Below are 68,764 nucleotides of genomic sequence, written 5' to 3' on the forward strand. Positions count from 1 at the left end.
TCTCCCCTCCCTCCCGCCGGCTGCCTTGGCCTTGCCCTCGGCCCTCTCTCCCTCCAGGTGAGAAACTCCTCGTGGGGCGGCCCTGGCGCTGTTGGTGGGGTCCCCGCAGGGACGCGGGAGGCGGGAGCTGCGCGCGCCCCCGCTGGGCCGCTGCGCGGGGGCGGGGCCTGGGCGCGCGCATGGGCGCGCGCACGCTGCCCGGCTGACGGGCGCGCGCGGCTCCCGGAAGTGCCTTCCCGGAAGGCTCGGCGGCGGCGATGGCGGCCGGGCATTGGGCGCGCTCTCCGTAGCCCGAGCAGCCGCGCCGCGGGAGGATGGCCTCGCTCGGGCCGGCCGATCCGGGCGAGCAGAGCCCGGGATCCGAGGGGGAGGTGGGCGCCGCGGGGCCGCCCCCGCCCCCGCCCCCGCCCCCTCTGGGGCCCCTGCTCCCCCTGCAGCGGGAGCCGCTGTACAACTGGCAGGCGACCAAGGCGTCACTGAAGGAGCGCTTCGCCTTCCTCTTCAACTCGGAGCTGCTGAGCGATGTGCGCTTCGTGTTGGGCAAGGGCCGCGGTGCGGCCGCCGCCGCCGCCGCCGGGGGCCCGCAGCGCATCCCCGCGCACCGCTTCGTGCTGGCGGCCGGCAGCGCCGTCTTCGACGCCATGTTCAACGGCGGCATGGCCACCACGTCCGCCGAGATCGAGCTGCCCGATGTGGAGCCCGCCGCCTTCCTGGCGCTGCTGAGGTGAGCGGCCCGCGGCCTTGGGCTGACCTTGGCCGGGACTCAGGGAGCACGACGTCCGGCCGATCGGCGGCCTCAGGGGCGCCGGGGTGCCCACGTCGCGTCCGTGCCGTTCCCACAGCGCGCGCTGCCCCGACGGCGCGTTCGCCAAGCTCTGTGTTTTGGGTGAGGGGAGGGGACTAGCTGGCAGCCCTGTCGGGTCACCTTTTCCCGTTCCTGACGCCGCGACCCCGTTTTCACTGGCGCGGAGGGTCGTCGTTACTCGCCCGGAGAGCGGGTGCCCACGTAGCGGGTGCGGACGCCGTCGCTGCGGCTGGGAGGCGAGCCCTGCCCTCCGAGTGGGTTTGGGTTCTTGGTTTGGATTAGATTGACTTTTGAATAATTTTCCTTTATGGAAGGGAGCTACTAGTAGGACGTTATTACTTTTTATTGACAACAGTCCACTCGGAGTGGGGAGAGAATAGGGGTTGTTTTCCACAATTTTACAGAGGGGACCGAGGCCCAGAAAAGGCAGGTGCCTGGCGGGAGGGAGCGGAGCCAGTTCACGTCCAAGACCAGCTGGCGGGAGCCTCCGGCGGCCCCGTGTTGTTGGGAAAACAGCAGCCGCGGGGGGTGCCCAGGTCACTGGAGCAGAGCCCGCAGCTCAGTCAGGAAGGTCAGTCGGAGATGGAATTCAGCCTTCACACCAGTCGGAACGACAAGTCAGGGAAAGAAAACATTTACAGCGCATTCCCAGAGAACGTTGAACCTCATTAGCATGAAAAGTGCCACTTAGGAGGGAAGGACTTTTCCTCTTCACTTCCGGTTCCTCTGTAAAATAGGGAGATGACCCCCCTCTGGGGGTCGGGTGAGAATAAAGGGAGACGCGGGTGTGTGACCATGTCTGCGATGTCCCATTGCTTTCCAGATTTCTGTATTCAGACGAAGTTCAGATTGGCCCGGAAACAGTTATGACCACTTTCTATACCGCGAAGAAGTACGCAGTCCCAGCCTTGGAAGCACACTGCGTGGAATTTCTCACCAAACATCTTAGGGCGGATAACGCCTTTATGTTGCTCACGCAGGTACGGCAGTGCGCCTAAGGAGTGGACCCTTGTAGCTTGAACAGTTAACTGTAACTATATGTCAATATTTACTATTTCCTGGTGAATTAGTTCCAGGTCATTATTTTAAGGTAAATGGAATTATTCTTACAGTCCCATTCAGGGAACTGTATCAGATTTAAGTGATTTTAGAATAGAAGAGGTATCAGAGCTAATACATTGTCATATAGGTAAAGGGATGAAATGAGTAGGACGCTCTGACTCAAAGTTACGTAGCTATTTAGGACTGGAGTTGGGGTTCAGGTCTCACGTGGTTCCAGCTATGATTGAGAGAACGGTAGCATGAAGTTTTCTGATCGTTTCTGTTCACAATTTTTGTTGGATCTGAAATAAGCAAAAGTTCCAGAATTGCCTCTTTGAGCAGCAAGGGTTAACAAAGATCCCTGTGGGACAGAAAGAAACTTCTCAGTGCCTTGCTGATCTGAGAGCCCAATATTACACCAAATTTTTCATTGGTGGGGTCATGTGAGTTAGTTAACAAACTGTTTTGTGAACTTCTTGTTCCTGCCAAGTGAGTCACTTTGAAATGAGCCTGTTCATTTTCACTGGAGAAGAACCAGCTCCACTCTTAACACAAAGGGCCAGGAGACGGTGCCAGCATGATTGACACAGGGAAAGACAGTATGAAGTGATACAGTCACGGTGATATTTTATCAGCGGTCATGCCAGGCTCGAAGTCAGAAACTTGATATTGCCTGTATAACCTGAGTGCCTGAAGCGTGACTACTCTGAATAAAGTAATTCTTACAAAAAATTGTTTTTCCTACAGGGAAAGATGAATTTTTCCACAAACACTAAAAATATAGTTGAGTTGGCCATTTAAAATATTTGCTCATATTAGAATTTTACTTGTTAAAAATGTACTGGTTTTTACATTTTAAAAATATAGGAACTATGATCCCAGACAGGATCCTATGCTGGAAGGATCAGTGAGATAAAAACATTTTGGGGTCAGTTGACAAAACTGCAGACAGACAGTAGATAAAAATACTGTGTTCTCATTTACCCAGCTTAGCACTGATAATAGAGTATCTTTACTCTTAGGAAATACATATTGAAATATTTAAGGGTGAGGTTTATAATGTATGTAATTTATTCTCAAATGGTTCAGGCCTCCCCATAGACACACACACCCATATATAATATAAAATATACATTGCCTGTTTTGTAGTGCACTACATATTTTAATCTTTAATGAACCCTCTAGGTTATATAAGGCAGACATTATTATCCCACATATATATCTACATATATCATTTCTTATACAGATTTTATATTTCTGTTTAGGGCCAAAGTTTATTAAAAATTTGACTAAGCAAATGAATACAAATAGGCTTGGTATATAATCTAACAAGAGCATTTGAAAACATATTTGAGTATTCTGTAATTTTAAGAGATGTTCTGATTCAACTATATATGTGTGTTTCTATGTATAAATATAATTATGAGTCATATATTAGATCTATATATTTGAAATATAAGCCAGTGTGTTTAATGCATTCGTCTCCCCTATAAAACACAGATAACTTCTTAGTATAGGTGTGTTTATCTTTTGTTCAGTAGCCTCTGAGTTCGTGAATCCTTTGAAAATGAGTTTTACTTTAAAACTAAATGAAGACTCATCAGCCACACTATAAATTATGGTGTCACTGGCGGTGTGGTTAGCTGGTTGGCAGTATTCTCAGCAGGATTTTGCACCACCTGGCACGACCACCTCTGAGCATTTGGTGTTTGTCCGTACTGTTCAGTTACACTGCTCCCCCGAGGCCAGCGTGAAAGAATCACCTACCTGTCGGCACATCTCCTTTCTCAGTGCTGTGGTTTTTAAAATCTCTTTTCAGTTTAGATTCCACTCCCCGTCTCTTCTGCTTCTTAACTTTTTTAAAAAAATTAAAATATGCATTCTGATAAAGCACCTCTAACCTTGACTTCTGACTTCTTCAAGCCTAGATTAGATTTGCTGGAATCATACAGCCTGTTCTGTTTTGCTCAATATATACTGGGGCTTCTTTGGCTTTTTGTTAAGTCTGTGGGGGTCGTTCATATGATCGTGAACAGTTGTAGATTTTCATTTTCATTGTAGATTTTCATTCCTATTGTTGTATAATATTCCATCATGGAATCCCATGAATTTATTTATTTGTTCTTCTGTCATTTGGCCTAGTTTTTGGTTCGTTCCCAGAGCCTTCATACTCTAAAAGTCATGTACTTTATTTTCTCCCAGCAATCAAGACAGGAAATGTGGGAGAAATCTGATCTGTTTGTACCAGTACACTGACAATTGATAGTGTTTAGTGAAAAGATCCTAAGACTTGGCTTTGCACCCCGGCTTTGCAACATAACTAGCTTGATGTTAGGCAAGTCAGAACACCTCTCTGAGCTTCTGTCTCCATCTGGAAATTGGGCAATAATGTCTTCCTTGCCTAACGCAAGGTGTTCGTCAATGATTAAAATAAGTAATGCGTGAGAAAGCAGGCGGTGTGTGTTACATACAAGCATGTGAAAATACAGGTGATGGGGCCGGTAGTGCTGATGTGAATTTGGTGTCTCAGCAGGACAGGTGTACTTCCAGCTTTTTATTTGTGATTGCGGAATGAAAAGTTGTATTAAGAATATCTAGATGTTAAAACTACATTTAAAGTAGGTGTTTTTACGTAGTTGGTAATTATACCGTTTACAGTATTAACTTTGCCAATGGCTGCTCAAAGATAACTGGAAACAAAATAGGTGTCCTTTCCTGTGTTCAGGCGCGACTGTTTGACGAACCTCAGCTCGCCACCCTTTGTCTGGACACCATAGACAGAAGCACAATGGACGCCATCAGCGCGGAAGGGTTCACTGACATTGACATAGGTGAGCTCGCTGTGAGTTCCGGTTCACCTGCAAGTACAGCAGCGCCCTGTCCCTCGGCCTTGGCGGGCCAGCTGTTTTTAAAATAGGGTGTTTGGGCTTTTTTTCCCAAGTGCTCTAAGCCTACCCCTTTAAGATTTTTGCTTTCTTTATTTTAGTGAGATGTTCCTTAAAGTCTTAACTACCCATACCTTTTAAAAGATGTCAAATCTTATAAATATTCATTGACTGCTCACATATGCACGACATTGTGTATTCGAGGGTTCTGTAAAAAAAAGAAATACAAAGAAAGGTAAGATATAATTTTTCTTAGGCAAACTCATCTGTTTGGAGAATCAGGGAACAAACACGTTAAAGTAAGACTTAAGACATCAATAGAAGAGATATATAGAAAATAATTACTATGTAAATTAAAATATGAAGAGGTCACCTCAAGTTGGAGCAGTGTTAGGAAAATCTTGGCAGAGGAGGTTCTGATGATGACTCTAGATAAGGAAGAGGGGAGGGCGTTAGCGATAAGGGAACCACGTGAACATGCGTGTGTGGAGGAAGGGAAGGGAAAGGCAAGTTAAAGCCATGCATGGTTTTACTCTGTGTAGACCATTGCAGAATAATAATTGAAAATAAGTAAACTGTAGCGTCTGTAGTTTTAAGTAACCTGTTTTGAGATATGAAAACGTAATATAAGCAAGTTTGTCAGTATTGTTCCGTGAAAGATCGAGCTATTCCTAATTCACTTTTGTTTTTTACCTGTAGACACACTCTGCGCAGTTCTAGAAAGGGACACACTTAGCATTAGAGAAAGTCGACTGTTTGGAGCTATCGTGCGATGGGCGGAAGCCGAGTGTCAAAGACAACAACTGCCTGTGACTTTTGGAAACAAACAGAAAGTTCTAGGAAAAGCTCTGTCCTTGATCCGGTTCCCCCTGATGACCATTGAGGAGTTTGCAGCAGGTAAGGCGCTCACTGGGCCAGAATCTATTTGAAACTTTGAATAGCTAGCCAGCCAGTCTGTGCAAGAGAGGAGAAGAAACTCTTATTGAGGACTAGTCACTCTTGTAGTTACATGATGTGTATATGTGCATTTGTGTGTATAATTTTATTTAATTCTAACAGTCCTTCAGGATAATATTATCAGTTATATATGTTACATTTTATATGTATTTACAAATATATAAAAGGATATCTTACGGGTCAGAGAGCCAAACCTGAGAGGGGTGAAGTGCCTCCCCGAGGTAATAGTGCTTATAAAACGCCTGCAGTTTCCGTTTGACTCTTGAGTCTCTTAGCAGCCCCCTCTGCTTGATTCCCTGGCCTCAGTTTCCGCTGGCTTGTGCGTAACTTCGGCGCCAGCAGTGCAGAAGCCACGCGCAAAGCGTCGGTCTTCTTTCTCTGTCCCACCCCTTTTGCGGGACCGCCGTGTGGTCGCCTTGGGAGCTGTGGATTCCAGTTCCTGTCCCTTCGGTCAAATGGGGACAACTGTCATTTCTGGGCTGCCCATTTCTGTTGGGCAGTTGTGCCCTGTGAGGCAAATCAGCATGTGTCCCCGGGGGGGCAGGTGCTGACTGGTCCCGGGCTTCACCCCCACACGCTCCCCTTCCCGGGCGCTGCCTGCCTCCCGCTCTGTGTGCTTGAAGTGGCCACGTGTGCACAGCGTCCACAGTCACGTCAGCCTACCCCCTCCTCCTGTGACGTGTTTGCGGTCAGATAACCCTTTTCCCCAAGTTAGCGCCGTGTTTTAATGGGGAGTCCCCTTTCTTTTCTCGGTTTTGCTATTGTGTGTGTCGGCTTTACTCTATTTTCTCTCCAGAGACTTGGAAATTACAAACTTCGCATTTACCTTTTCCCCCTTCATTTTCTCAATTCTGCATTTCATAATAAGGTAATATTTGTCGACCTTCCCCATTTAGGACAGGAATGTTAGGATGGTGAGTTCTTGCCCTCAGCCCTTCCAGGCCGCCTCACAGGCCTGAACACACATGCACTCCACATGCAGCGACAGCCCCTGCGTGGGACACGCCTCTGGGCCGGGTGGCTTTCGGTGCTTGTCACCTGCTCTGGTGTCGCAGGCCTTCCCGACTCCTTTATTTTGGTTCGCCCGTCTGTTACCTGGAATGTGTCTCTGATTGCTTTCTTCAGGTAGGCATTTGGTCCTTATCTGAGAATGCTTTTCACGATCTGAAGACTTATTTTTTAACAAAGGAAATTTTATTATAGTCTTGAATTATGGCATTATCTTATTTCTTATTGTTGGTTCTTCAGGAACACAATGTCTAAAAATCGGGGTTTTCATTAAAATTTGATTTTATGGCTTCCTAAACCAAGTTTCTCCTTTATCAGCCATTTATTTTTGCAGCTTTTTAATTTTAAATTTAGTTTTGCAGTCTCTTATTTAGATTGTTTTTAACCAGCTTGGGAGGGTTCTCTTGGCCTCTTCTGTGAGGATCAGTCTTTATTTCTGGTTGGAATTTTCCTGTTCTCAGAAACAGCGAATGGGGGACTAGAAGGTATATGTGCAGCTTTCATGGCTCTTCCGGCGTTAACTTCTGCCCTCTGCTGAGTGAAAGCCTGTTCTATCTGCTTCCCCCTCTGAATAAATTCCATTGTTCAGATGATGACCTCAGGCAGGTATTAGTTGGGGAAAGGAGGGAGCCAGCGCCCCGGCCGCGTGGAAGGGCTCGTTCCCTTCTGTGGTACTCAGAGTCAGTGAGTGTGGAGAAAGAGCCAGACTTTCATCTAAGCTTGGATTTATTAATGATTTCACTTATTTCATTTTTTAATTAATGGTTTTAACACATACATTTTATTAGATTACCCTTGCGTGGATTTAGGACAACTTTAGACATGTGCTAAAATTACGCGTGCTGAGATTTGTCTCGCTCATTGTTGCTGTACATCTTCCGGACTTGAGTTCACAATCTTAGTGGAGTATTAGAGCGAGGACCTGAAATCAGGGCGCTTTCATTGGGGTTTCTGGTTTTACCCCCCTCAGGCCCTGCTCAGTCTGGAATTCTGTCAGATCGTGAAGTGGTGAATCTCTTCCTCCATTTCACTGTCAACCCTAAACCCCGAGTGGACTATGTGGACCGACCAAGGTGCTGCCTGCGGGGCAAGGAGTACAGCATCAACCGGTTCCAGCAGGTAGAGAGCCGCTGGGGCTACAGCGGGACGAGCGACCGGATCAGGTACCTGTCCCGGGGCGGCTGGGGGCTGGGCGGCTGCTAGCCTCCCGCAGCGGGACATGTGAACCCACGTTATATTTTATACTTTGTTTGACACACTGACCGCTTAGTACAAGAATCAGGAAGTCCGTGAGGTGTACTGGCCTCCTCGCTGAGTTGTGAGGAAGCCAGTGAAGTAAGAAAGGACTGGACTGGGCCTCTGGGACGTGAATTCCATTTGGATTGCCGCTGCGGGGATCTGAGGTCGAGACCTTGACCGATCGAACACTTTTTACAGTCTTAAGGCTACAATTTATTTAATGCATTTAATAATCTTACTCTGTTCAGTGTGAGCTGTTTCTTTACGCAGCTATTGCGTGGAAAATATCTCAGTATATACATTTATAAAAGCTTTGAAAGGGGAAAGAACATCTCAAAAGATGAATGTGTATAATCTTGTTAGGAATTTATCTTTGTTCTATTGTGTTTCTTTAGGTTAAATGTCAAAACAGAACAAGTACCAGTTTTCATAAAACCAGTATTCACTTATTTAAAAGTACTTTTGTATGAAACTAGAAACTAATAATAAGTTTGTCAAAAATGGGACTCCGAGGGGATAAGGAGCCTTATAAATATTGGAATAAAATGGAAATTAAAAATGCGTTTGTGGATTATTTAGTAGTCATTCACAGTGAGAGTCCTATATCTGAAAACTCATGCAGGACAAAGTGTCACAGAAGAAAAGTCCTAATAGACTACTTTTACTAAATAAGAGTAGAAATAATTTAAGCATTCAAAAAAAGAGAGAAAGGAAACAGGTAAATGTAGAAATTAATGAATTAAAAATACTAGAATTGATAAATCCATAAGCTGATTCCTTAAACAGATCAATAAAATAAGTAGACCTCTGGCAAAGATAATAAAGAAAACAAACTGAATGCACATTTCATTGACCTGCTTTCTCGTATGTGTGAGCAGTGTTATTTCTTATGTGCTATACAAATAGTTGAAGGTTAATTAGCAGTATAACTAGATAGTAATGCTGCCAGTCTCCTTCCGACAAATTAAAAAAAAAAAAAAAGAAAACAAACTCATATTTAGAAATAATGGGAGTAGAACCGTGTACTGAGGAGATTTTTATTTTAATTTTGGGTTTACTCTATGTTAATAAATTGAACGTCTTGATGGAATGGATCATTTTATAGGCAAATATAAATTATCAAAATTGACTGAAGAAGAAAGCCTGACTAGACCCATTACCATGGAAGAAATTAAAAGTTATCAAAGAACTGTCCCTTCACAAGGTGGTTTTTACAGGTGAGTTTTATCAAAACTTCAAGGAATAGATCATTTCCTTGAGCATTAAAAAAAGAAAATGCTTATTGGTTAATTATTGAAAGAACTATAACCCTTACACAGGAATCTGACAAGTCAAAAAATTTGTAGCTCAGATTCACTTACACAGAGGAAGAAAGTCAATGTAAAATATTAGCATATTGATGGTTGGCAGTATCTTGGAAAAATAATACTGTATGCGTAGATAGAGTTTATCTGTAGATTGAAAGAATGGTTCAGTATTAGGAAATACATTAATATAATTCACCACAGTAGCAGATCAAAGAAGAAAAACAATTTGATTATTTTAATACCTGTCAAAAAGACTTGATAAAATTGCACCTTCATTCCACAAATCATTGGCAGACCAGGTCTCAGAATACAGCTTTAAGATGATGGCCTATTGAAACCTTGAGAAAGGGAAACCTTGCTGTGGCAGCGGTGGTCCAGTCTCATAGTTACAGCAGGTGTGTCCCCACTTGGATTCCGATGGGACACCCGAGAGCTGGGGCTCTGTTCTGGGAGGCTGTCCTAAGCCCTGCAGTGAATCGTGTGCCCCTGAACCTCTGTGAGAGCCAAAGCCGCCCTGGGGCTTTTGGGAAGAGCTGGCCTCCCCAAGCAACCTCCGCGTCAGTAAAAGCATATTCGAACCAATAAGAGAACAGTGACCACATATAAAATATATATGCAGAACCAGCGATGTTCCTCTGTGTCACCAAAATTCATTACAGAGGTGGATGGTCGTGATAGTTCACAACAGGGTGAATGTACTTAGTGCTTAAAATGGTTAAGGCGGTACATTTTCTTATGTTTTGCCACAGTACAGAAATGAAAACGTTTATGTTTTCTGTTAGAATATTGAGTAAAACAGATTCCACTTAGAATAGTAACAAGTAACAAAGTAGTGGGATTAAACTCTGTAAGAAATGTACAGTGTAGTGAGTGAGCACTTTGACTGGAACCAGACAGTGTCTTTCCAAACCAACCATATACGTTAGCAGTACCTCTCGAAAGTCATGAGTTTTTGTTGGGGCGGAGTGGCTTGGAAAAATTATTCTAAATTTGTCTGAAAGAATAAATGTTTCTTTTTTAAAAAGAGTGGTGTGGATCAAACATAAGCATTGTAAAGCTCTAATATATTAGTATCACATGGAAGATACTACAGAGTTCAGAAACTGACCTAAGAGAGCTTTTAGATTGTGAGGGAAAGATTAACCACTGGGATCAGAAAAAGATCCTTACCGATGCCAGCTACCAATAATTATATAAATTAAAATTTTAACATTAAAAAAAAAGCCATGAACAGGAGACTGTTTATTGTGAGTATGAGATAGACCTCTTTTAAACTTGGCATAGATCATAATTTGACTCCAGAGAACTCAAAACTTTTACGTCCAAAACCACCATGAAGTTAAAAGATAAATGGCAAACAGGAAGCTCTGTGTAATGGGTGTTACCGACAGAACACAAATAACTATATAACATCTTTCAGAGGGAAATGGGAAAACAACGTGAGTGGGTATTTCATTAAAGAGAAATTCCAGGAGCCAGGGAACATGAGGGAATGCATCAACTCAGTAATAATCAAAGGCGCATAAACAAAACTTGTTAAATCATCTGTTTCTCACCGGCAGAAAGAAATGAAAATACTCGTGGTTGCTGAGGGCGAGACAGAAATGATTTTCATTTCTTGTGTACGTAGAGGGTTTGATGTTGAGTCAAAGCCTTAAGAATATGCCTTCCATTTTCCCCGGCAATTCTGCTTCCGGGAACTTATCCTCAGGAAATGACGAAGGCTCTGCAGGACGATTTAGTTGTCAGATTGTTCATCATGACGTTGTTATATATTGACAAAAACGGCAGATAACCTAGACTGTCTAACAGGCAGGGGTTATTTAAATATAATGCGTTGGCACTAGTCTTTTACCTTTTTTACATGAAAAAGAAGATGTAAAAATATATTCTACCATAATTTTAAAAAGCATACATACATGTTCATAGAAAAAAAGTCTGTTTTCTGTTGTTAAAAACTAGAATGAAAAGCCTGAAAAGGAAAATGTACCAAAGGATCAAGGGAGGTTATCTCTGGATGGTGGACTCAGAGAGCCTTAAAAATTGTCCCTGTTTAGTTGCATTTCCTACTTTTTAACAGACTATTCTGTTGGTTTTTTTATAGTAAGAAAAATATATAAATTCCCCATTAAAATTTGTTTCAGGTAGTTAGTCCTCATGCTGTCCTGGGAGTTTTACATAGTGGTAAGGTCACGGGCTTCTGACCCAGGGTGACCTGGAATTGTGTCCCAGCTCTGCCACAGCTTTTGACAGGACAGGTTGGTTTCTCTAAACCTCAGTTTCTTCAACCATGAAAACCGGATAATGAAAATAGTGCTGTGTTAGTTAATTCATAGCGCTGTTACGATGCTTCGTGGGAGTAAACCTGTAAACAACTGAAGCTCGGGGCCGGCCCAGGACACACTCTAAGGCGGTGGTTTTAGCTCTCACGGCCACACTGGACCTGCGTGTCGCTCTAATGTGAAATCTCATGCTCGTTCACCTCTGCGAGTTAGGTCCTGTCCCCCATCGCCCACCGCGAGCATTGCGTCACCGCAGCCTGCGTCCGTCACAGCTCTCCCCACAGTTGCAGTGATTTATTCCTTTCTGTGTTTGTCACCAGTGCCCTCCGTTAGGCTGTAAGTGCAGGAGGGGCCAAGACTGCCTTGCTGGCTATCATTTCCCCAGGGGCAGGCACCAGCCCTGAGCCTGCTGGGCCCTCAGTGAGTGCCGTCGAGTGGATGGATTGTCCCTGTTGGGGACGCTGCGCTTCAGGCCGGTGGCTGGCACGTCCTTGCTCATGGAGGAGATGTGCAAACAAACGGGACAGAGTCACCTTTACAAGAAGAGTGGGTATTTAGCTTAAATAAATCCCTTTGTCTCAAAAATGTACAGAAAACAGGTTCTACTTTAGTTCCCATTAAGTTAATATTTATTTTAGAAAGAGTGGTGTGTTTTTTTTTGTTTGTTTTTTTGTAAACAGATGGCATTTTTAAGGATGTATGATTTGTGATAGTTTTCCTTTTTATGAGCAAAATTAGACATTCTGGGTAACACTTTAAAAAGTTGATAAGCCTTTAGAATCCGAATGCTTACTGAGTGATGTACGTTATTTTATATTTGATTCCTTCTCTCAGGTTCACAGTTAATAGAAGAATCTCTATAGTCGGATTTGGCTTATATGGATCTATTCACGGTCCCATGGATTATCAAGTGAATATACAGGTACGCTTTTTCTCCCCACCCTGCCTCTTCTTGAAATATAACAGACCTGTAATTTTACCATAAGATACTATTTTGACAAAATCCAACTTTTCAAAGTAGTTATAAAAGGAATCTGAAAGCCTCTTAGTAGCATTTTAAGCCTAGAGTGTTCTGTCTTACAGTTGAGCTAAAACATCAGGTTTCAGGTGGCACGCCAGGCTCACTTTTATAAACTGAACACACATGTGTGACCAGCAGCCAGCTCAAGGAACAGGCACGCTGCACCCCAGGACCCCCCCCCGCGGTCCCCCCAGTCGCCGTCTCGGCAGAGTTGACCGTTGTCCCGATCTTACAGCATACATGGCTTCGGGCTGCCTTACTTTTACTGGTTTTATGTGCCATTTGCAGAAAGGCAGGGTTGTGACCCTTGGCCTCAGCACATGCTATTTCCTTGGACAGGACACCTTTCTCTTGTGACCCAGTCAGCTCTGACTTGAGTTGTTAAAACTGTCAACTCGGGGGCCTCATCCCTTCCTCACAAAATCAGTGCTTTCTCTGTTCAGCCACTTGGCCTCATGCGCGGCCCTCTGCCGCAGGGACCAGGCTGCAGCGTCACCGCGCGGCTTCTCTAGTGACCAGAAGCTCCTCAAGGGTGTCCCTCAGGGCCTGGCACTGATGTGGGACTAAAGGGGAAACACAGAGTTTTTACATGTCTGAATACTGCATCTCAGATCATTTTAATTTCAGAAAGATAACATTTAGAATTTCCTAGTGATAAGACATACACTAGCAAGGAGTAAAGGCTCAGTTCCCCCAGGTATCTAAAATCCATGCCTTCTAAAAATCCCTTTCCTAGGCCATCTATCTGTAATGGAAGCCTCTTTCCCCTGCAGCCCAGACCGTTCCTGACGTCCCCCATCCTTACTGCGACTAGGGATAGCCGTCTTCTGCCTGCACAGTTAAAGCTATCGTTAATCGTGGTGGTTAGAGACAAGTAGAGAAAAACTTTAACACGGAGATGTAGTCTATTCTGCTGTCCCTAAAGGCTCTATATTTTCCATGAAACTTGGTTTCAGCAGTCTTAACTTAACATTCTCTTTTAAAAATGACAGATCATTGAATATGAGAAAAAACAAACCCTGGGACAGAACGATACTGGATTTAGTTGTGATGGGAGCGCCAGCACGTTCAGGGTCATGTTCAAGGAGCCCATAGAGATCCTGCCCAACGTGTGCTACACAGCGTGTGCGACCCTCAAAGTAAGTCGTCCCGAGGCTGCGGATGTCGGGCCGTGGGGCCCACGGTTTCCTCCGGCATGTCACGGAGAGTATGTTTCAGGGAAGCGGAGAGTCGTGACAGGAAAGTCTTTTAGGAGGAGGGGCAGGCGGTCTGGGGAAAGATGTGCCTCTCAGCACAGCTCTGCTCTGAAGAAAATGGTTCTTTATTAAGAAGTGGCTCTTTGTTTGAGCAGGAGGTTGAGTGTTTGACAGAGATAAAGTAACTATTTAAAATGTTTTTTATTTAATTGATTTTTGAGAGAGAGAGAGAGAGAGAGAGAGAGAGAGAGAGACCAAGAGACATCAACTTGTTTATATTCATTCATTGGTTGATTCTTGCATCTGCCCACACCAGAGAATGCACCGCAGCCCTGGGGTATTGGGATGATGCTCCAGCCAGCTAAGCTACCCAGCCAGGGCATAGCTATTTCCTTAAAACCATCACTGTTCTCTAATAGTTGAGCTCTCTAGTCCATCTATTCAATCACTAATTAGCTTTGTAGCAATAACGTCATTTTTTATTAAATGACTTGGCATGAAGTTTTATACAGAAGCCATAAGGCAACCTACTAGATCATTAATCAGATTAAAACACCACCTTAAATTGAGCATTTATTAAAGGGAAATGACTAATGAAACTTTCGTTCTCATTTAGGGTCCCGATTCCCACTACGGCACAAAGGGACTGAAGAAGATAGTGCATGAAACACCTGTTAGCAAGACTGTTTTCTTCTTTTTTATTTCCCCTGGCAATAATAATGGCACTTCCATAGAAGATGGACAAATACCAGAAATAATATTTTATACATAATTTAGCATTATAATACATTCTGGCTAAGTCTCAAAGGCATAAAAAAACTGGCCACAAAAAGTTTGAGTCTTATGAATATTTATAATTCTAAGATAAACATTTTAGTTTCTCAGAGGAGATAGATACATGTTTAGTTAAATCTGCATAATTTAAAGGCAGATTTTCCATTTTCTTATAACCTTAGGGCAAAAGAAAACTGGGTTTAATTGTTTAAAAAAGACAACTATTTCAGCTTTATCTTGTGTCATTTTGTAGATGAGCTGAATTGCGATCTTTCAGCAGTTTTATAACGGAAAGATTTTTGTTTTGTATAGCTGGTTTGTTTTGTTTGAACTGTTTTGCAGTTAGATGAAATGACAGAGGTCAGGATTCCTATAGAATTCCTATTCACTCAAATAGCTGATTTCAGACAGTTAAGAAAACTGACCTTCTATTTGGAGTTTTGAAATATCTGGTTGTTAGCATTTGGAGTATTGCTAGAAATAGGCCTAGTATATGCCCAAGAAAATTTTCAATGCATTTACAGGAGAGGGTATTTTGTAATAGTATAGTAATGTGTTACATAATACAGCTTTAAACTACAAATGGAGTTTGTACAAATTTGCAATAATTGATATAAACAAAGGATCTAAAGGTATAGTCTAAGACTAGATTACCTGTCACCGAATCGCACTGCTAGACCCTTCTGCCCGGGTGGGGGATCCTGCGGAGTGTCCCAGGGTAGAGATGGGGTGCGGGTGATGGCGGTGACGGGTGAACACACACACTAGAAACAGAGCAAAATACTGACATTTCCAACAGAATCACTCCTGCTGAAGTGACACCAGACTTTGTCACCTGCACAGTTCTGTCCAGAAGTAAAATATGTTTAATATTTATGACCTCAAATGTTAGAGGTGCAGTTGTGTGAGGAAAGGATAGGAAGTATAGGTGGCAGAATGACATTTATACACTTTTTATAAAGCAAAATTTTTATATAAATAACATTCTTTTTTCTTATGATAGCAATTACCTTATAAAAACATATGTACATTGATGGTATATCAACTAGTTGTGGAAGATGATTAAAAATCACAATTCTTTTAAGTATCCAATAGAATTAATTGTTTCTAAATAATGGCAATTAGGATATCAAAGTCTTTCATTTAAAGTAGTATTTCACTTTCTGTTTTAAAGAAGGTAGTGTGATATGCTTGTGGCAGAGGTGTCTTAACTGAAGAAAAGGGAATTTTTTCTCTCCCGGGTACCATGACCTCAAGAACCTGCAGCTCAGTGAACTGGAGTATCTGGCCTGTGTGGTTGTGGTTAAGCAGCGGACACGGCACTGCGCGTTCTGGGGACACTGCCTTAGGGAGGGTGGTGTGCTGGAGAGCAGCTCGCCTCTCCCACGGCCGCGGCGTTGCAAACGCTCCGCCGCGCCGCCCCGGGCGGTGACAGACGGAGTGGCTGTGGGAGGTACAGGCGCCGGGACTCTACTGACATGGGACAGCCCTGGAATTGTTAAACAATAAATACTATCTACTTATTTAGTTTTTGGTCCTTTGTCTTTTTCTTGTAAAAGCGGAGTGCAAGATGCCATTTTGGAACCTTTCCCCCCAAGTCTTCATGTCACGTGCCCCTCCAGGTACCAGCCAGCGCCTTCCAGTGAGCCCCGATGGTTCCCCGCACCAGTCAGCCTCCTGCCCCACGCCGTGGGGTCCGAGCGCCTGGCCCGCGGTGGGCGCCCGCCGCCCTGGTCTCCGGGGCCACTTGCTAGGAAGAAGGGGCCCACGTGGCCCCGGAGCCGCGAGGAGGATTGCCCCGCCGGCCGGCAGGTGTCGCCCTCGCGCCGGAGCCGGGAGAGCGTCCGGGCCGCTCGTGCCGCGGGGCGCGCAGGCGCAGAGGGCGTTTCCGGCGCCGGCCGTCGCGCCGCCGCCTCCCTGGGGTGGATGCTCCGGCTGGGCTGTGCGGCGCGGCCCGTCGGAGCGGGACCTGGCTCTCGGGCCTGCGCCCGGCTCCCTGCGGGTGCCGAGATGCCGAAGAAGGCTGGCGCGACGAACAAGGTCAGTAGGAAGTCCCGTGGCCGCGGAGGGGGGGCGGGGCGGGCCGCGGGAGAGAAGCGCCGGCGGGGGTGGGAGCCCCGGCCGCCGTCCCCTGGGGACGCTCGCTGGGCCACGTCCGCCGCCCTCCGCCCTCCGCCCTCCGCTCCGTGGGGTTGGTGGGGCTGGAGCCACGAAAGGTGCCGGAAAACCATCCCACGGACGGTCAGCCCGGCTGGTCCCGGCTCGGGGCGGAAGGGGCGGAAGGGTCAACTGTGTGGGGAAACAGCTTGTGACCCGGGAAGTCGTAGAGCGCGGTCGTCGTCGTTGTCGTTTTAGGGTAAAACCCAGAGCAAGGAGCCAGAGAAGCCACGTCCGCCCCCAGGTCCGGTGGCAGTTGACCCTAAAGGCTGTGTCACCATAGCCGTCCACGCCAAACCCGGCTCTAAGCAGAACGCCGTGACAGGTACACCTGGCCCCGGGGGCGGGGGCCTGTGTGAGGCCGGGGCGCTCCCCCTGATCCTGCACAGTCGGGTGCGTTGTTCGCACCTGCGGTTAGAGGCGTTTTCACTCTTGAATTCTAGGTACTAACAAAGTTGTAAAACCAAGGGCTAAGAGTGTACGAAGTCCAAAGCATACCAGATTGGGTGAAAAACCATGCTATGTTTTTTTCTTTTTTATTAAAAAAATATTATTCTTTCTTTAGATTTTACTTGTTTTTAGAGATCTGAGAGGCTTGATCATCAACTCCCGTGTGAACTTGTTTTGAACCAATACGATACAGAACATTTCTGGGCCCAGTTCTTTGATTTGTCAGACGGGAAAATTGGACTAAGTTGAAAGCTTTCAAGCTATTGCCTTCGGAATCCGGGGGTGGACAAGGAGGCGGCCAGCAGACAGGGTTCCTGAGCAGCTTAGTTTACATCTGTTTTAAATGTTGGGATTTCAGGGGAAATTGTGTGTGTGTGGCAGGGAATTCTGAGTGGGAAATAAGTTTAAAATCCATTGATCTGAATTATCTTGAAGGTCTTTTTCATCTCTAAAAGTATGTCAGCTTTTAAACCTAAGACCTCAGAATGGGGGTGCTAGGCCTGGTTGTATGAATGGCCACGTCACTTTGGATGTTTGTTGGCAAAACCCTCCTCAGGCAGCATTTTCTGAGTAGTTGCTCTGGACCCCGTCTGCTGTTCATGTACCGTGTTTCCTCAGCTCTAAGATGCGATCAGCTCTAAGGGACACAAATATTTCGTGTACCAGTGAGAAAGACAAAATCTGTATCAGTTAAACACTTTATTTCCATCTGTTATAACAGGGCGGTTGTTTTACCTCCGTCTTGTGGCATCTGTGGCCAGGTTGCTCACACAGGGAGCGTGACCGTGTGACATGCCTGAGTGACCCCAGATGGAGGACCAGCTCACGCTCACTTGCTCTGAGCAAACACTTCTCTCTCCGAAGTAATAGTGGAGGCCTGCCGGCAGGCTGCTCTTTATAAAGACTGTACTGACACGCGAGCCGGGACCACGCTTCAGGAGCAGTGTTCTTTGTCCCTAATGTCAAAGCCTGAGTTTAACTTTATTTTTGACTCACAACATTGCTTTCTAGCTGTGTGACCTTGGGCCCATCTTGATGCCTATTTCTTCCTTTGTAAAACGGAAATTATATTGGTATGAACGTCTTCATAAAGTTAATATTTTCAGAATCCTGAAAACATGTTTGTGTGCCCTTAAAATTAGTGTGTTCTGTAAATGTTTATTAAATACTGCGTTTTGAAAACATTAAAGGCGCATTTCACGTGAGACAAATCCAGCCCAATGCTCTCGTTTGCCGGAAAGGCCCGGAACAACCCTGTGCCATGACTGCAGTGTGCTGCCCTGTTCACCCTTCTCGGTGACGTTGCCGGGGCTGCGCCCCACCCCTGACTCCCCGCCAGCACTGCTTCCCATCAGAGAGGCGCTGTTTCCAGCTGCCTAAATCCAGGGTCCTGCCCAGGGTTCTGCAGGCCCAGCTTGGTCAGCGGGGTTGGGGTGAACACGGATTTCCTTCTCTGGGTTTGTTTTCTGTAATGGTGGAGGCGTGTGTGCCATGCTGTGTTCCCTCCAGCCTGCCTGGTTTGACCCTTCACTTCTGCATCCAGCACTTACTCATTGAAAACCTGCCGTGTGTCAGGCAGATGCAAACTGTCCTCACCTCCCGAAGAAGAACCCAAGGATGAAGTCCACACTGTTCTCATTCCAGATCTGACCGCTGAAGCTGTGAGTGTAGCCATTGCAGCGCCTCCGTCGGAGGGAGAGGCTAACGCTGAGCTCTGCCGCTACCTCTCCAAGGTCTTAGAGCTCAGAAAGAGCGACGTGGTTTTGGATAAGGTAGGGATCTCTTTTTCCATGTCTCTTTAAATGTCTTTGATTATCACACTTGAGTTATTATTTTTAAAATACTAATCTTTTTTCTTTTACAAGTAATTGAAAAACTAGTTGTTTTTAACTGTCATTCATTTTACTACTAAAATCTGTGAATTCTTATTTTGTCTCCTTCGTTTCTACTGCATCGGCCCTTATTCAGACTGTCCACATGCTGCACTTAAGGGGCCCCCATTTCCAGCATTTTCTCCTTTCCAAATTCACTTCTGACCTGTCAGGTTAATTTTGCTGCTCTTTTCCTTCGAGTCGTACCATACTAAACAATCTAAAATGGTCTGTATGGTTGGTCATCTCCATGAGTGAGTCCGTCAAGTGTTTCTGGCCCCGCACATTACCTTTGCTCATTGGGAGAAGTTCTTATGATGTCATTCACACCACAGGTTTGCAGGAGGAGGACATCAGATCACCTATCTGGGAGTGATTTCTAAAACTCAGGTTCTTGGCCTTTGCCCTAGACTTCCTGAAATAGAACCTGCAGCAGTGAGGCCCTGCCCTTTCTGCATCTCTTAAAGTCCTACTTGTTGTCCAGTGCTGTTCTCTGTAGTGCCCATCCTGGTTCCAGCTGGCATTCCGAGTCGTTGATTAATAGGCTGCACCTAAAGATCCACCTGATCACACCAGGTCCCTCAGCATCCCCTGCCTGTGGCAGGTCATTTCTGGTTTTCTGCCCGTGTGTCTGCTGTGGCGTTTGCCCGAAAGGCATTCGCCACTTCTCCGCCTGTGCAGCTTCTACCCAATTAGATAAAGCCCTGCCTGGATTTAACCTTCTTTAAAGGGTGTGCTTCAGAATAAATCCTTTTATCGATAGTTGTCTTAAGTGGCTGTGGAATAGTAACAGTTGGAAATGTGAAACTTTTTTGGGGGTTTTTCACAAATGTGTAACAGCATAGAGAATAAATATCTGTTCTGCATTTTGGAATTTTTTAATCCAAAGTTTATGTGAAATTGCAGTCTTCATTTTGGCAACTTAAAAAATAATTTTCACTTTAAATTTAAACAAAAGAATTACTGCAAACCAGAATATTGTACATCTGGATTCTGTAGTCATTTAAACTTTTTAATGCCCAGCTTTCATTATTACAGAAATTAATGTCTGAATGCAAAAACCCTGGAGATCTGTAAAGTTTGTAGTGAGATGGAATGTGAGAGACAGTCTTTGGTTGGATCACAGTGGCCAGGAGAGAGTGGCAGGCCGCCTGTAAGAGTCCCACGAGGGCCCTGGCTCGTGGCTCAGTGGATTGAGTGCTGGCCTGTGAACCAAAAGGTCACTGGTTCGGTTCCCGGTCAGGGAACATTCCTGGGTTGCGGGCCAGGTCTGTGCAGGCAACACATCGATGTTTCTCTCCCTCTCTTTCTCCCTTCCTTCCCCTCTCTCAAGTAAATAAAATCTTAAAAAACTAAAAAAAAAAAAAAAAAAAAATAGAGTTCCATGAGGGCACGGCTGCAGTGCATACAGCTGAGGTCTGTCTCTCATATGTTAGAAAGTTTAGTGTGTTATCCTGACATCCTCTTTTCCTTTTAATCCAGGGCAGTAAATCTCGTGAAAAGGTGGTGAAGCTTTTGGCCTCCACAAGCCCAGAAGAGGTCTTGGAGAAATTGGAAAAGCAAGTTGAAAAAAAATAAAAGTAAGACATAAAAAAATACATCCTTGGGAAAATTTTTTATTGCTAATGATGAAGAGGCTGTTACATAGGACAATATATTTAAATGCACAGAACATGTTAAAAACATGTATTTAAATAAGAACAGGTCTCAAGAAAGAAGTAGCAGTTTTACTTAAATTTTTAAGGATTAGCAATTTTAAAGGTACTATACATTGGATATAGGTTCTAAACATCCCTGACCGCGAATGGCTTGGAAAATATTACCCAGATTTCATGGCATTACAGAACATCAGAGCTGGGAAGGCTATTCCAGATGACCTGATTCAGCTCCTTTTACTTTGTGACAGGGCTTCTGATATCCCGAAGTTGAGACACACTCAGGCTCACACTGTGCAAGACGACACCTAGAACCCAGATCCCTTGACTCCTAGTTGGATGCAGTTTATCCCGACTGTAAATTGAAAGGATGATATTCCCACAACACTTGTGGGATTCGGGGGATTGCCTCCTAATCCGGTTTACAAGTGACAGGAAAGCCTGTCACACTTTGTAGTCTTTATGTTTTAAAATGCTTATCTATAATGCAGAAATGTTTTCTGCATCGTGTTTTAAACCCTTGAGAATTTAAGGAACATGCAAGAGTAATCAGGGCTTGTACAGGCATACCCCATTTACTGCACTTCGCAGATACCGGTGCTTTCACACATGGAAGGCTTGTGGCCACTCTCTGTTGAGCAGTTGTAGCGGGAGGGACCATTTTTCCAACAGCACCTGCTCACTTTGTGTCTTTGCGTCACAGTTTGGTAATTCTCGCAATATTTCAACCTTTTTCATTATTACTATCTTTGTTATGGTGATCTGTGCACAGTGATCCTGATGTTACTAATGTAATTGTTTTGTGGCGCCATGAACCACACCCATGTAAGACGGTGAACTTGATCGATAAATGTGTGTGTTCTGACTGCTCCACCCACCAGCTATTCCCCGTCTCTCTCCGTCTCCTCAGGCCTCTCTGTTCCCTGAGACACAGCAATAGTGACATCAGGCCAGTGAATAACCCTACGATGGCCTCTAGGTGTTCAAGTGAAAGGAAGAGTCGTACGTCCCTCACTTTAAATCAAAAGCTAGAAATGATTCAGCTTAGCGAGGAGGGCCTCTCCAAAGCCGAGATAGGCCGGAAGCTGGGCCTCTTGCGACAAACGGTGAGCCAAGTTGTGAATGCAAAGGAAAAGTTCTTGAAGGAAATTAAAAATGCTACCCCAGTGAACACACGTGTGATAAGGAAGCAGAACAGCCTGATTGCTGATATGGAGAAAGTTTTAGTGGTTTGGATAGAAGATCAAACCAGCCACAACATTCCCTTAAGCCAGAGCCTAATCCAGAGCAAGGCCCTAACTCTCTTTAACTCCTTGAAGGCTGAGAGAGGTGAGGAAGCTGCAGAAGAAAAGTTTGAAGCTAGTAGAGGCTGGTTCATGAGATTTAAGGAAAGATGCCGTCTCTGTGACATCAGAGTGCAAGGTGAAGCGGCAAGTGCTAATGTAGAAGCTGCCACGGGCTGCCCAGATGACCTAGCTAAGATCATTTGTGACGGTGGCTACACTAAACAACAGATTTTCAATGCAGACGAAACAGCCTTATATTGGAAGAAGATGCCGTCTAGAACTTTCATAGCTAGAGAGGAGACGTCAACGCCTGGGTTCAAATCTTCAAAGGATAAGCTGACTCTCTTGTTAGGGGCTAATGCAGCCGGCGACTGTAAGTTGAAGCCGATGCTCATTTATTATTCTGAAAATCCTGGGGCCCTTAGGAAGTATGCTAAATCTACTCTGCCTGTGCTCTATAAATGGAACAACAAGGCCTGGATGACAGCACATCTGTTTACGACATGGTTTACTGAATATTTTAAGCCCACTGTTGAGTCCTATTGCTCAGAAAAAAGGATTCCTTTCAAAATATTACTACTCATTGACAATGCACCTGTTCACCCAAGAGCTCTGAAGGAGATGTACAATGAGATTAATGTTATTTTCATGCCTGCTAACATAGCATCCATTCTGCAGCCCATGGGTCAAGGCATCATTTCGACTTTCAAGTCTTATTATTTAAGAAATACATTTCGTAAGGCTCTAGCTGCTGTGGATAGTGACTCCTCTAATGGATCTGGGCAAAGTAAACTGAAAACCTTCTGGAAAGGGTTCACCCTTCTAGAAGCCATTAAGAACATACGTGATTCCTGGGACGAGGTCAAAATAGCAACATTAACAGGCGTTTGGAAGAAGTTGATTCCAACGCTCATGGATGACGCTGAGGAGCTCAAGACTTCGGTGGAGGAGGTGACTGCAGACGTGGCGGAAATGGCACGAGAGCTAGAATTAGAAGTGAAGCCTGAAGATGTGACTGAGTGGCTGCAGTCTCATGAGAAATCTCTAACGGATGAGGAGGTGCTGCTTATGGATGAGCAAAGGAAGTGGTTTCTCGAGCTGGAACCCACTGGTGACGATGACGGGAGGATTGCTGAAATGACAACGAGGGATTTAGAATATTACATAAACCTAGTTGATGAAGCAGCATCTGGGTTGGAGAGGATTGACCCCAATTTTGAAAGAAGTTCTGCTGTGGGTAAAATGCTATCAAATAGCATCGCCTGCTACAGAAGAATTATTCGTGAAAGGAAGACTCAGTCAGTGAGGCAGACTTCACTCTTGTCTTATTTTAAGAAATTGCCACAGCCACCCCAGCCTTCAGCACCCACTGCACTCATCAGTCAGCAGCTGTTAACACTGAGGCCAGACCCTCCACCAGCCAAACGATTACGACTCCCTGAAGGCTCAGATGACGGTTAGCATTTTTAGCAATGAAATACGTTTTAATTAAGGTATGTACGTTGTTTTACCTGCACCTTGCATTGACAGAACCTAAGCAAAACCCGACTCATCCTGCCCCTGGAGGCAGGAGCAGAAAACCCAGACTCCTGATTCCTGTGGGCCTTTCCCCACTCTTTTGCTGGGTCGGGGCTGGAGAGAGAACCAGGACATGTAGGTGATACCTTTGCAGCATTTAAAATACCAAACGGCTAACAACTCCCAAACTTTAGGAGGCAGGGCTTTCCTGGGCTGTGGGCTCCCAGCGTCCCGCCTCTTAACAAAAATTCTAGGGATTTGGTTAAGAAGTCCCTTTAACTATAATGCAGAATATGAATTTTGGAACCCACCATTGCTGCCACACACTTTTTTTTTTTTTTAAATACGTGTGGCTGGAGACTAAAAATATAAGAACCTAGATTTTCAATTTAGATCCAGGAGGTGGCACCATAACGCAGAAGCAGAGCCACAGAATTTGAAGAAGGAACTACACTACACTCTCCGGGAGATCCCTTCTGCCCTGCCTGATACCAAGGATCCTTCTTGTCTCTTTTCTCAGAGAGACCCCTGAGGCTGTCTGCTCATACCTTCAGTTTAGCTCAGGCTAGAGTGTGTGTTAACCCAGGCTGACTGGGTACCCAGAAGTTCAGGGTCCCTGCCGTGGCCGAGTCAGTGTGATCTCAAATGCCTCCCTTAACTCTACAGGTTTCAGAAATCCCCTTTTCATTGGTGTTTTTGAAAATAGAATTAATTCGGCTGGACGTTGACAGGAACGAAATTCTAAACAAGATGCCCTATTTATTAATAGGAGTTGAAAACACATCTGCCAATGAGACCGTATAGTGGCCTCCTCTGGTGAGTACATTCTGTCCCTTTGGAAAGTCTCTTAAGAAGCCAGTTGTTTGGAGGCTGCTTAGAGCTTGGGATCGGGGCCAGGGAGCTGTGATCACTTGGAGCTCCCGTTTCTGCTGCAGGGGTAGACCCGTTATGTGTTATCAGCCCCCCTACTGGGACAGTACTAGACACTGGTGATTTATTTATGGCACAGGAACAGCATTGTGAGTAGGGGCAAAAAGGGGAAACAACCCAAGTGTCTACCTGTAGGAGGATGATCATAGTGTCATTGGTAAATCCATACTATAGTATGTTACGTTATTAAAATAACATCATTAGATTTTAATCTATAACTACTGACTTGGAGTGATGTCTATTATATTTAGTTACATAAACAAAGCATATACATATATGTGTGTGTATGTGTGTTTGTATTTTTATATACAAAATTACCTTAATAAAAAAAGGGAAAATGTTTATGTATATCAAATTTATATGTGTTTGTGTAGGCATGGGGAAAGAGGCAACAGACCATAATCACTGGTTGGGTGTAGATTATTCATATTTGTATCATTTCATTTTTTATATTTATATGTACACAGAATATATATAGTGGAGGAACTTTTAAAATGAGAAAAACACAAAAGAGAAGCTCTAGCTAGCCCTTAGCAATTAGAGCAGCTTTATTTACCTAATTCAGACAGCGGCTGGAGCTCCTGGAGGGAGTTCAAGGCACTGGCAGTGGGAAGAGACCATGAGATCATCGTCACGTCGTCCCTGAGGCTGGGGAAGGCGCTGAAACCCGGAGAGGGTCTGACTGGTGGTGAGCACATTTGGGCCCTTTAGGCACAGGAACAAAGCAGCAGCTGAATTAGCCCACCCGCCCACGGGGACGTTGGTGGAAGGTCTGTGAGCTGCACGTGTACCCCTGCCAGCCCAGAGATACCCTCACTCCTTCTGGAGGCACACTGCTGACATAGACGGCCCAGCGTAGTGACAGATACTTCGTCTGCACGCCCTCACTTAACCCTGCAAGGGGGCAGGCAGTCAGGTCTCACATGCTAGGTCAGTGGAAGACTTGTTCGCCTGCTCCTCCCCACCATCCTGTAAACCTTAAGGTCCAGGGGGTGTTATCCGCAGCCCTGTGGAGAGCGGCAGGGTAGGTATTAACCTGTTTTTACAGGTGAGCAAATGAACTCAGAGTCTAAGCGATTTTCTCAGGTGACACACGTTGCAAGGACAGGCCTAGAAGCCAGGACTCCTTATGCTTAATGCTGTATGCTGTTACAACAGACCATCTATTTGAGATTAATTCCATTTGACACTATTTTAGTTCTCTTAAATTATCATTACTTTTTTAAAATGTTATCTTCTGTCTCTATGCATGAAGCAGAAACCATGTCTTTTATTTCTTCCTGGTTTTGGGCACCGAAGGGCAGCCGGATAGTGACTGCAGTTTAAAAAGAAAGAAAAAAAAACCCCCACCAGCACATAGATAACTCATGGAGAAATAACTCGTGTTTAAGGCAAGATTCTTATCATATTTTCAGGCAGGGCTGGTAGTCAGGCCATATATATATGTACCCTGGTTACCCTGGTATATCAGTGTTAAAATATTTAAATATTGTTGGAAAAATCACTTTTCTTCTGAGCTTTCCGAGAAGCACCCCTCATTCCAGCGTGGCCCCTGGACCTCCACCTAGAGCTCCCTACTTTGTGTCAGAAGTGCACATGGCAGAGGGCCTCCAGGATCCTGCTCTAAAGCTGCGGTCAGATACTGTCCTGCTTGGCAGTGCCTGGGTGCTCTCAGCTGATAAATTTTTAATAACCCATCTGCTTTTAGAGAAGATCCTGGGGTGTAGTCAGGCCATGGTTAATGCTCTGGGCTAAATATCTGTAGTGTCACGACCTACCTTTATGGTTGCCTATTATGTAATTAGAGGGGCAGAGGAACCCCACCCCCACCCCCATCTTTATTTACATCTGAGTGTGAATAGTTGGTTCTATTCGATCCTTTCCAAAAAAAAGTTACCTGAAAGGATGGCTCTTCAGGAAGCGGGGAGAGGAGGGCAGGGTTGGGTCCAGTGCATGGAGATGCAGTCCCTGGAGAGATCAAGGGCCTAGAGGGGACCGCTAAGACAGAAGGCAGATCAAGGAGGTTGCTTTTTCATTCCTTTGGCCTGTGATGAAATGTGTACTCTTAATATTATTTTTAAGTTAAATAAGCCCTTCTCAATGGATATGAAGGACAGAGTAATAAAAAAGCATAAATTCTACCCACCATTAGATCAAGACACTAAAACAAGGTTCCTTCCTCATTTTACGGTTTTATTGTTAATAGTCCTCTAACAGGAGACTAAAATGATTGTGGAACTGACTCATACCTATAGAGTAATTACAAAGTACCACGGTCACGTGACAACAAGAGCCCAAACAGAAATATACAATTACTTTACCTTCCAGCTGCTGATGGTCAGGTACAATACATGACAGCTAAGCATAGCTGTGCATTCACGAGTTGAATTTAGCAACCTCTGAAATTTTGGGAATGAGCACATCCAAGTATATGGATAGTTCCTCATGTTAAAAAGTAAAAGCAAGCATTTTCTATTTTAAAATTCCTATTTTATTTCTGTGTAAAACAAAGAGAACTGAGAGTCAAACAAGGAAAAGACACACAAAGTTCAAAGCACTATGAAATCATGAAACGAATCTGAGGTAGAAGTTAAGCAACATAACCCAGCAACCATCACAGCTCTCCAGCAAGATCTTACTTAAAAAAAGAAAATGTCTCAAGTTCCAAGAAATTAATGTGTTTTCTAAAATCAGATGTAAAATATGACCAATAGAAGAAACGTCTACATTTCTGTGTTAACAAAGCAGACGGTCTTACTAAAAGCTGCTGACGTCCCCATCAGTAATAACCATAGGGAGGCCGCTGGTTGTAGCCATAGTGTCCGTACTGGTGAGAGTAGTAGGGCTCTTGTCTGTGCTGCTGGTAATTGTTACCCCAGGGTCGTCCGTGCCATTGATTGGATCGGTTGTCGCTTGGCCACCCCCGTCTGCTGTCCCTGCCTCTAAACTGTCTGTTATCTTGCAACCTGCAATAACAAAACAAGAACATTTTTATGCTTCCCTTTTAAGAAAACACATGACAAATCCTATTGCATTTGATTTCTCAATTGAATACTAAGTAAACAACAGTGAAAAACGTTTTTCTCTATAGAACGTTATAACACCAGTTACTCAAAATATTCCTAAGATTTAAATCATTCTTTCACTGTTATATTGGGCATGGTTTGCAGAGAAAAAGCAGACTACAACACTAAACCCAAAACAATAAGGTAGTTCTGAATGGAACTGAAAACTATTATATTGTAAAAAATATATAGACATATACATGATAATTTATTATTTTTATCTATTTTGAATTATTAAAAGTAACTTCCACTGTATAAACTTTCTAGAGTAAAACCAAAAACATTACCTTCTTTATGGGATTTTATACAAAATTGTGTAGAAGATGCTAGGTTTTTAAAGTATATTTGCCAATAAAAGTCCACGGAATGTTAAAAAAAACAAACATTAACACACACACACAATTGAAGAGTCAAGAAAAAAACACATGGGCTCACAAAATGTTAAAACAAGTGTTTTCCAGTCACTTAATTTGTGCCAGGCACTAGGTACATCACACTGAACAGAAACACTCGTCCCTGTCCTCGGTGGTCGTCTGGGCTAGCAGACTGAAGCTTCTCTCCCAGGTCAGCCACCTGCAATTCATTCTCAAGTCATACATACCAATTGCCTCTGTTTCTTTGGTTCCCACCAGCTCTGCTATTCCATTCCTCAATGATTGGAGGGGACTCAGGTGGGCGTTTCAGGTAGTCCTGGTACTCTTTGTCATCTTCTGTGAATCGGTTGGCAAACATCTCCTCAAAATTTGCAAGAGCTTCAGACGTATCAGTCATTCTGAAATTCTGTACACTCTTTTCTATTAGAATAAAAACAGAATTAACAGTATTTTACCAGTGAAAAACCAAGGAGTAAACAATTTTAGGTACACCAGGGTAAAATACATGACATTGCTTGAAGGATAAAAAAGCCAATTAAAAAAAAAAGGCAGTCTAGGGTATTTTATAATGGTATCCAATGTATTCTTATTCCAGATTCTATGATGTATGAGAAATTACTACAGATCGTCTAATCGCTATAAGAACTGAAATCTGTATCGGCTGAGTTCTCAGGACCACTGTGGATTCACTCAACAAGTAGCATTCCTTCACCAACATTTTCAGAGAGCCCTCTATATCTAAGAAAAGATTTTGCTTAGACCTCAGAGGCCTAGTTCTTGAGCAACCAGAGGACAAAAAGTTCACTTCTTGTAATCTTCACTCAAATCCTGGAAGCCAGCCATAGCAGCGTTCTGTAGGTAACCCCACTTCCCAGTCTTCCTCGGCCAGATGCTGGTCCTCATTCCCTTCCCTTACCCCTTCGAGCCCAAACCCCTCCTCCTGCTCTTTGCCTCAATACTCCTAAAAGCGGTTTTCTGATTTGGGGCACCTGTGACACCATGCTAAAACTTTAAAACCAAGTATCTCACTTATCTGGCATCCCTGAAATTATTTTTCTTACCATATTTTAACTTAGAGTTTTTGACAAAGAGATGTTATATTGGAAGACGGCTGCTTCACTAGTTTGTCCTTCCTCCAAATCCCTCAAAACCTGCAAACGTTTGTGATACTACCTCTGTCCCAACAAATTTAAACAGATTATTGTTTGGATGCAAGAAACAATATCCAGATGTCTTAACCTTTCAAACTACTCTCTCAGAGAGTATGCCTTATTAAAAATAGCAGACTTTCCATGTGTCTGGGATTGGCAAACTGCTGTCAAATTCTCAAATCCAAGGTATGATTTAAAATAAATTCTGCTAACTAAAGGGTGTGCATGAATTTCTATAGGGATCACGGGAATCACTGGGAAAATGGCTGATAGCCAGATGGGCAGTAAAAATCACAAAGCTGTGCTATTCTATTTATATGTTCTTCTGCATCACCCTCCCACAAGTAAATATATTTGTCACTCATTACTCATGAGAATGAAACTTAAATAGAATGTTATTAACCAGTGTTACCCCCAATAAATTTAATTAAGATGAATATAATTTTTATTGATTCAAGCTTTACTCACCGCAGGGGTTCGAAACTGTACCGTTTAATGTTTAGGTTGTCTAGATCTGTGGGAGGCAAAAAAAAAAAAGCCTTCAAGAAAACTCTCCAAAGGGGCGGGGGCGGGGGAGGGACCATAAGGGCTTAAGTTAATGCAGGGTTGGATTCAAAGGGCTCTAAGGCCTTCCAGTGTTAATTTTAAAGAGTGCTCAAAAGTGCCTGCGAAGAGCTAGAAAATGATACAAAGACTTGTCCTCTGGGCCCTCAGAACCGATCTCCTAGTTCCAGCAGGAGAGGTAACTTAACAGGGTATGTTTTTTTCCGCGCAGCCTTTCCGATCTGCCCTCGCACATCAGTTTATTTACCACAAATAAAACCACAGCGAACTCCGGCTGCAGGCGACCGACCTTGGAAAGGACTAACAGAATGGGGTTTCGCTGCCCCAGGAGGTGAACCCAGGGGCCAGGGGAGGAAGGACTGGAAACCACCGCGATTTTCAGCCCGCTCCCACAGCACACCAGAGCTGGTCGGCCGGGGCTTTGGCAGATCCGCTCCCCTCCGAGGCACCTTAGATGTCCGGGTGCGAAGGGGAGTAGAGGCCGTGAAGGGTCAGGGGCGTCGGACCTCGCGGAGCGCCGAGACCTGCAGCCGCAGCCCGAGGACAGCGGGCCCGCCGCTCGCCTCGGCCCGCCCGGCTCCCTCCTCCCCGGCACCCAAACGGTCGTACCACCCGCCAAACGCTGTGTCTACTCAGTTCGGGCCGAGCTCTGCCGCTGAAACGCGCAGCAAACCCACCCCTGGCTCACCACGCTCCGTCCAACTCCACGCCACCGCACCTCCCCAAGGTAACTGAACCGCTACTGCCAGAATCGGGCCGCCCGACTTCCGCTTCCGGCGAGCCACGGGGAGGCGGACCTGGCAGGCCTCGCGATACCTGGGGTGCGACGCGGGGCGCTCCCCCAGTCGGACACCGGTGCGGTTCGCGTCTGCCTGCTACCTGTTCAGGAAAGACGTGGCCGAATATTAAGTCCCCTTGACTGGGAGCCGGTGACGGGTGGGGGCGGGAGTCCTGGGAATGTGCAGAGCGGGGACGGAAAGGCCGCTTCCGGCCGCCGGCTCCCGAGGGCTGTGAGCCGTAGGCGCGAGCCGGTGACCCCAGCGACGCGCTGCTGGCCCCGCGCCGGGCGCCTGACCGCGGCAGAAAGAGTTCCGCAGGCCGCCTGGTGCGGGTTTCCCCCAGACACACCCCCTCTCCTCCGGCTTCGTTCGCCAGCGCCCAGCTGCCTCCCAGAGTCTTGGCCGCGTGTCCTCAAACGCTGCACACGCCGAGTGTCCCAGGCAGAACTGGGCCTCTTCCCCCCAGAGTCACTTTTCAGACTGTGCACCCTTTGTGTTCAGGCGTGGAGACACGGGTGTCTGTCGTGGGTGCCGCTTATGTCCTTTCTGGCGCCCACCAGCCGCTAGGTTCTGTCGATGCAGGACTTTGACGCTCACCCACGTTCCACGCGGAAACTCCCGTTGTCATCCCTGAGCGGTGGGCGTGCGGTGCCTTTCCCGGGGGTGCCGCCGCTCCTCCAGCGCGTCCCCCGCTGGCCCGTCTTACACGCAGCTGCCGTAGCTTTACTCATTATCCTTTTTAAAAACTGTATTTTCTTTCTTGGGAGAGAGAGAAGCATCGGTTTGTCGTTCCACTTACCGAGGCACTCACTGGTTTGGTTGTGCTTGCTCTGACTGGGGATCGAACCCGCAGCCTTGGCGTACGGTACACAGCTCTGATCCAAAATCTACCGGTGCCCTGTTGCCTGTAGATTAAAGGCCAAATTCATTCGTTCATTCATTCATTCATCTTTCTATTTTTTTTTTTTTTTTTGCTCAATCCCTCCACCCTCCAGCACCCCCTTCCCCATTTATTAACGTGGATTCAAAACTCTTTATTTTTTGCTTCGTCCCTTTCATTCTCCCTTTGCCCATAACACTAAAACTGCATGTATTCATTCAGTTCTTACTACTTTCTAACTTAGAGCTGAAGTTATTTATGTACAAGTCGAATATTCCCCTTACTAGACCACACACAGACCTTCGCCGGATTCATTCATGCATCTCTTTGTGGGTGACATGGTGCTTTCTATAAAGCAGGCACTCAGTCAGTGTTTCTGGAATGAAGGATGGAAGTACATGTGTATGTTCCAAGCCATGTTTTAGAAACGTGCTCCGAGCACAAGTGTACCAGGATAGTGTGGACAGCGTTTGTGATAGGCTTGGTGCTGGGTAGTAAAGGGGAGAGCGGAAAGGCCAAGGTCACAATATTGAACAGGAACTGAGCAGATGAGGGGAGAAAAGGACTAGGAGGGATCAGGGGAGACTCCAAGTCCTCAAGCCTGGGAAACAGGGGCTGAAAAGGGAGAGCCCCAGGATGAGCTGGTTTTAAAGCAGAAATGAGCTCAGAGCTCAACAAGATGTGTAGAATATTGAGGTGGTAGTGAATTCTCTAAAAGGACATTTTTAGGGGGTTGTTGGAAATACAGGGCTGAAGCTGAAGAAAGAAGCTGTGCCCAAATATGTAAATGTGTGAGTCACCCACGAAGAAACAGTGGTTGAAATAATCAGTGTATCTGATCTTTCCCATGGGATAAAGTATTTATAGAGAAAAGCAGAAGGCCAAGGCCTATGTCTCAGGAAATGCCCATTTTAGGAGGAAGGAATAGGAAATATAAACTTGAAGAGAATATTAGAATAAATATAATATACGAGTAGCAATGTAACAATTGAAAAACTCAGGGAAATGCTTCCCAACCTGGTATTAGGAGACAGGCTATTTGGGAAAAGGAGAGCTATTGAAGGCCAGTTTGCTGGTTTCCTTGTGACTATGAAGGCATTATTTCTAGGTAACCAGGAACTTACACAGAAAAGTGTATGTTTCTTTTCTTTAAATTCATAAATGGCACGTGGGGGCTCCTAAGCTTCTGAGAGTTTCTGTGAACAGTTCTAGGTATTCCAGTCAATTTTCAAATGAAAGTAGTTTTGCCCGTAATGTTTTCTCACAGTATGATATTTTATCAGTTATTAATCTCATTTTCATCATCAGGAAATAATCTGTTCCATGAAAATGAGTTTTCCAGATAACACACTTACCCTTAAATACCAAAGTGTTTTCATTGGAACCACTTTTGAGGGAAATGTGCATAAAATATAGTACTTACCTTTATGCAATAAGCAGAGAATTTGTGCTATAATTTAATCTTTGCTTGACAACTAAATGTCATTGTTATCAATTATATTCTGCTGCTTGGTAAATGACCTTGGGCCTGTTGATACCTATGAAAAAGATTGCCTGTCGTTAGTTGACTTTGCTGTCTGTTATTAGTGTTTTATGTTCTAACCACTTTATCAATTAACCTAATTTTATTCCTACTTCTAAGCCTCACTTTGACCCAGTGATCTCGGAGCAAAGTGCACCAGCAGAAGACCCTCGGGCATCTGGCATCGAGAGAGCCCTGCTTTCAGAGGCTGCGAGTGACCCTGGACAATGACCATTCCAAAGATGGTAACACTGAGGCGCGAAGGGGAGTATCATTTATTCAAGGGCACAGCTGGTAAGTGGCAGCAGGATTTTGACCAAGTGTGTGATCCTTCAGAAAGCCTTGCCTTTTCCTCAGCAATACACTGCTTTCTCCTTTTCCTTTCCTCCCCACAAATCTTTAGCCACGTTAAACAGCTTGGCTGCCGCTGCACGGCCCAGGCTCTGCTGCACAGCTGGTGTGGACCCCCGAACGCAGAAGCTCTGCCCTGCAGCCTCTTCGCCAGGAAGTGACCGCCGCAAGGTACCTGTCACCTCACATTGCTCACCTTGGAAAAATCCTCTTGAAGGTACATCTCATAGGTACGTCCCAAGTCATAGGGGCTGACCCCTAGCTGAAAGTACGGCTGGCTGAGGAAGCTTCCGCTTTCCTCCTTAGAGAGGCAGGACACGTAAGGTAGGAAATTCTCTGTCTGGAAGAAGCGTATTCAAAAGATGCTGGGAAGACAGGAACTGAGACAATAATCCACTCCATCTAGTTGAATGCTGACCACATTTTGCCTTGTTGACTATATACATGAAATCACAATATTGAAAAGGATGATCTGGTTGAATGCTTTAAAAAAAAACTGCCCCAGGACATGAAAATTGTCCGTTCCCCACTGTCATAAAATTGATCAGTGGCAGAACTGGAACAATAATCTTCAGGCATTCTTCATTGGTTTAAGAAATATTTTTTGAATACCTGTGAGATGCCAGGCACTGTTCTCGACCCTGAAAACACCAATGAATAGTAGTAAAAGCCCTGCCCTTGTGGAACTGCCATTCTAGTAGGGGAGACTGACAATTAAAAAAGGGACCATGGAGAATGCTGTGAAGAATAATTAAGCAGGACAAGGACACAGAGGATAGTAAGATGCTCCTTCAGGTAGCATCATCAGGGAACGCATGAGTGTTTTCATCTCTGTCCATTTCCTGAGAGGGTGGAGTGCCTCACGTTTCTGCACCTATAAGGAATGTAAAAATTGAATACTTTGCTTATTTTGAACATCAATTCCCTTCATAAATGGGTAGAGGAACAGCTCTCTCATTTCTGGGACGAGGCAGATAGAGTTTAGCGTGTAGTTCCTAAACTGTGCCCAATGGCAAAATTGAACTTCTATACCTAAAGCTTGAGTTGGAATACAGACTTGCAAATTGTTTTTCTGTCTTTGTATTTTTTTATTCAAAGTACCTTCTCCTTTCCACCCTGACTATCCCACCCCATCCCACTCCACCCCACCCCACTCCACCCACAAACACACTGACCATCTTCACAGAGCCAAGCACATGAATGGAACTCAATAAGTTCTTAAACAAGAATTAAAATATGGCAGCCTTCCACTTGCTTCTTCTGATCTGGACAAATCCCACCTTGTCTTCCTGCCCTGATTTTATCTTCTACAAAATGGGAGTAATAATCCTTGCTACTTCTCTGCTTCATAAGGTTATGATAAGAATTAATTATTGCATATGTAATGTATGTTAGGATCAAGCGAAGGAAGATGCTATATGAATGCTAATGATAATTAGAGTTATTATATGTTACATGAATGTTTAGTCTATAAGAAGACAGGTCAAGTTATATGAGACATTGGTTTAGATTCACATCTGTGCTCCTGTGGCTGTAATTACACGCAGTTGTTTCAATCAGAGATGACATGACTTTAATCCAGTCTCTACCTCAGTGTCTTCCACATAAGAAGCTCTTTGTGTAGGGGACTTTTTTTGGCAGAGGGCGGAGAGCAAGCCAGCGCTAGTCACAAGTTTCTCTGCTCCCTGAGTGTTACTGTTGACCATAGAAGCCAGTTGATATCATGGAAGAAATCATAGAAGAAGGGAAGTTGAGCAATCTTGGGAAAGGAAAAGCTGTGAATTAGGCTTAATGAGTCGGAATCAAAGTCTTTTTCAATTCTAAAATCTGTGATTATGATAGGAAGGTCTTTTTCTCTCCTTTTTTCTAGTGTTTGTTACCTAAATAATGGTACAGTGTTTTCTAAGTAGGAGTGATTTGAATTTGCATTGTACGATATCTGCCTATTTCTACTTCATTGGACAGGGCTCACCCAAAGCCCAGTGGCGGTGCTCATCTTCAGCATCCTCCCTTCACTTGTCGTGGCTGCTTCGTGTGCTCCATCAGCTGGCTCTAGTAACTGCTTCAGTCCCACCCCCTCTTCATCGAATACGTGTGCTACACTTCGAAGGGACCTTGGAAGTGCACAGAGAGGCCGAGAGACTTGTCCAGAATTTACTTTCAACCACCTCTTCCTCTCTTCTTACCATCTTTCCAGAATCTTTTTCGTTGAAGTGATCATCACAGTTTGAGGGTTAAAAGCATTTTCTAAGTCCTTGAAGGTGGCTGAGTAAGTCAGGATCCTTATCTGAGGGTGAGCTTCTGACATTCTAAGAGGGTAAGTCTTCTGGGTTTCAGTCCAGGGTTTTGGCGAGTTTGTTGTCCTCGGTGACAGACGGCCTGTTCCACATTTGTGCGAAGCCAGCCTTGCCTAGTGATCTTCTAAAAGAAGAGTACAGAAAGCCCCATTTTAGAACAGATGTCCAAGTGATGCAGGTATCTTCAGCACGAGTGTATATAGGGAATAGAAAGAGCACCAGACAAGGAATCAAGACACTTGACTTACTCCCTGTGGGCTATTGTTGGAGCAGATCTTTGGGAGGATGTGACCACCGGTTGACACAAGGGCTGGACCTGAGAAATCTGAGGCCCCTCCCCCGCTCCCCTGTCCTCGGAACATATGTTCTGACCATCATCCCCACCATCCATTTTCAAGGGCACAGCTGTGAGAGAGTGAGGTGGTGTTGAGACCATCTGGACTGAACCCAGTGAAGGCCTCTATATAAGTTGTTTTTTTTTAAGATCTTGTTTATTTATTTTTAGAGAGGGGAAGGGAGAGAGAAAGGGAGGGAGAGAAACATCCATGTGTGCTTGCCTCTCTCGCACCCCCAGCTGCGGACCTGGCTCACAACCCAGGCATGTGCTCTGACTGGGAATCGAACCAGCAACCCTTTGGTTCACAGGCTGGCGCTCAATCCACTGAGCCGCACCAGCCAGGGCTGTATAAACTTTTAAGATTCTGGAGGGTGATGCAGAGATCTACTCATTTTCACTTGCCCAGGACAAGCCTTGTATGTAAGTGACCTTGCTTATTAAAACCGCCACCAGCATGGTAGGGTCTTCCTCCTCCTTCATCCCTCCTTGCTCTCACTCTACAGGAGCCAGTTTGCAAACCAACAGTTATACAAGTCAGCACCTCTCTGGGCCTTTGTTCTTTCACTTAGTTTCCCATTTCACAGATAAAATCGAGGCTTCAGAATTAATTCCCTTGGCTTCCCAATCCCAGACCTGCAGTTGGACCTTCTTCTGCCCCCTTTTGCCTGTCGTCTTCCCATCCTGCCGCTGTGTGACTTTGGTCTGTGTGCTCACTGCTCTTCTGGGCGTTGCTCCTGCAGTTCTTCCTTCTCCTCTCTCTGTTTTCAGCCCTCCCCCTCCACTGGCTCCTCCCACCCCCACATCCACCTGTGAGCTTGCTCAGGTTTCTCCAGTCTCAAAACGAAATCGATACCCTGCCCTTCTGTGAACATCTAGGATCTCCTTTCTCCACATGGGGAGTCTCTTACAAAGAACACTCTGCACCTGCATAGTACATTGTCCCTTCCACTCCCTGGTCACTGTAGCCTTGTCTGCCCTCAGACACGCCACTGAAACCTTTGGCAATGTTCACTAGGACCCTTGACCTAGGGCCAAGTTCAGTGACTGTTTGTCTAAAATCTTCAGTTTATTTAATATCTCTGCAGCACTGGGCACTTACCTGCTCCCTCCCTTAAACCTTCTTCTCACGTTGTTGCCAAGTTTTTCATGGTTCTCCTCTGCCCTGGGACACTGTTTCCTCTCTGTCTCCACCTCTTTGGCCCAGTCCTCATTCCCCCACTCGTCCCTAATCATTGGTGTCCCCCTGGCCTTGTCCATAGTACTGACCTTAGGTGAGCTGTGCCGACTCTGTCTCCTTTTTAGCTCCCAGCTCTGCTGGTGACTCCAGCCACCCATGATACCTGAGCTGTGGACTCATACCTACTTCTGCCTACTAGCAATGACTGTCTGGATGTCCGACCAGCATCTCCAGCACGTGTCTAAATGTGCTGTGAGTTCGTCTTTCTTCCTGAACCTGTTCACCCCCCTCTGCCTCCACTTCTGAAGGATGTTTCATCATTGGCATCCACATGAGAAACCTGCCCGTCATCCTGGGCTCCCCCTGACACCCAGGACCTGTGGACATGAGCTCCTGAGCGTTTCTTCTGTGCCCACTCCTCTCCTTCCCTTACGTCACTCTCAGTTCTGACTCTGTCCCTTCTCATACAGACCCTGGCCCCAGGTTCTAACCGGTCCCTGTCGCCACCTTTGCTCCCCTCCAGACCCTTCTCTCTCCTACTAGTAGAGTGTTCTTCTTTAATTGTTATGAATTATACAGAAAAAATATATACATATCACCAGTCCCTGTGTATGTACCAGCCAGCTCAGAGTAGGTTCTTTCTGAAACACAAACTTGATGACATCTCTCCCCTGACCTGTCCACCTTCCAGCGGCTCCTAATTGCTTCTAGGATGCACTCTGAGCTCCTCAGTGTAGGGTTACAGCCAGTTAAGATTTAGTTCTGCCCTATCTGTGCAGCCTCCTCTGCCACCCTCCCTAACTAAATGCACAGCCACGTCGAAGTGTTTCAGGTTCCTGGAAGGGTCCCTGTGGTGTTGTCCCCATGCGGTTCCTTCTGTGCGCAGTGTCCTCCCTCCTCTGGTCCGCTTGGTCAGTCTTAGGCCGTGGTGTCGTCTCGCGGTGGCCTTCCGTGATACACCCCCTCTGTCCCCACCTCCAATTAAAACTGATCATTTTTTTCTTTATATCTTTAACATATATACTCACATATTTATCACAGTGTGTTGTAATTTGTTTACGGCCACCTAAATGATAAACTCCTTGAGAGTAAGACTGTGTTTTTCACGTCTTTGGCGATTAGCATAGTATGTAGTTGGCGCTCAGTAAATGTTTCCTGATCTGGCTGCTACCTTCCTCTGCAGTTCTGTATTTGACTAATCTTTTCTCTCCTGAATAAACACTCAGCCATATATACTCGGCTCCCCTCCTGTGCACAGCACCTGTACTCCCTGGACACCCCCTTAGCACGGTACCACTTTATCTAATCTGCCTGTTTTCATGTCCATCTTCCTGCTGGAACAAAGTGCCAGGAGGCCAGGGACCTCGTGTGATGTGTCTGCATCTCCAGCACCTGGGACTGGGGCTGGCTCCCCCACAGCAGTGAAAAAGCCTTTGTGAGCACTTGAATGAGGGAGTTAGACTTGCTGACTTTAAGTTCTCCAACTCCAAAACTGGGGGTTTCAGGTTCCAAAAATTGTGACATAATCTAGCAGTCTTCTCCCAGTAGATGATCAGAACAGCTGAAGCACCACTTCAAACAGTTGGCAAATAGGAAGGTAAACATTTCAGATAGTGAGTCAGATGAAGGCGCATCCTCCGAAAGGATCGGGAAGGAACACTGGCAGCGAGCATGTCCAAGTGTCTCAGGCACCCCCTTTGCTCCCCGTGTTGGCTTCCATGTGTCCCCGCCCCCAACACGCGTGCCAGGGCGCTTCTCTGGAAGGCATTTGCCAGCCCCCCCTGTGGCTAAACTGGCTGCAAATTAGCTGAAAACACATTATTTCTCTGCAGCAAAAATGGCTTTTCTCCCATTAGCACTTCACTGTAATTTGCTTGTTTTCGTCAACTAAACACAAAGCTTACTCCTTTATTTTATATTTTATTTCTGTTCACATAAAATCCTAGAGAAAGCCCTAATCCAAAGGCTGTCTTCAGATTCATGACCTTACTCATTTTCTCACTCCGCAAGTATTTATCAATACCCTGTGTCTGTCTAGGGTTCACGCTGGGGGAGTGGGGAGCATGAAAAAAATGTGGAACACAGATTTTAAGATCTACTTGAAGAGCCAAACAGAAGACAGTTATGATGTTGCATATGCGTGACCTAAAACGATACATTGTAAACTAATGGAGGGCAGGAAAAGGAATCCCAGCCTAAGCATTTAGAGGCTTCCATGTGAGGGGACACACGAGCGCGAAGTGACATTGGGCAGGAGGAATGTACTGAAGGGGGCGCATCTCCCAGGCACATCCGCTGCCCCTGCCTCAGTGGGCTGCCAGAATGAAGGCCCTGGGAGGAGTCTGGGTCCTGGGTGTGGAGGGTGGACACTGGCCGTTTCTCTGCTGCAGACTCTTCAGAAACTCCGTGGCTGCTGCGTGGCCCTTAGGCCGATGCCCAGGGCTCTTCGCTCCTCTCCTCTCCGAGTCCCCACAGGGACTGTGTGTAATATCATCTCCACCGCGTTGGGAATGGGCTGTGGTTCCAGCTCGCGTGGGGAAATGTACGTCTCTGTCTCTTCGTCTCTTCGGGTTTCAGCAGATGCAGTTAGAGCTGGGGAGGGCGGCCCCGTCTTCCTCCGTGGGGCGCGCGTCTGCTCCCTCCCTCAGCGGTGGAGCTTTGCCCTACAGAGTGAGCGCTTCAGCGTTTTCGGGTGGGAAGGGCACTGGCTTTAGCCAAGATAGGGGCTCATTTTTCTCACTTCTAACATGAGATGACACTGATCATTATTTTCCACTTCCCAGATGTTTCCATGCACTGCCCCCTTCATGCTGGCCCGTCGCCCTGGCCTGTCCTCTGCATGGCGTCCCAGGGGCTCCCAGCTTTAGCACAACGGCTCTCCTTAGTGTATTCTTACCCCTCTCTGCCCCCCCAGCGCCAAGGGTGCTGCACCCTCTGAAGCGACCCCTCGTTTATCTGATGGGGAGCCAGGCCCAGAAGGGGGCTGTATTGCTTAACAGCGGTCCTGGCTCCGTGTGTGCCTTGGTCTATCCCTCCCTGCAGCTCTTGGGGAGAGGTGCCGGTGTTGCGCGTTTACCACGGGGAGCTTGAGGCACAGGCAACTTAGATGACTCAGCTGGGGCTACTGCGTGGGGGGCCCAGGTAAGGATCCCAATAGCCTGCCCCCTGCTGTGTTCTACTGTCTGACTTTTCCGGTGACAAAGAGCAGGATGCAGGCGATACCGACCTGAGAGCAAGCAAGGTAGCAGCCGCGTGTTTCTTCTGTGTCAGGTCGGCTCTGGGTAGGAGGATCCTTCATTTCATCATTTCCCAGAGGGTGTCCTCTGCAGCAGTGCTTAAGGTTTCATGGCTAATAAATTCATTTAATTTAGGAAACAGAGTAAATTGGGTTCACTTACTGGAGTTCCTTAAGCCTACGTTGATATATTAGAGGTTCTTTTAAAAACAGTACAGAAACCACTTTCATTTTGTTTAGTGCAGTATTTCCCAGTCTGTGGAGTATGGAACCTTTCACTGCTGCCATCCTGTGGAAACACTGCTTCGTGTAAGCTTTCTGGAGTAAAGATAAATAAGGAGCTTCTTTAGAGACTGCATTTTAGTTAAAACAGAAACGCACTGTCTTTATTAGGAGGAAGGCACCGAGCATCCAGCCTGTTCTGCCACAGCCCCCTTAATCCGCTGGGGGCTGTGGGGAGGGGCCGCGGGGTTGCGGCTGTGCTCTGCGAAGGCGCGGGGGCCACCAGAGCAACGTGGACGTGAAAAAGCGTCCCGGGCTCCCTTCGGCTGGCTTGTATCGGAAGAGCTCCATGGTGAAATTTCAGCTTCCAGGGCAGAGCTGGTATCCAGTGTCTCCCCCTGTGAACACTGACCTTGGATTTGCTAGATATGAGCTTCCCAATGTGTTTCCACACGATGACCCAGCCGGGTCTAAAGGCAGAACATGATGTCACCAGCTGTCCGTAGTCATTCCCTGACTGACACCTGGCCAAGGACTACCTGGTTCGGGGGTTCTAAATTGGGACCATATCTCATTGTCATCCCTCAGCTGTGGGGAACCAAGCCAGGGGCCAGGGCTGCCAGAACTTGGGATCATGCAAGGCCTTCAGCCACAGAGGTAGGAGGAAGAGGCTGTATATAGCCCTGCGTGGAGGACGCAGGAGGAGGACGTGTGGGAAAGCTGCCCAGCGGTCTGACTGGCTCCTGGGAGCAGGATGTACGTCTGGCCGGGGGCCTTTACTGCGCAGCTCCGGGTGGCCAGGTGGGCCCCTCCTTGCTGACGGGACACTAGTTTATTTTGTCCCAAACTTGCCTTTCATAGGCAAGAATCACTTCAGGCTCTTACTACATGTGCAGATGCCCATAGCCACCCAGGAGGACTGAATCGGTCTGAGTAAGGAGCACCCTGTGTGGTCTATACAATGAGGCAAGTTTAGGGGAACACCGGCTGCTCACGGGGTCGTACACGGCAGTAATGGGCTCAGTCCATCCCGCCAGGTGCTTTTGCTTCCTGTCAGTTTGGTGTCTTGGCCCAGCTTGGACTCTAGGAGTCTCATGGTCAGTGCTCTGGACTCCCAGCTGCTCTCGCCAATGGCCAAGGGCAGGGCATAACCAGATTTTGGGACCGAGCTAGAATAAGCGTGCATATGTTTTCTTTCTTTCCTTGGGTCAGCACCCCACCCCACCCCTATAGTAATAAGAAGTTATGCTGGAAGAGGCAGTTTGGTGAGCTGGTGGTGCTGCTTTGGTCTCTTTGGTGTTAAACGTCTTACCTGCTCTAATCAGACAAGGGTATTTACCAAGCACATACTGTGTGCAGAATAAGGAATAAAAAGTAAGTTGAACATGTCCCTACTTTCTTGGCATTGAATAACTAGTTCAGATTGGGATAACAAAAAAGTTCTGGAGACGGTAGCACAACTGTGGATGCGCTCACTTCCGCTGAACTGTGCCCTTGAACATGAGTCAGATGGTCAATTCTGGTTGAGCATGTGTTTCCACAGTTAGGAAGACCCAGCTTGTTCAGGAGACAGGGCACCCGGAAGCCAGCTGAAGGGGACATTTACGAAGTGACAAGCCAGCCAATGTAAAGAAGCACATGAACGTAAAGGGATAATTGAGTCAAGGAAACCAGACACCTCTACAACTTCTGTGCTTTAGGGAATTATGCAAGTGAAAGAGAGGCATGTGCAGAGGATGAGAGATGGTGTATAATGAAAAGCAAATTTCTAAGGGCAGAGCCTGCTGAAGGGATGGCCCCCACACTACATACAAACCAGCCTGGGGGGTGGAAGTGTTTGCGGGAGGAATGAGGATGGGGAGTCGCAGAGAAAATGGCGGCAGGCAGGCTCCCTGGGTGAGTGGCAGTGGGGAAGCCTCTTGCTTTGAGTGAGTAGATGGGTCTGGTCTTGATTCACAGTGACTTCCTGCTAACTGTCCTGGTGTTATAACGCTTTAGTTACAGAAGGAAGTCCTAGAGACCCCTGAGGAGTGAGCTGTTGGAGATGGTTAGAAATGGCCAGAAAAGGTGGGCCGGCTCCAGAAGACGCATCTCTGCCCTGGGGAAGAGCTGGAGGTGCACCGCGCAGCAGCATGGGCGCGGGCTTTGTGGGGCAGATAGCCAGCAACCCGCTGGGCAGCGGGCGTGAGCCAGGTGGTGGTCAGGAAGGCTGTCACCTGCCCCGAGGACCCCAGATCTGCAGGGGGACCTCGCTAAGAACCGGTGGGTGAGCTGAGCTTTATTGGAGGCAAAGATGCTGGGAACCAGAGCCACTGTGACCTCCCAGACGGGGCTGAGGAGGAGAGTAGGGGTGGGCGGTGTGTCTGATAAGCTAACCGTGCCAGCTGAGCCATCTGGGGCTAGTCGGGCGCGTAGTAGGCGTTCAGTAAATGTTTGCTACGCTGAAATGAATTGAAAACCCACTTGTTTCTGTTTTGTGTGATTTTCTTTCTGTTTGTTTTTGTTTTGCTCTTAGTTTTCCAATGAAGAGTTACTTCCTTTTTTTAAAAAAAAAAAAAGGATATATTTGATTCAGCTAAATAAGCCAAAAGGGGGTTGGTTGATCACATCTAGGACAGGATGGCCCCTTGGATGCTACTAACCACTCCTTCATCCTCACAGGGTCCCTCTCCTCTCCTGTTGAGTCCCTCTGTACCTTTCTCAGCCCGACTCTTGCTCCTTCAAACATGCTCTTCCCGGGTCAGACACCATCTTGCCAGTGGCTCCCCAGTCTCCCCCCCAAACTCTGAACCGGCCGTAGCCAGCTGCCTGCTGGACGTCTCCCTCGTTCGTGCCTGGGTTCCTGCTCCTCACAGGCCCAGAATTTGCACTTGTCACCTCTCTCCGATTTGCTGCCGTTCCTCGCCCTCCGGGATTCCGTATGCCCCTCAGAGGCAGCATCATGTACCTGTTCAGTGTCTCCAGTTGGAAGTCTCAGGGCCCCCCCTTCACCGCCTTCTTAACTCACCTTCACTCTTGACGATGTGCCTCGGATGTGCTCTGGAATCTCTGCTCATCCCAGCTACTCCAGAAATACAGGCACCTGTCTGTCCTGCTGCTGCTGCCAGTGGCGCAGGGAATCCATGCACCTCTGGTCCCTCTCAGGAAGTGCCAGCGGGCCTCAGAATTCACTCCTCTGCCCTGTTATCAGAGGAGGTACTGCTCCTCCTTGGCCCCACAGATGCCTGGGATTTCTTAGTTCCTGTCTGGAGCCCAAAGTCTCAAGAAAGTCCAGCCGGTGAGCTAGGGTGTGTGCTTTTTCCTACCAGTTCCCAGATTCTGGGGCTCTGGGGCTCTTGGGCACTATGAGGCTTCACACAATGACTCTCAACCTTGGCTGCCTATTGAAACCCCTGGGGAGTTCAGAGGGTTAAAAGATGAGGAGGCACAGATTTCAGCGCTTGGAGTCGGGGGATGTTTCACGTCCCAGGGGTCAGCTGGTGAGTCAGTTCGGGGTTTCACACGCTCACCTTTCCGACGTGACCAGTGTCTAGATTGCTTGGAGGACTTGGTAGACAGACTCCAAGCGCTACTTTCTTTTTTGAATAAACTTTTTATTTTCGACCAATTTTAGATTTATAGAAAAGTTGCAAAGATTATACGGAGTTCTTGTATACCCCTCACAGGGTTAGCATCTTCCATAACCACATGGCGCACGTAAGGAACCAACACTGGTACGTCACTGTGCCCTAAACGCCAGACCTCAGTGGCAGTTTACCAGTTTCTCCTCTTTCTCTTCTAGGATCCAGCCCATGACCCTGTTTGCATCTCATCATCACGTCTCAGTCCCCTCTGGTCCACGGCGGGTTCTCAGTCTTGCCTTGTTTTCCATGACTTTGACAGTTTGGAGGAGTGTTTTGTAGAATGTTGCTCAGTATAGATTTGTCTGGTGTGTTTCTCGTCATTGGATGTAGTTGTGGGTTTAGGGGGGAAAATGTCACACAGGTGAAGTACACATCTCATCACACCCTGTCAGAGGGCCTGTGGTGTCCACATGGCTTAACCTTGATCACTTGGTCGAGGGGGGGTCCGCCAGGTCTCTCCACTGTGAAGTTATAATTTTTCCCGTCTCATACTCTGTTCTTTAGAAGCGACTCACGAAGACACTCAGACCAACCCATTCTCAAGGGGTAGGCGAGTGAGGGTGTTAAATCCCGCCTGGAGGAGGGAGAATCTACACATATTTGGAATTCTTCTGTAGGGAAGATTTGACTCTTCTTTACTTCTCTACAATTTATATCAGTATGGACTTGCATATGTGTATTTTGTACCCTGCGTTATAGTCCTGAGCAGTGTGGCTTACTGTGTTGCGCACAGGCTCCGCCTTCGGCTGTTTTCAGTCGGCCCTTGTGTCCCTGAGGCAGGCCCCAGCCTTCCGTTTTCCTGAGCACTGCCTCCCTTTCTGGCATTCCCCCTGCCCCAGCCTGAGACCAACCATCTTGCTTTGAGAGATGAGGGGCCGTGATGTGGAGTCACCCTGATCGGCACAGGGGGCGCATGGTGCTTTTCTGCCCAGGGTGCCTGGTAGGGGTCGTGGGCAGCACCAGGGAAGGGCACGTGTGGGGCCACCTCCTGCCCCCTTTCGTTTCTCATGTGAGCCACCCGTTACCCCATCTGCCAGCCAGAGTGCAGAACGCCCCTCAGAGCAGCCAGCTGTGCTGGGGTTCCGGGAGCCTCTGCGCCCCACAGCGAGCAGCAGGAATCCGAGCCCCTGAGCCGGTGCTGGTCAAGTTCCGGCCGCCCAGACTTTTGGGGGCATCTCTGCCCTGCTCATTCCAAACTCTGGATCCATCCACAGCAGTGTTTATCTTCCCAAGGCTGCGATTTCAGATCGGGCTTCCACCCTACCTCCTCTTTCATGCGTGTTCAGTAGGGGTCTCTGCGCCCTTAGAAAAAAGGGCCGACCAGGCAGTTCCCCAGCCTCCCTCACCTCCCACAGCGGGCCCCTCTGCCCTCTCTAAGGCTCACCCCTCCCTTCCCTGGGACCTGCCCTTCCTTCCCACATCTCCAGTCTTGTCCCCCCTCACCGGCTCCTCCGTTCAGCCTTAAAGGACACTCAGGTCTTGGCCTAAAAAGACCCCCCTCGGCCTTGCCTCAACCTCCAGCCAGCAAGGAATCTCTCTCTCCCTCCTTCAGGCCGCTGTAAAAAAGACACTTCACCATCATCTCCCTTGACAACTGGAACCATGGAGACCATGTTAATGGGAAATTTTCCACAGAAAAAGGGTGACTGTGTTGGCTTTGGTGGAGGGGGAGGCGCTGAGAGGGAAATCAAGTGGCCCCTCTCTAGGGACAGTTCCGAGATGATGAAACCCTACTGACAGAGGCTGACTCTGAAGCTCAGACGAGGCCCTGGGTGTCAGGGAGCTCTGGGGCTGGGGCTGGGGCTGCGCGTAAGGAGAGGAGTGGAGGCCGCTGCTCACAACGGACGGGAGGGGCGTCCACTGCAGTCCTTGTCTGAGCGGCCCTTTCCTCTCCGCTCTTCACTGCGAAAGCTTGTACCCAGAGTGACAGCCGCTTTGCACGGACTGTGTCACTTCACGTGGGCTCACACCTGTGGCACTGCCCTGCTTTCCGCTGACCGTGAGAAGCAGAGCAGTGATTCACCAGCCCCACCTGGCTGGCGTCACGGCATCTTCCCGAGGTAACATGGGCGTGCCCTTCCCAACATTGGAGCCAAGGAAACGCCTGCTCAGCGTTGGGACACTGCTTGGCCCCACTGCAGTGTGACCCTGTGCTAGTACCCCTGAATCAGCTGAGCTGGCTCCCGCCATTTATTCCCCATTGTCACTGCGGGGAACTCTCCATGGTCTTTGGAATTCAGTGTGTGATAGATAGGGTTCCTCCAGGGTCATGTGCTTATCCATCCCTGGCTCTAAACTGGAGCTCACTGACCCTGGCCAATTGTGTGTGTGTGTGTGTGTGGCCTGGCCTATTCGTTAATTCGTTCTTCTAGAATAGCATGTGCAAAGTTCCTGGGGCTGAAGGGAGGCTGGCCAGTTGGCTGGAGTGCAGCAAGCAAGGGGGAGCTTGAGAGGAAGACGGGCTGGAGAGGACAGTGGTGACACAGTGGGGCCGGGCCTCGTGTCCATGTCGAGTGTCGTGGTCTTCACCCCAAGGACAGTGGGGCAGAAGACACCGAAGGGTTTTTAGAGGAATGCTGTGATCACACTTGTGACTGTGAAAACTACTGACCGGTTGTTGGAGCCTGCTCCCCAAACCTCGAGCGGTCAGCAGGTACAGTGTGGTCCTAGGAGAGGTAGGGGCTGGTAGGGTGGCCCTGCTCCCCCGGCTGTTCCTTGACTTCTCGCTGCCCTGAGGCGCCAGGTTCCCGGGGGCGTGTGCCCTCCGCAGAGGAGGACCAGTCCTGTGATGGCTCTGCTCCGAGTTCCGCTTGAGTCCTTTCCAATTCCCGCGCCCTAAAAACCAGGATGAGCTCGATCAAACCTCCTTGAAAGCAATTAATTACCCTCCAGTTGAGAACCCTCATCCCATCTTTTCTCAGCGAGGAGCCCAGCACAGCTGCTGCGGGTGGGGACCCTTCCTGCCACGTGGGCTTCGGGCCCCCTGGGCCGCCCCGCCTGGCAGCGGACAGGAAGATGAGGGGGCTTTGAGGGGCATGGCCGTGCCCCTCTCAGATTCTGGAGAGCCCAGCTCCTATCTGAACGTGTGACCTTGGGCAAACCCCTCCCCTCCTGGGACCTCTCTGTGCCCTCAAGTGCGCACTGAGGGGCGCCCCGAATCCCCCGCCAGCTGCGAGTGAGGCTCAGGCTGGCAGTACGCTCGCGGCCGGCAGCACGGCGCGCAGCCCCCAGTGGGCAGGCGGCGGGGGCGCACGGTCACGGGATCGCAAGAGGAAGGGGTCCACCTGGGAGGCCGGTGGCCGCCGGGCACTGGTGCCCGCGCCCCGGGGGCCCCCGAGGTTACGTAAGGAGCGGGGCGGGGCGGGCACCGCCCCAGCGCGGCTGCCCTGCCCCCGGTGGCCCGGCCCCCCCGCCCGCCCGCGCCGGCGGCGGCAGTGGCAGCGCAGCCCGCGGAATGGAGCAGCGCCGGGGCTGAGCCGGGCGCGCAAGGGCCGCCGCATGTGCTTCACGGGGAGCGGCTGCCGAGCGGGCGGACAGCGAGTGCGAGAGGCCGCCTCGGAGCCGCCGCGGGAGAGCGCCGGAGATGGGGTGAGTCTGCGGGCCGCCACCCGCGCCGTCGCGGAGCCCCCGGGGCTGGAACGAGCGCGCCGCCGCCCCGGCCCGCGGCCCTTCTCTCCGCGCCGCCCGGCCGGCTTCCCAGCCTCGGCCATGCGGCGGTCCCCTCCTCGCGGCGCGGCCAACTCCGGGGCCTGTGGCTGTGAGTGCGGGGAGCAGTTCGCCCTTCTCCGCGGTGGGGTTTGTGGCACACAGCATGGAAATCCAAGTTTTCCTGGAAAGGACATGAGCAAGCCCCGCACAGGGAGGGCGGACTTCGCGGTGACGGGGTGGCGGCAGCCTGCGGCGCCTGGCGAGGCTCCGGAGCGAAGTTGAAACACTCCGTCGGTGTGACGAACGCTTCTGAGCATAGAACGTAATTTAAAAAGCAGGACCGATTTCCCCTGGCGTCTCTCGGAGTGGCAGGCGCCGTGCGTCGGAGCCACTGTGCTCGCAGCAGCCACCTCCTAACGCCTGCTCACCCGGGAAGCGCGCTTGGAGGACGCGCCGCCAGTACTCCGGGCACAGTTATCCTGCCCATTTCACAGGCGAGGAAACTGAGGCCGGCGTGCCTGGGGGACTTCCCCCAGCTGATGAGCATGTGCAGAGGGACACTGTGTGTGGGCAGAGGGGCAGCCACAGCCTGACGGTGCGGGGCGGGTTCGCAGGGGAACTGGAGTTTCTGAATCTGTGTCCCCCGCTGCTGAGCTTAGCGTCCTTACCGCTGTCCTTTTATCGTGAGGCAAAGACTTGGCCTTCCTGTCCGGGATGGGTGCGGAGTGGACAGGGAGCAAGATTGTTCTGGGGGCTGCCTCCCGCTCCCGTGGGTCTTGCCCTAGAAAAGTTTCTGCAGGCATTTTAGCTAGTGAACTTTATCTGTGGGGGCTGCAAAGTGCTTGAAAGAACCAGAGGCAGATCAAGAGGAACTTGGAGGGATTTTGAGGACGAGGGCTCTGGCCAGGGGGGCAGAGGCGGGCCAGGGGACGTGCTTCGGGCACGGGTGCAGATCCAGGAGGTGTCACATGTACAGAGACCGGGGGTGGGGGGGACTCACCAGGGGTGCCCCGGCTGGGGAGCTGACTTCCTGTAACATGTCCGGGGACCCCTTTCTTGGTAGGCTGTGAAAGGGCTGCGCTGGGAGCAGTGGGAAACTTTGTGGCTCTCAGATTTCACCCTTAAAGAACATGTGTGCAAAGGAGTTGGCAAGTTTAGAGCCTGAGATGGAAGATAAAGGGACCTGGTGATGTTAACTTCCTGCTCCCCGCCCCCGGCCAACACAAAACCAACCCAATACACCGGTGTGATCAAAAACAAATATTGAAACTCCGACTGCTTGAGATCAAATAGTTCTGTGGAAATGAAAATGTTTGCTCATAAAAACTTCAAGAACGTGTCAGAAACTAATTTTTGTTTGTGGGGAAGCAGGGAGGAGTAGCTTGGGGATTTTGTTTAAACGTGGACGATGTCTTTCATGTCATTTTAGCGTCATACATAAGTGCCTGGTACTCCCTTCTTATAAGTAAGGGCGGGTTTGTAGCTCCTACCTACTTCTGCCATTTTTAATATATCCACTTCTATAATTTATGGGAATGCACGAGCCGTGGTTGTAAAATGAGCTGGAGCTGGGGCTGGATAAGCAGTTTCGACAGAGGGAGGTGGAGGGAGCCGTTTTAACCGAAAATAGAACCAATGTCATCCTTGCTGAGAGTTGAGCGGCGCGGAGGAGGAGGAAGAACCGGGGAGGGGCAGCCCGCAGGGTACTCCTCTGTGGTCCTGCGGCCTCCCCGTGGCTGTGCATGTAGACCCGGTGAGGGCTTAAGGAAAGCATCCGAATTTGCCTGTCCCCACTGCAGATGCCGGTCCTCGTCCAGGTGTCCTTGCGTCCTGCTCACGTGGGACGTGCATCACCCTGCGCGGTGTCCCCAGCAAGCAGCTTTTTCCTACCTCCTCTCCTCCTCAGACTCCCCCTTCTCCCCACGCACTGGCCTCCCTTTCCAGTGGAAACAGAGGGGCCAAGACCTCAAACCCCCCCCCCCCCCCCACTCCGGCAGCCCCTGTGCAGCTGCCCTGCTATTGCCCTTCCCACCTGCTTTGCTGAGTGGGCAGCCAGTGCCCCCTCTGGTCCTGCCCGAACCCCACTCCTCCCAGGAGACCGTCCATCCCACCTCCCTCACCCCCTCAGGAAACATTTCCCCATCTCCCACCTGCCTCTCCCCAGGCCCTTTCCCAGCTGCGCAAAGCACGCGTCAGTCCAGCGCTGCCCAGCGGACTCCGTGCCGCCGGAAATGTCCTGCGTCTGCACAGGCTGGCGTGTCTGCCTCATGTGGCTGTTGGGCACTGGAGAGGTGGCTGGCATGGCTGAGGGCCTGAGTTTGTCCTTTAATTCACATTTAAACAACCACATGTGGGCTGAACGTTGGCTCCTCTTGTCTAACACCCCCACTTCTTTGCTCCCCTTCAGCTGAAAACATCTCAAAAGCTACATCCAAACTCACTGTCCCCACTCCTTGTCTTCGCCCGTCCTTTGCTCACCCCTCACACTCTGCTGTCCGGCTTCCGCTCCCACCTCTCCCCTGACCCTGCCAGGGTCACTGAGGACCTGCAGGCGCTAGACGCTGTCCTTGTCTTCCTCTACCTGTCAACAGCACTCCTCACCATGGCCGCACCTCCTCCTCGAAACCCCTCCCCTACCAGCTCCCTGCCGCCTGATGGTCCCTTTTGCTCCTGTGCCTGACCTCTGAGTGATGGGGTAGCTCGTCCTGGTCCCCTTCCGCTGTCATTACTGTCCCGCTAGGCCTGTCATCCACTCCCAGCTGTGGCTTTAAGAATCAACTGCATGCTAATGAGTCCCACGTTTCCTATGGGCTTCTGACTCTTGACCATGCGTGGAGCTCTGGATATTCCTTTCTGCTCTCTCTCTCCCCTGTCTCCCCCATCCCGGTCAGTGGCCCCAACACGCATCCGCTTGGCCAGAGTCGTCCTGGAGTCTTGTCTCCCTCACTGCCCGCTCCGCCCCGCCCCGTCCTGGCTGTCAGTGGGTCCCAGGGGTCTGCCTCCAGGATGTGCTGGAGGGCGTTCCCCTCTCTCCACCATCAGAGCTCCCACTCTGTGCTTGACCACTGCTGCCTCCTTCCTGCACTCACTGCCTAACAGACCCCCGGCTCCCACTCGGGGGTGTCTCTAGTCTGTTTCCCACACTGGACCCCTAGCAACTGGCTTTTAAAATCGCACATCACATCACTCTCTTCCTCATACAGCCTCCGGGCACCGAGAGGCTGGCCGGCCCGTGCCCCACTCCACCTTTGCCTGCCCTTCTGCCGGCCCTCACGGCCCTCTGCTCACACGGCCTCCTTGGCTTTGCCTGCCCTGCCTTTGATCTTTGAACTTGCTGTTCCTTCTGCCTGGAGTGCCCTTGCCCTGCAAATACCTTTGTCTGTTCCTTCGGATTTCGACATCAGGGTCCAAATCCTGGACGTCCAACAGGCGCTCCAGCTGCTGCCACGCACACCCCTGCTCAGCTTTCCCGGCCACCCCCTTCCTCGCTCACACAGGCGCACCTTTGTTTCCGTGGCGCACCGCAGTCACCTGGGCTGTTTGCTCTTTTATAATCCCTTCCCCACCAGCGTCTGGCAAGGCCCAAGTCTTACCTTTGCCGCCAGGGTGTCCCAGCACCCAGCCCAGTGTCCCACACCTACGAGGACCCCGTCAATATTTTTGATTGAGTTCAGGCTGGCGTATTCTGGGCGGCCTCACCTGGACGCTGGCCTGGAAGTTGTGATAATTTTTAGATTACCTTTTATATAGCTTGCTCAATTGAGAGTTGCAAGGGCCAAGAGAGAAAGAAATCACCTTTGGGTGCATTTCTTTTAATGCCTGAGCAGGCCAGTTAGCCTTATTGTGGCGGGGTTAGTTTTCAGGCCATCGGCTGTTGTCCAAGTATTGGGGTTGTAAATTGTCCTTTTACCTGCCTGCCTGTGAAGGGCTAACAGAAAAGCCGGCTTGCCTGCCGTTGTGACTTTTAGCTGATTTTGTCAGTGTTTACAAACAAGATCTACCGTATTTCTGTTTCGCTTCAGCTTACACGCATTCATTTTCTTCAGCCAAGATTACATTGCAATGCGCGGAGGCCACAATCTTGGTTATCTAACACCTTGGGCCTTCTTTCAGTAATCCATACCGGCTGCTTTCTTTTGGTGTTCATCCCCTCTCCTTTAATTTTCCGTTCCTCCTGAATCACTCCAAAGTGTGCGGTTCCTACGAATGACGGCCTTTTATTTGGGGTTTGTGTTGACTAAAATAGGTGCAGCTTCTCAGGTGTGTGGAGGGCACCTGTCCTCTCTCGGTCCCGTCCGGGCATTTTTAGACTTCCCTTCCTAAGGTTCATTCCCTCTCTTCCTCTGCAATGCAGTTGGAGGGTCTGATGGAGATCCAGGATGAGCAGACCTCCGAGTGAGTTCCTGCCCCTGTGCAGTTCATAGTTTAGAACGGAGACAAGCCACAAATAGAAGTACCAGCTCTTTGGGACCAGTGCACTATGAGGAGGGGCTGGGTAGGCCACTAGCGTTTGGTCCGACCCTTGCTGCTTAGACAGCCCTCTCCCTCATGCCGGGGCTGGAAAAATACAGAGAACTTGGGATGGGGTGAGCACCAAGGAGATGTGTATTGAATAAGTGAGTTATAGGAACGAACAGCGGTTCTCAACCTGTGGGTCGCGGCCCCTTTGGGGGTTGAACGACCCTTTCACAGGGTCGCCTAAGACCATTGAAAAACACATATATAATTACCTATTGTTTTTGTGATTAATCACTATGCTTTAGTTATGGTTGGGGGTCACCACAATATGAGGGACTGTATTAAAGGGTCGTGGCATTAGGAAGGTTGAGAACCACAGGGCACGAACAGATACTCTCTTCACTCTGGGTAGAGTCAGCGCTGACTCTCCTGGCTCTGAGGGCTGAGCACGGAGCCCTGGGCGCACCAGGTGTGTGCACATAACGCCCTGCAGGAGGACCAGAGCGAGGGAAGGTGTGTTTTTGGCTGATGCACTCAGTGATTTTGTGTCGACGACTCGGTTTCTCTTCTGTCATGGCTCCTGGGGAGCTTAGAGCCAGATGTGCCGTTGCCTGTAGCAGGTTTACCCATTCCCTTGTTCCTCGCCGTGGTTTATGGCCCCACTCTGATTTGCCTTCACTCTTTCTCATCTCCGTTTTTTTTTTTTTTTTTAATAACATGAAAATAGCTTTGCTTTTGCTCTAATTATAAAAATATTACATGTTCATACTAAAACATAGCAGCATAAAGAAGGACGTGAAAATGACTTGTGTTCCCATGTTGCAGGGGTGACCTCCAACATCAGTCAAAGGCCTGTCTTTGCAGACTTTTTCCCGAGTATGTACGTCTTTGTGTTCAGAGCTAGGTATGTCTATAAAGAGCAAATGTATTTTTAACCAAATGGCATCGTTTTATACATCTGTTTTGTAACATAAGTTTTTAACTTAAAATACCCTGAGTGGACATTTTTCCATGCCAGTAGCTATAAATCTACATCATCATTTAAATCCACTCCTAATTTGTCATTTTGCTGGGCTTTATACATCCTTATAAACCTGCTTAAATCCTTTCAAGAACAAGGGGATATATACTTAAAAAAACTAAAAAGACGTTTTGACAGACCCTTAAAGCAGTTGTTGGCTTTTTACATGAATTACCGAAAGAGGAGAGCTGTGGAGGGGACCACGATCACAGCGAGCACCGGGTAATTTGCGGTGGCGCTGTAATTTTGGGTGCGTCACCGTTCCTCGGGGAGTCCTGGTGGGAACACAGAGTCATGTTGTTGCTAAGGGTGGTTGGCGGACAGGGCCTAGCTGCTCAGATGGTTTCTGCTTGTTTGGAAAGACCAGGACGGAGAGATTCTGCCCTGAGGCTTGGGTGAGGAGGTTCTCTGCCAGCAGAAAGCACCGGGCCGGCCTCCTCAGAAGCCCTGCGTCTGGGGGACGTCGCACGTCCTCCTCCACAGGATTCCCTTGGTGAGAGGACTGGCAGGGACATCCAGATAGGAAGGACGTTATAGGCCCCGAGTCGGTTGTAAGGCAGTTTTATTTTTAAAGCACAAAACCTGGATGAATCCTGTGATCTATCACTTTAGCCAGTGCTGACACTTAAAACCTTTGGGAAAAGACTACTTTGGGTTCACAGAGTGGGGAGAGGATCTCCTTTTCTGTCTGAAAAGCTGCCCACTCCCACTTTGTCACAAGTGAACAGCAGTCCAAGAACAGATTTACAATAATGGAAAGGCATTTTCCAGAATATTAGAAATCTTAGGTGTACCAAGTCCTGACCTAATCAGTCTTGAGAGTTAGACTTTGTTTGTTTTTTTTTTGCCGGTGAAAATAAATTGAGCAAAACAAAGCTTGGTCAGGAATTCAGGCCAAAGTTTCTCATTCGCGTTGGCATTGGCACTCTGGTCTCCTAGCGGGGCTTGCTGGGGGTCTGCACGTCTGGGTGCCGCACGCGTGGGCCGCCCCTTGTTGCTCTTGTGGGAAGCGCGTCGGCTTGGAAGCCTTTGCTCAGTAAATGTTCGAAGAAGCCTCCAGTAGTTCTGCCCCTGGGTGCTGTGAGTCATCTGGTACCATCCTGGTAGAATTTATTTAAATTATATTTCAAATTAGCTTGTTAGAACAAAAATATGCTTGTGGGGAGCGCATTTAGACATTTGTCAACAACTGGAGAGATCTTTTCAAAAAGCACTTTTATTCACAAGCCTGGTTGATAGTGGTATTATTATTCCTCTGAGGAATTGGGGACCGTGGTGTCCCCTCCTCTGTGCAGAAAAGCTGAGGATAAGGCATTGCCGTCAGCCAAGACCATCAACCTGAGAGCCATGCTCTAAGGAACCCTGTAGGATACAGGCGCCTCCCAGCCCATCTGAGGCGGGGTCCCAGCCACGGGAGGGGCTCGGGCAGGCCCCTTTCTCTTGGCCTTGATCATCACTGAGGAGCTGCCAGGGCCCAATGGCCCTTTGTCTTCCTTCAGCTTTGGGGGCAGTTTCCTCTGTGGGTTACGGGGTGGAGGGTGTCTGCAGGGAGCCAATTAGTGGGGAATACTGCAGACCCCACTTCCTGGGCATTGGCTCCCTTTTGGGATCTTTAATGGGGAAAGATTTTAATTGGAATGGTTCAGATAAATGGAGAAAAGGAAAGTTGCTTTGATTTCTGGGGAAGGGGGCTGACAGGGTTGGTTCTCATGGGGAAAAGGCATGGAGCCTGTTGTGGGGGGCCCCAAAGGGCAGGAAAAGGCTCCCAGTAGAGGGGCCTCAAGGCAGATGTCAGCTCAGTGGGCATGAGGCAGAGCTCCCTAACATGTCCGTCGAGACTGGAGGGGAACCAGCTGTCTCACCGACTTGTGAGTTCATTACTCCCAAGGGACCCCAGTCCGGGGGGGGGGGTGCTGGGGAAGATGGTGACGTACAGGCAGGTCAGACCCCAGCCCCCCGGCTGGCTGAGAGAGCCTGGCCAAGTCCTCTCTCTGAGCCTTATCCATTCAGTGATTGAGATGATTGAAGGAGAAGATGTCTGACACGTCAGGACTCAGTGAGTGGTGGCCACATTCATCATCACCGCCATCATCATTGCCAGCATCACCTTCGCCCTTTCTGCTTCGGGTGGGGGATTGGCAGGTGACCCCTGAGGCCCCTTCTGGAGGCCGTGGTCAGAGACCGCCTCCCCCCCACCTGTACCCCTCTCGGGCACGCCCCGGTGTTCACGCACAGCGCTGAGCAGCGCCCGGGTTGGAGCCCTGGCATCAGCACCCCAACGGTGGGAGGTTTGTGCCCTGGAGCCTGGCCCCCTGTCCCTGAGCCTCTTGGGGGGTGTTGGTGGGGGACGGTCTGTCACAGGCCCGAGGACAGGAGAGGTCAGGAGAGCTGACCCACATCGGCCAACAAGAAACCAGTCTGCCAGCCAGTTGCAGGGGCTTTGTGGGGGGCAATGGGAGGCGCTGAGGTGGGAGCACTGCTGAGCAGAGGGAGCGGGGGAGGCTGGGTTGCAGCCGCTCTGATGTTTCCTGGTGGTCGTGCCATTGACTGAGCCTGGGAGCACAAGAGGAGAGGCGCTGTTTGGGGGAGATTCAGAGTTCAGTTTTGGGTGGGTATGATGCATTTCCTCTTGTGAGTAGAAATTCAGCTCGGGGGTTAGGACAGAGCCAGGTGGGACCCTGGGAAAGGACGGTGATGGGAGGGAAGGGACAGAGGCCAGCGGGTGAGGGTCAAGGTGATGGGCCTCAGAGCAGAGCCCTGTTGCAGAAGGCAGAGGACAGGAGGCTGGGTGGGTGTCTGCTCAGCAGGGGCAGAGTCCTCAGAAAGCTCGGGTGGGGTGGGCACCCAAGGTGCACGCTCTGAAGTGCTGCTGGGGAGTGGGGGGTGCCAGGGCACTGGGGGGTTTAGGGGCAGCTTCGGCCAAGTGTGATGGCCCAGACCCATTCGCAGGCGAGGTAAGGAGGTGGGTGGGGAGGGGATAGAGCTGCCTGGCCGAAGGTGAAGGTGAGCTTGATGGTGCATCGGCCTCGAAGGGAGGTTAATTTTTGACTGAGGGCAGAGAAAAGGAGGAGGCAGAAGATACTCGGGAAAGCAGAGAGGCAGTGAAGTTGTGGGCGGGAGGGAAGCAGAGGAAGAGCTTAGAGGAGGAGCCCGCTCGGGAGAGGGCAGGTGGCGCCCTCAGAAGGGGCACGGGGCAGGCACGCAGGCGTTTGGGGCTGTGGCCGGAAGGGGGTGAGGGAGCTGGGCCAGGGCCCTTCCTTCTTGCTGTGAGCTGAGGAGTTGGCCTGAGAACCGGGGGTGGGTCAGAAAGGAAGGAAATAGCCTGGTACAGCTGGTAGTGGGGTTGGGCAAGGAGTTCCTGGAGCAAAGACAGCTCTGTGAATGGCCTCGAGGGACCCGTCGGAGGTTCAAGAACGTGGGTATGAACGGTGCTCGTTGCCGCAGCCGGGCCGGGGAGTGGGAGCAGGCGAGCAGCCCCAGACCAGATGGTGGGTGTGCGCCCGGGGCTCACCGTGGTCAGACTCCCACGTGCACTGCCGTCCACAGCCTTGGGCGACGCTGCCTGGGAGGCGGGAGCGCCCACTCCATCCCCATCAGGCACCTTCCTGCCCGTGATTCTCGGAGGAGCCAGGCACTGATCTGTCAATAATTCTCCCAGACCCTTTCTAAAAACACATCGAAATTCTTGCTAGCATGACCTCCTCGAGTAATGAGATTTGTAAGTTTATTAACCTCTGTGCGAAGTGGGTTTCTCTGCTCCGTGGGAACGTATCATCTATTGGAGGGAATGGCCGTTCCTGTGGTGATGTGGGCGGGGGGGGGGGGGGGGAGCTCCGTGCCTGAGGGCAGAGGCGCAGTGGGGGCGGCGTATCCGCGCCCTCTTCCCTGAGCTCCATCTGACTTAGCCTGCGTCCCCGGGAAAGCGGGCCGATCGCTTCTGCACAACCCCCCCCCCCATTTGGTGAGTCTCACACCGACCCAGAGCTGCGACGGTCGGAGAAACCAAACCACACCAAACCCTTGTTTATGTCAAGGAGTCTGATTCTCTCAGCATGAGAAGGGGAGCGGAGGGGATGGCAGCGCTGCGTCCTGTGCAGACGAGCGTATCTAGACGGTGCCTCCATCAGCACTGGCCGGGGAAGCCACCGCAGCGGGGAGCGGCTTAGGATGTTTGCTGTAGGGCCGTGTTGGAACACACCCGCTGTCGTCCCAGATCTGCCCATGTCCTGGGTGGGTGTTTGGTGAAAGCCACTTGCTAGGATCCACCCCAGTGGCCAGGATTCATGACGTCACCCTCGCTGATTTGGCACGCCAAGCCTGCTGTCACCTAGCCTGATCTACCTGCCTTCTCTGTACCCTGAGTACTTGGCCCAGGCTCCTCTGTGTTGTTCATCACTTAAGACATTTCATTATAACACAGTGTTATATCAACACATTGCCATAACCTGCCCCCCCCCCCCCCCACTTTGCTAAAGAGACCAGCGCAGCCCCATGGCAACAGGAGCACCTCTTACGTAATTTCACATGTTCTGGTGTCCACTGAGAAAACATGAAAGGAACAGGTGAAATGACTTTGAATGTGCTTTACCCCGACACATCCCGAGTATTACCCTTTCAACATGTAATCAGGGGTGAGTACATCAGATTCAGTCCCTCTTCCCATGGAATTTACATCCTAGTGAGGGGAACAGACGCCAGCTGTCCCTGCTGCCACCCCCTTAAAAAGACACCTGTAAATGGATCCACAAATAAAATACCTGCAAGGTGTCCTCGGGGCTGTGAGGGAAAGAGGCAGAGGCTGAGAAGGGCATTGGAGTGTGGTTGAGATGCCTCTCGGAAGCGGTGACAGTGAAGCTGCCATCTCAGGTGGAGAGGAGGAACAGAGCCTTCTAGGCGGAGGTCGGAGCAGGTGCGGTGACTTGGAGTGGGAAGGAGCTGCCTGGAATGTTCGAGAAGTTGAGCTCAGGCCACGGGGGAGGGGAGAGCCCGGGGTGTGGGGCTGGAGAGACTCAGGGCCCCGAAGCCGGTGGTGGGGGGCTCCTGTCTGAGGTGCAGCGAGGGTCCGTAGGATGGGAGGGCTTTCATAGGGTGGCGACACTTCTGTGTTGAGAAGACTCTCCGGGGCTTGGAGAGTGGAGTGGAAGGGGACAGGAAGGGAAGCGACGGGGCCAGTGACAGAGTCCCTGGGGTTCAGGCGCAGAGGATGCTGGCCGAGGCTGACAGGCAGGAAGAGGGGAGGGAGAGAAGCGGGCAGGCCCCGTGCATGGCTGCAGGTGGGTTTGCGGGAACGTTCAGCAGGACTCCCTGTGGGGGCAGGGAGAGGAGGGAGTCCAGAGGTTTTCTGTTGAAGCATCTCGCAGAGGTGGGGGAGCCTAGAGCCGAAGGTTCGGAGTTGGCGTGGGGAGCCAAGCGCGGGGATGAGTGGGGCTGGGGGGCGGCCGTGGGTCACGCATCTGGGGCTCTGCAGAAGCCGGCTGCAGGTAGGCTGGGTGAGGCCATTATCGGAGGGGTAGGCGGGTGAGGAGAGGGCCCGGGAGCCGGCAGCACCCACTGGGGAGGTGGCATCGAGGCGGAGCAGGTGCAGGAGGCGCGGCCAGTGAGGGAGGAGGAGAGTGGGCGTTGGCGTGAGGGTGGCTCATGGAGCCCTGTCTCAGGGCATTGGTGTCAAGCGCTGCTGAGACGCGGCCTGGGACTCAGCAGCATGGCGGCTGCCGGTGGCCCTGACCTCAGCCAGCTCGGGGGCGACGCGGAGCCAGGGACCAGGTGGGTCGGAAGGTGAAGGGGAGGCTGTATGGGGCTGTGTGGACCCCTTCTGCAAGGCGTTGACTGCTCAGGGAACAGGGGTGTCAGACACGATCATGGCGTATGTAAGCCAGACTCCAGCACGTGTGGGTGCGGAGGGAGTGCTGGCCCCAAGGAGGGGCACCAGGGGAGCCGAGGTCTAGAGGAGATGCAGGTGGGTTCCAGGCACCAGGGGAAGGGCCGTCCCTCGGCTTGGGCGTGGTGGCAGGGGCCCGTGTCCCAGCCCATGGCCCGTGTTTGCGCCGCGAAGTGTGAGGCGGGCCATCCCCTGAGAGCGCGGATGTGAAGCTTCCGGGGAGGAGAGACGTGAAGTTGTCTGGGAGCGGCCGGCGAGCGTGCTGGAGGAGCCCAGGCTTGTGGGCTGTCGCAGTGACAGTTTGAAGCCAGAGAACATCGGTTTAAGTGCAACTCGTCCACCCAGTTGGGTGACGTCGCCCAGTTGCTTGGGTGTGGGCCCAAGGAGGCAGGTGGCGGGTGTTCGCACGGGACTGGCCCCAGTGATGGCTGCCATGGGCCGTGAGGTGGGTCTGGGCCTTCAGGGAAGAGAGGAGCCAGCAGGGGGTGGTGCATGGAGGCCTCTGAGGTGGGGACACCTGAGCGAGTGAGCTGCAGAGAGAGGCGGTGTGGCAGGAGGCAGGGGGCTGGGGCGCACACCCCGAGGTGCTGCAGTTTGGGAAGTGAGGGGTCCTGGTGCGGCTGTGGGAGAGGGTCCCTGAAGGGGCGCCGGCACGGAGCCTTCTTCTGGGGGAGGTCAAGGAACTTTGCCCCAGGAGTTGGGGGTCATCCACATGCATGGTGACAGTGACGGGAGGGGGCCGAGGAGGAAGCTGGGCTTGGAGCTGAAGCCCCTGACCAGTGGCAGGAAGTGACTCTCAGGCTGGTGGGAGCAGGCGACTGGCGTGGCCTGAACTTCAAGGGCATAAAGGGAGCCCCGTGTGTGTGTGTAGGGTGTGTGTGTAAGGACACCCATGCCCTGACCCCTGTGGTCTGCTCTTGTGGAGGGTGACAGCAGCAGGTCAGCTGTGTGTGTGGCGGGGGGAGTTCAGTTGCGTCACCGGGGCAGTGCGGGGAACGGTCTGGCCGGGCAGCTGGACAGAGATCTGTACACATGTACGTGCATTTCTGGAGAGGGTGTTCATAGTTTTTATCAGACGTTCAAAGGGTCCTTGACCCAAAGCAGATCAAAACCACTCGTTGAACAGATTTGGGCACTTTAGCTTGGAAACGGGAGAAGCTGGCCAGGAGGTGAGGGTAAGGTGCGGATGGATGGCAGCTGCCGTTTGGGGGCAGGGCGCTTCCTCTGTGTGAACTCAGTTGGAGGGACTCAGGCCCGTGGGGTGGAGGTGAGGGGGCCTGAGAGCGGCCGTCACCAGTGGGGTCTGCACAGGGCTGGTGACAGAAGGAGGTGGGCCTGTGATGCTTGTGATGCGCCAGCTGTGTCCAGACCGTCTTGTTTGGAGGAGTAAACAGGTTTGGGCTGAGCTTTGCTGGGAGCAGGGAAGCCCCTGCAGGTGCTCAGCTGTGCCGTTCGGAGGTGCAGCGGCCCTGGAAGCCCACCCTGCTTTCTGGAGGCAGCACATTAAGTATCAGCTCAGGACCGGGACCCTCCCCTCTGGGAGCCTCAGCTGGCCCTCCGAGGTGTGGGAACAGCGCTCCTTACCCCACGGCCTTGGCTGTGCTCAGCCCCTCCCCACATCTCACGACGCCCTGAGCCCCCCAGCCGGGTGCTCTGCGTGGGCTCCCTTTTGTGACTTGCAGCCTGGTGGGACGAGCACTGAAGGGGGCTCGCAGGCCTGGCGTGAGCGCAGCTTTATCTCTGGGGGGCAGGGCTGTGTGCCTCTCACCCAGAGTGTTCCCAAGTGATGGTGGGGCTCTCACCTCACTTTGGCACCAACAGGATCAGAGAGATCCGCTAAATTTAAAAGTGACTCCCATGGGGATAAAACCGGCACTTCATCAAGTTTGGATTTGTCAGAGCTTCCTGCTTTTTTCCCTTCTCTGTTTTTTTTTCCCCTAAAAAAACCAGACATGCCTCGCCAAGGACGGAATATTCTGGAAAACTGGAATTGGACTCGCACAGCCTGATTGAAAGCTATATCACTTCCTTCAAGGGAAGAAGCTAAAAAAAAAAAAGCTGCTCCTTGGCTTCTCCCATGCATTTTAAATGTTCTGCAAAGGAAACAATGCCTCCTTCCATAAATAATTAAGTGGAGTTCACTGAGAACGGAGAGTTGCCCAGCCTGGTCGCACTGGAGCCCCCAGGGCGCCTCTCTCCGGGGGAGAGCTTGGGCGGGTGCCCGAGAAGTTGTCCGGGCAGAAAAATTGTGCAGCTTCCAACATCTGGCTTTCAAGCGCTTGCTGCAATGGGCGCAGCCCTGGAAATGTCACAAAAGAGGGTGAAGGGGGCCCGCAGGGTCCCCCCAAGAAGCTGCATCCATCTTGTTCTCATCTCCCATGAGTTCTCAGGTGGCCTTACTTGTCCCTTCACTGCCACCTGACTGCCACATGAGGTGACTGGCCTCAGACCAAGTCTGTGTCCTCCCAACTATAGCATTGGCACTGGCTTCTGAATGTACTTAGTGGAAATTTCTGGAGAATCTGTGCAGGGAAGAGGAGGCTACTTTTATCTTCTGGTGGAAGGCCCTTCCCTCCGTAGCCGTGGTGGCATCTCCGATCGGGCGATTATTTCACGGTGTCTGTCTGGTCTGTGGGTGCATGGGCCCCTTCTCTCGGAGGCCGCGGGACGGAGTGCTGAGCACACACAGCATCAAGCCACGTGATCACTGTGGCGTCTACCTGGTTCCCGTAGAAGAGTGAGTTCTGTGAGGGTGAAGGGAACCAATATTTATTGATTATTGGTATGCATTCTATCATGTAAGATTTATGGATGAAGAAACAAGTTCAGAGAGGATAAGTTACGTGATTCAGGTCACACAGCCAGGACACAGAGTGGGGCTAGTGGTTATATATGTCGTTTGCCTCTGAGGTTCACACACTCTGCAAGACTTTTACCATTCCATAACAAAAACAACCTTTGTTTCCAAAGTACAACTTGAAGTTTAAAAGAAAAGCAAAAAAAGAAAAAGAAAAAGAAAAGCAGAGAGGAGCCCCAAGGAGGTCTGGTTAGCCCGCCTGTCAGAGGGCAGGAGCTAAAAGCAGGGATTGGCTCAGATCTGACCCTCTCGCCATCACAGCCAAGTTTTCTATGACTGCTCGTGCCCAGATCTGCTGGTCTGTTCCTTTGTCTTCCCTCGCTCATCTGTCTGTCTCCTGGTGTCTCCCTGGTCCTGTTTCTCAGATCTCAGTAGAGGCTCTCAGAAGGACTTCAGCCTTCAGTCTTGTTGAATTGCACGTTGTGATCACGTCTGTTAAGACATTATTCAGATTGCCTAGTAGGAATCCAAATCTCAGATAAATAAGCCTGTTTGGCCAGGTCTGCGTCGGGTTAGTTGTATTGATACTGACGTTGCTATGAGGGCTGTAAGTTCCCCGGAGCCCACGTTGCTCTGGGGCCTAGTTTTCCGCGGTGCCCCGCGCTCGTCAGTGGTTCGGTCTTTAGCTGGTTGCCTGCGTTGTTGATCCCAAAGAGGCACAGAGTGACGTGGGTTTGCCGCGGTTGTTCTTGCCAAGTGCTGGGACCGCTGCGCTGTGGTTGGGGCCTCCTGGCTGCTGGGCTCGCTGTTGGCAACCTGAGCAAGAAGCGGCTTCAGCGCAGTGGCTCCGGGCCTGGTCCCCAGTCACACGGCACTTTATCTCCATCACAGCTGGGGGTTCCGGCCCCTCCATCCTTGGTGAGAGGTCGGACAGGAGCCCCACACTGTGATATCTGAGCCTCTCTGTGCATCTTACAGAATTTGTTCAGCTCGTTTATGCCTTTTCTCCTAGAGCAAATCTCTTATCCACGTGTAGCTAAAGTAACTGAGCGGGTCCTGAGTGCAGCTTGAAGAGGAAGTCGGACTGAAAATGGGATCTGAAACCTAGATAGTATCTACTTGAGTGCTTTTTTTCAGAAGTTCATAGCTGATGGTCTTCCAGGCAATCTGGTTTTAGAAGGAGCGTTTTGAGGTCACTGCTGGAACAGGTAAAAGCCGTTTTCCCCACATTCACAGGATCCAGTATTTGCATGGTAGAGGCGGAAACCGCCGTAGGTGCTCTGACCTCCGTGTCTGAGGGCTTCTGGTGCTTTCTGCCTGGGCTTATCAGAATCACCAGCTTTATTTAGGTCACCTGTATTCAGGTGGCAGCCAGTGGCAATGGAACTACATCCAACCAGTCTGGGTGGAGGCTCCCCTTGCCCAGCCATGACCTTCTTACATCCTAACTTTGCTCCTTCATTCCATTAAGTAGCATTTACTGAGCACTCCCAGGGTGACTAAGATGGATTTGGCCCCTGTCCTGGTAGAGTTTACAGTATAGCAGGGAAAATGGAGATTGAGTAATCACAAAAAAGATCCATTCGAGCGTTTGTGGAGTAGTGTGTGCTAGGCGCTGTCCATGGTGTTGGGAACCACACAGACGCGTCCCTGCCTTCCTGAAGCTTACTTTCTAATGAGATACACAATAAATAAAAATAAAGCAAACAAGTGCATTTTCTGGCACGTAGAAGACAGAAAGTGCCGTGGGGAGCAGGGGCAGGTACGGGTGAGGGGAGTGTGGGCCGGGCCGGTGGGTGGGTGGGTGTCAGCTGCCGAGAGTGGGACGCGTGAAAGGAAGCCTGTAGAGGGGCTGGAGCTGAGGGTAAGGGACAGGCTTCGGCAGGGGCTTGGGGAGGCTGCGGGACAAGGGAGGAAGGGACGTTTAGGTGACTGAGGGCCAGTGGGCGGCACCATCTGTGTGTCGTATGGAAATGACTGAGAACTGAGGCAGGCCCCGTGTAGGGGAGAGGGTGGTGATCCAGGAGCTCAAATCATGGAGAAAGGAGGGGACGTCACCCAGGGCTTGGGTAACAGCAGCATGGAGGGGGAGGGGGTGACGGAGCCCGATGATGAGAGATTCAAAGGCGGGGGCTTTAGAGAGGACGGAAGAGGGTGGCTTGGAGGGGGCGGTGAGAAGCGGGGGGCCCGGGTATGAGGAGTGCTTGGCGGGAGAGCCAGAGGTGCTGCGGGGGTGGACAGCGGGGCCCTCTGGCCTGGAATGGAGAGGCGTCTGTGATACTGTGGTTTATAATAAGCAACGGATATCTGGTCTTCCTCCTGGGTCTGGCCCTGAGCCCCAAACCCCTTGGACTCTCCTGGTAAAGGCGTCCTTTGTTGTGTTAATGAGGCGGCTTTTGGGAAGCACCTGAGGGGAGGCGCTGGTTGCCAAGGGAACGGCGATGAGAGGGCTGGAGCTTTCACTGCCCCCCACCCACCCCTCCCTGAAGGGGAGAGGGGCCGCAGGTTGAATCAGGGTTGCCCACATCAGGAAGCCTCCGTGAAAACGCAGAAGGGCGGGACCTGGAGTCCGGGCTGGGGAGCAGGTGGAGACTGGGGAGAGTGAGTGGCGTGCGGGAGCGCAGGGGCGCGCCATGCGCCTTCCTGGGCCTCGCCCTGTGCACCTCTTCCATGTGGCCGTTCTTGACTTGTACCCTCTGCAATGTAATACGATGGTGACCCAGTACGTAAAACGTGTCTAGCAAATTAAGAGAACCCAAGGAGGGGACCGCTGGGACCTCCACTCTACAGCCAGCGGGTCAGAAACACAGGTGACGCCCGGACTTGCGATCGGCCTGAAACGGGGGCAGTCCTGTGGGGCTGGGCCTTAAGCCCGTGGGCTCTGCCCTGTCTCCGGGCGGGCGGGGTGGGAATGGAGCTGAATGGCAGGGCGCCCAGCTGGTGCCCTGGGGAGTCAGAGCTGAGCGCAGAATCTTGGCTTCCCTGGCCACAGCGGAGGAGGCCTGGCTACGGGTTGGGGTCCCCAAGTGTTTGCTCAGTGCTGTGCTAGGAGGGGACCTCAGGCTCTGGGGGTCGGATGGAGACTCGGTGGCCACCCAGGAGGCTGGCTGCTGCCTGCTGCCCATCTTACCGAGCAGGAGGTTGGTTGCTCTCCGTGCTTCAAATAGACCCAAGAGGCACCTTCGGGGCCGTGAGCCCTGGGGCAGGGGCCCAAGGTCTGGAGGACTCAGGAGGCATTTTCTGGGCTCTGTGTGGACTCTTGGGACTTGGGGAAGGTCTGTGAGGGTGCTGCTGGTGAGCAGGACTGGGGTTTCTGGATTGTTCCGTAAGGCCTGGGATGACGCCGTGGTCAGGGATGGGTGAGGGTGAACCTGTGCTCCCAGGGCCTGCTGAGCGGCTCCGGAGCGCCTCAGCCGCTGCGTGGTGGTGGGGGCGCAGCTGAGGCCCGGGAAGGGGGCCAGCTGAGCGGGGGTGGGACGGCACTGGGGACAGGCGCTGTGGGCGGGGCGGGGAGGGGCCGGGGCTCTTGCGGGGCTGGGTGGCTGAGGTGACTCTCACTGACTAGCTCTGGGTGGCCTTGAGCAAGCACCTTAATCCTTTCCCTTCCCGTTTCCTCTGTGCAATGAAGACGGACTCCGACTCTGACTTCGCAAGGTCGTTGGAACCGTCGGGTGAGCTGTGCGTGTCAGCGCCCAGCGTGACGGCAGCGCACGACGGGTATGCGCTGGGCCCTCCAGGAAAGACCTTGTCCCGGGCACGGCTGGGGCCTGGTGCCGAGGGGCTCCACACGGCTCGTGGCCACAAAAGGCGTGTCCGCGCTGAACGCCAGACCTCTTAGGAGAGGGGCACGAGCTGCTCTGAGGGTGGAAGGCGAAGCGGAGCCCCGGGAGAGTCTACGCACGAGCCCCCCGGCCCCTCGGAGGGGCAGCACGCACAGGTGGTGCCGGGCCCGCTGTGACCCCAGCGGGCGGCCTCGTTCACTGAAAGTCAAGCATCGGGCCTTTTCCAAAAGGGAGAGGAAGCTGTGGGAGACCCAGGGCGGAAGGACCTGTACGGGGTGTGTGCTCATACCCCCGCGGTCCTCTCTCTCAGTGCACCCCCCTCGGGCCGCTGTTGAGATGGGTTTTCTGAGTGCCAGGACCTATGTGGCTGGCACACCGTGCAGCTGTGGCCCTGGAGATCATTCCGATCGGTGCTTCCCCCCTTCCTTCGGGCCAGGCCGGGCTGTGGGAAAGGTCATTTGTGCGGCACCTGGGGAGGAGGTTGCTGGGGGGGCGCACCTCGGCCTCCAGCTGTGCCGGTCCAGCCCGCAGCTGAGCGGGTCAGCATGTCTCACATGCGTGTAACATGTTACCGGCTGTCCTGCTGGAGAGAGGGCGTCCCCGCTCCCCGAGGAGGCTCTGTGTGTTTGCCTTGTGGGATCGCGCAGGCTCCCACTAGCCGGCAGCTGGCCACGCGGGGCCCTCGGCGACTCGGGTTCCCGCAAAGCTGGCCACAACTTCAAGCGCTTCCTCTCTCGGGGGGCTGTGGGGGCTCCAGAAGTGGAGACCTGGTCTCTGCCCGAGGGGCTGATGGCCCAGTTTGGGGGCTACAGCACACGTATAGTGATCCAAAGGCAAGGCAGAGTGTGTGAGGGCTGCCAAGGGGCTGGGCGCCCGGGAGGGAACCCGGTTTGGCGCTGGAGCCGGCGCCCCTGATGGGAAACGTGACCAGTTTGCACTTTGCTGTGGATGTAGGATTCTGCTCGCTGGGGGTGGCCTGAGCCGGGGGTGGAGAGAGCAAGAGGCGTCCGGGGGAGGCGCAGCCTCACAGAAGGCAGGTTGGGCTAAACTGCTGGCTGGGGGAGGGGCTGATGGGGAGGAGGCCGCAGAGTCGGGTGGGGACCAGGCCGGGTGGGGGTGCGATTTCCTCTGAGGGGCGACAGCACAGGCGGTTTATGAACAGCCAGGCATGGGGGGCACCTGTGGTTGGTGAGCCTCGGGCGAGGGCGACGCGGTGCACAGCAAGGGAACCCAGCACACACGAGGCCCCTTTTCCTTGCCTGTCGCTTGCCGGAGGGCCACAGGGGCTGACGTTGGACCGAAGGTGGCCTCACTGGGAGCCAGTGCGCGCCTGGTGCCCGGGCTCCGCGGGGCTGTGGCCCTATTTCTGTGCTCCTGCCGGTGCCCGTGCTTATTTTTAACCTTGGGCCTTTGTAACGTGGGCTGTGCGTGCAGGCTTTGCTTTTGAGTCAAAAGGTTCTCCTGGGCTGATGGTCTTGGTTTAAATTTGAACAGTCTCTTTATTTAATACCCCATGTATCCACCTGACATTCTAGGGAGAGCCACACAGTAATTTGCTGTTTAAAAAGCCCTGGAAAGAGGAAACCCACCCGCAGCTGGCCAGCTCCCTGACTCGTCCCGGCAGATCGGTGTCACGAGCCGCGGGGTCAGACAACGGAGGTCTGTGTGTTGGCGGTGGCCGTGGTGGCGAGCTGGATGGAGTCCCGCCACCCCCTCCACCTCCTGCCAACAGGAGTTCGTGCACTAGGGGCTCCGGATAGAATGTCTGTTATCTTTTGAGCATATGCAAGTTGTAACTGAAAAATTAATGACATTCACGTAGAGTTTGAGGTGTAGGATTCAGCACATGCACTTATTCATACCTTTCCTCCCAGAACCCATTAGGATGATAATAGAGAGGCTATTAGAAGTATAAACCTGTGACAGCCGAGTGAACAGGAGGGAAGTACCAGCAGCTGAAAGATGGCACCAAGTTTACAGGGGATAGGAATTGGGATGGGGGATAAGAATCCCGCAGAGGAAACGGGGGCCCAGACCACTGTTGGGGACCCGCTGGACTGTTTTCCAAAGCGGCTGCACCATTTTGCATCGCCCCAGCCGTGCATGAGGCCCCAGCTTGTCTACATTCTCTACGGCGCTCCTTACTGTCCATCTTTTTGGTGACAGCCCTGCTGGGAGGGGTGACGTCGTATCTCACTGTGGTGTTGGTTGGCCTTTCCCTGGTGGTTGACGAGGCTGACCCTCTTTTCCTGTGCTTTTTGGCCATTTGTAGCACTTCTCTGGAGGTAATCTGTTCATATTATCTGCCTCATTTCTAATTGGGTGATTTGTCCTTTTTGGTTGATGAGTTCGAAGAGCTCTTTAAACGTTCTGGATACAAGTTCCTTATCAGAGGTGTGTGATTTGCAAGCATTTCTCCAGTTCTGTGGGTTATCTTTTCAATTTATCTGATGATATCAATTGCAACCGAGAAGTTTTTTATTTTGATGTCGAGCAGTTTTGTATTTTTCACTTTGGTGTTTGTGACAAGTTCCCCTTGATGGCATAGTTGAAATCTTAGACACCATTTCCCTCCTTCTGTCCTGGCTGCTCTCGGCCAGGTTCTCCTCTTCCTGCGCCTGGACGTTTGTGTAGCGGTTTTTTATGAGCCTCTAGCCTCTCCCCACTTCAGTCCATCCTCAGTACGAGGCTGGTTGTCCCTCTAAGAGGTAGTTCTGGTTGCGCTGCTCATTTGCTCTAAAATCAGCACTTCCTGAATGTATTTACCATGACAGAATTCACCCGTTTTGAAATATTAGTGGGAGATCAACTGATTATAAGATACACTAGTCCCTCTCTATATCGCAGTTCACTTATTGCGGCCTCACTGTATCGCAGGATTTTAAAAAATATTATATTTAATTATTGATCGGGGATTTTCTGCTATATTGTGGGATGTTGCGGTACTGTGTACGTATGTTGTTAAAGTTATGTAGGTTTAAGCGTGTAGAATATGTCTAAGAACATCAGTAGTGTTTATAAAAGTGTGGAAAAGGTTAATAAGGGACTGGAAATGGTTTATAAATGTGTGGGATGGGTTTATAAAGCCTTAAAAAATATATATAAATACTAAAATAACTGTAAGGTGCCTACTTCTTGGATTTTCACCCATCGCGGGGGGTCTAGAATGTAACACCCGCGATTAGTGAGGAATCACCGTATAACATATTCTTAAAGTGGGT

General features: G+C 50.2%; 4 protein-coding genes and 1 non-coding gene across 7 annotated transcripts in view; 4 read left to right on the forward strand and 1 right to left on the reverse strand.

The window, feature by feature from the left end:
- Nucleotides 1–230: 230 nt before the first annotated feature.
- On the forward strand, nucleotides 231–14,536 carry BTBD1 (BTB domain containing 1). Its single transcript, XM_090263688.1, has 8 exons — nucleotides 231–724; nucleotides 1,629–1,785; nucleotides 4,533–4,677; nucleotides 5,431–5,628; nucleotides 7,667–7,859; nucleotides 12,359–12,446; nucleotides 13,538–13,684; nucleotides 14,358–14,536. The coding sequence occupies exons 1-8, from the start codon at nucleotides 315–317 to the stop codon at nucleotides 14,511–14,513; spliced, it is 1,494 nt and encodes a 497-aa protein (XP_090119814.1). The 5' UTR covers nucleotides 231–314; the 3' UTR covers nucleotides 14,514–14,536.
- On the forward strand, nucleotides 8,773–8,900 carry LOC149992103 (small nucleolar RNA SNORA19). Its single transcript, XR_016508550.1, has one exon. It is a non-coding gene; the product is annotated as a small nucleolar RNA SNORA19 (small nucleolar RNA).
- Nucleotides 14,537–16,392: 1,856 nt separating the features above from the next.
- On the forward strand, nucleotides 16,393–28,727 carry CUNH15orf40 (chromosome unknown C15orf40 homolog). 2 transcript variants are annotated; one of them, XM_090263588.1, is made up of 5 exons: nucleotides 16,393–16,555; nucleotides 16,871–16,997; nucleotides 18,767–18,894; nucleotides 20,476–20,573; nucleotides 28,417–28,727. In XM_090263588.1, exons 1-4 carry the CDS (start codon nucleotides 16,442–16,444, stop codon nucleotides 20,569–20,571), a joined length of 465 nt encoding a protein of 154 aa, XP_090119714.1. In that variant the 5' UTR covers nucleotides 16,393–16,441; the 3' UTR covers nucleotides 20,572–20,573; nucleotides 28,417–28,727. The 2 variants fall into 2 exon arrangements, with proteins under 2 accessions (XP_090119714.1, XP_090119716.1); XM_090263590.1 differs by lacking the exon at nucleotides 28,417–28,727 and adding an exon at nucleotides 21,559–23,787.
- RAMAC (RNA guanine-7 methyltransferase activating subunit) lies at nucleotides 26,559–29,492 on the reverse strand. Its single transcript, XM_090263591.1, has 3 exons — nucleotides 29,441–29,492; nucleotides 28,049–28,241; nucleotides 26,559–27,348 (listed from the first exon to the last, which is right to left on the reverse strand). The coding sequence occupies exons 2-3, from the start codon at nucleotides 28,216–28,218 to the stop codon at nucleotides 27,162–27,164; spliced, it is 357 nt and encodes a 118-aa protein (XP_090119717.1). The 5' UTR covers nucleotides 28,219–28,241; nucleotides 29,441–29,492; the 3' UTR covers nucleotides 26,559–27,161.
- A 17,885-nt stretch (nucleotides 29,493–47,377) lies between these two features.
- HOMER2 (homer scaffold protein 2) overlaps nucleotides 47,378–68,764 on the forward strand; it is a 48,208-nt gene continuing 26,821 nt past the window's right edge. The window contains exon 1 of one of the 2 annotated variants that reach the window (XM_090263580.1): nucleotides 47,378–47,547. In XM_090263580.1, coding sequence (XP_090119706.1) covers nucleotides 47,543–47,547 — 5 coding nt within the window. In that variant the 5' untranslated portion in view covers nucleotides 47,378–47,542. Of the gene's footprint in view, nucleotides 47,548–58,721; nucleotides 58,850–68,764 lie in introns of those variants that run through there. The other variant, XM_090263579.1, reaches the window with a different exon arrangement.

The sequence above is a fragment of the Furipterus horrens genome, unplaced genomic scaffold (assembly GCF_987537825.1).
Source record: "Furipterus horrens unplaced genomic scaffold, mFurHor1.1.pri manual_scaffold_16, whole genome shotgun sequence".
NCBI lineage: Eukaryota > Metazoa > Chordata > Mammalia > Chiroptera > Furipteridae > Furipterus > Furipterus horrens.

What these genes read in the sequence shown, in the direction of transcription:
- BTBD1 (XM_090263688.1), top strand. Translation starts at nt 315, where the DNA reads ATGGCCTCGCTCGGGCCGGCCGATCCGGGCGAGCAGAGCCCGGGATCC. An exon ending in GCCTTCCTGGCGCTGCTGAG is followed by an intron (nt 725 to 1,628) that starts GTGAGCGGCCCG and finishes ATTGCTTTCCAG; the next exon opens with ATTTCTGTATTCAGACGAAG. An exon ending in CATTGAGGAGTTTGCAGCAG is followed by an intron (nt 5,629 to 7,666) that starts GTAAGGCGCTCA and finishes TACCCCCCTCAG; the next exon opens with GCCCTGCTCAGTCTGGAATT.
- CUNH15orf40 (XM_090263588.1), top strand. Translation starts at nt 16,442, where the DNA reads ATGCTCCGGCTGGGCTGTGCGGCGCGGCCCGTCGGAGCGGGACCTGGC. An exon ending in AGGCTGGCGCGACGAACAAG is followed by an intron (nt 16,556 to 16,870) that starts GTCAGTAGGAAG and finishes TTGTCGTTTTAG; the next exon opens with GGTAAAACCCAGAGCAAGGA. An exon ending in GCGACGTGGTTTTGGATAAG is followed by an intron (nt 18,895 to 20,475) that starts GTAGGGATCTCT and finishes CTTTTAATCCAG; the next exon opens with GGCAGTAAATCTCGTGAAAA.
- RAMAC (XM_090263591.1), bottom strand. Translation starts at nt 28,218, where the DNA reads ATGACTGATACGTCTGAAGCTCTTGCAAATTTTGAGGAGATGTTTGCC. An exon ending in CAAAGAAACAGAGGCAATTG is followed by an intron (nt 27,349 to 28,048) that starts GTATGTATGACT and finishes TTGTTATTGCAG; the next exon opens with GTTGCAAGATAACAGACAGT.